This window comes from Plecotus auritus (genome assembly GCF_963455305.1).
Source record: "Plecotus auritus genome assembly, chromosome: 6".
NCBI lineage: Eukaryota > Metazoa > Chordata > Mammalia > Chiroptera > Vespertilionidae > Plecotus > Plecotus auritus.
Genome location: NC_137773.1, coordinates 88,941,885 through 89,012,570, shown reverse-complemented (window position 1 = coordinate 89,012,570; position 70,686 = coordinate 88,941,885). Strand labels below are relative to the sequence as shown.

Sequence of the window (70,686 nt, the reverse complement as noted above, 5' to 3'; positions counted from 1 at the left end):
GTGCTCTCCCTCCTCCAGGCCCCTGAGTGTCAGTGGTGGTGTTGTCCCTTGTCACCTGGAACCCCATGCAGCCGGAACCCAGGCCTAGCGGGGCTGGGGTCCACACCCGATTTCTGCCCCTGAGGTCGCAGCGCCCTGAGGGTTCAGGGGACACAGTGATGTACGCCTCCACCGAGTGCAAGGCTGAGGTGACACCCTCCCAGCATGGCAACCGCACTTTCAGCTACACGCTGGAGGACCACACCAAGCAGGCCTTCGGAATCATGAATGAGCTGCGGCTCAGCCAGCAGCTGTGCGATGTCACACTTCAGGTCAAGTACCAGGATGCACCGGCTGCACAGTTCATGGCCCACAAGGTGGTTCTGGCCTCATCCAGCCCTGTCTTCAAGGCCATGTTCACCAACGGGCTGCGGGAGCAGGGCATGGAGGTGGTGTCCATCGAGGGCATTCACCCCAAGGTCATGGAGCGTCTCATCGAGTTTGCCTATACCGCCTCTATCTCCATGGGTGAGAAGTGTGTGCTCCATGTCATGAATGGTGCTGTCATGTACCAGATCGACAGTGTCGTCCGTGCCTGCAGTGACTTTCTGGTGCAGCAGCTGGACCCCAGCAATGCCATCGGCATCGCCAACTTCGCTGAGCAGATTGGCTGTGCGGAGCTTCACCAGCGTGCCCGAGAGTACATCTACATGCACTTCGGGGAGGTGAGTGAGGGGATGGGACATGGAGCAAGGCCTGGGGGTGGTATCAGAAGGAACAGGGACCAGGGGTTGTCAATCACTCTCCCTTGAGATATGAAGGGTGAAGGCAAGCAGCTGGAGAAGAGCGGAGCTCTGAGCTTCTAGTCTACACATCTAGGGCAACTCTGGGAAATAGCTGAGGCAAGGGAGACCTTCATGGGTATCTGGGCTCCCTGGTTTCTTGGGTGCAGCGTGGATGCAGCAAACATGACAGCAGCTCAACCCTGGTGTGTGCAGAGCAGGGCCCAACATTTCAGGCAGTCAGCAAATATTTATTGAAGACCCATGACATGCTGCTGACTGCAGATGTGACCCTTAGACGTGTTTTCTTTGGTCCATGCAGTGTCATCTTTTGTTCTTGGTTTCGTTTTCATTTTTAAGTGGAGGAAGTTGTGAAAGCAGAAATAATAAGTGCTTGAGTCTTTGCTGTGGGCCAGCCTCTGTTCTAAGTGATTTCCATCCTTTAAATCACTAAATCTTCTTAACTATCCCAAGAGGAAGTATGAGGAAGTATGCTTTGGAGGGCTTTTCTAAAAGTATTCAAAATCCTCCTTCAGTGGCTGGGACCAGCTGGGGTAGACACTACTCTGGTCACCATTTCTCTTCTTCCCTGTACACCACATGTGGGGTTGACCAGTTGTCCCGAGGATCTGGCATTAGTCCTAGGACTCATAGCTTCCAGAAAGGCAGTCTGCAAACAGGCTTTCCCCTGCCCTGCATGGTGTTTGTTGAAGGGATTGCCTGGGCTTGGAGCACCTGAACAGTGGTAACCTGCTGATGTGGGGTCTATTTTTATAGACCAGTGCCTGACAGGAAAGATTTGCCACAGGGCCCTGTATGTCCTAAGAGCAGTCCCATTATGAGCTACTGATATAATCCCCTTTATAGAGGAGGATAACGAAGGCATGGAATGTTTCAGATATTTGCCCAAAGTCATCCAGTTAGAAAGTAGGGAGCCAAAATTACAACTCAGGTTGCTTTCTTCAGAGCCTGTACTTTTTTTTTCTAGAATATTCTATTGCTATTATTTTTTCCTTTAAAAAATATTTTTATTGATTTCAGAGAGAAAGGGAGAGGAGAGAGAGCTAGAAACATCAATGATGAGAGAATCATTGATCTGCTGCCTCCTGCATGCCCCCTACTGGGGATCGAGCCCCAAACCCGGGCATGTGCCTTTGACCGGAATTGAACCTGGGACCCTTCAGTCTGCAGGCCGACACTCTATCCACTATGCCAAACTGGCTAGGGCTATTTTTTCCTTTTTAGTAAATATGCCCTTTTGAAAAAATAATATCATTAAAATAAAAAAGGTAGCCCTGGCTAGGTATCTCAGTTGGTTAGAGCGTTGTCCCCATATGCCAAGGTTGTGGGTTTGATCCCCTGTCAGGGCACATACAAGAACCAACCAGTGAATGAATGCATAAATAAGCCGAGCAACAAATCAATGTCTCCCTCTCTTTCGTTCTCTCTCTCTCTCTTCCTCTCTCTCTAAAAATCAATCAATAAATTTTTTAAAAGGTAATGTTCTTACAGTTCAAACAAAAGAATGATACAAAAAGATACACAGTACATTGTGTCTTTGCCTGTTTACCTGAGTACTTATGTACTACATGCCTGGCACATGGTATTAACTCATTTAATCCTCACAACCAATGAGTTCATACTATTCAAATTCCCATTTTACAGATGAGAAACTGAGATTGTCAGAGGCAGGTTGAGTGACTTGTCCGAGTTCATATTTCAGTTGAGGCATTGGGGGGAGACATAGGAGTCAGCCTGTCACACTAACACCCTTGCAGGTGGCCAAGCAAGAGGAGTTCTTCAACCTGTCCCACTGCCAGCTGGTGACCCTCATCAGCCGAGATGATCTGAATGTGCGCTGCGAGTCTGAGGTCTTCCATGCCTGTATCAACTGGGTCAAGTACGACTGTGAGCACCGACGCTTCTACGTGCAGGCGCTGCTGCGGGCCGTGCGCTGCCACTCGCTGACGCCCCACTTCCTGCAGATGCAGCTGCAGAAGTGTGAGATCTTGCAATCAGACTCCCGCTGCAAGGACTACCTGGTCAAGATCTTCCAGGAGCTCACCCTGCACAAGCCCACACAGGTGATGCCCTGCCGGGCGCCCAAGGTGGGCCGGCTCATCTACACTGCTGGTGGCTATTTCCGCCAGTCACTCAGCTACCTGGAGGCCTACAACCCCACCGATGGCACATGGCTCCGGTTGGCAGACCTGCAGGTGCCTCGAAGTGGCTTGGCGGGCTGCGTGGTGGGTGGGCTGCTGTATGCCGTGGGCGGCCGGAACAACTCGCCTGATGGCAACACCGACTCCAGCGCCCTGGACTGCTACAACCCCATGACCAACCAGTGGTCACCTTGTGCCCCCATGAGTGTCCCACGCAACCGAATTGGGGTAGGGGTCATCGATGGGCACATCTATGCCGTTGGTGGCTCCCATGGATGCACCCACCACAACAGTGTGGAGAGGTGAGTAGCAGGGCCAGAAGGGGTGGGCTCAGAGGGTCCCCCAGCTAACAGGTCCCAAGCCATTGGCATTTGGGGATTCCTCCTATTGTTGAGTGCTTATCTCTACAGCCTGCTTTCAGGTAGTAGAAACCTCAAATGAAAGCTAAACTCGTGGGAGATTGACAGTGGTGACCTTGGATGATGTGTCTGGGCCATCACAAAACCATACAGCTCCTTTGTGCATATGTGGAAAAGTTCCATCAGTTTGAAATTGATGTAATATGCTGATTTTGTTAAAAAGTAACCCCTTACTGTCGTCAGCCCAAAAACTGTTGTAATAGATGTCTGCGGTCTGGTATGTGGGAAGTGCCCTCTTAGATGTGGTGCCCTTGTGCAGTGCACAGCCTGCACTGCTGTGCATAGTGACCCTATGTTTAGAGGCCAAACATGCTGGACTTTTGACTTTTGCATAGTTTAGTCCTCCACCTTCTCTTCTTCCAGAAGTGTGATCCAGGACATAGTTCTCACCTGGAGAACTTGTTAAACTTCCCAGCCTGCTACTGGAGCTGTGGAGGTCTGGCATTGGTGGGTGGGTTTGGAGCAAGGCTGGGGAATGGAAATTTTAAACAAATACCCCAGAGGTTTCTAATGCCTGTGGTGTGCAACTAGGATGATGGGATGATGCATCACCCTTAATAGGCTATTTTTTTGGAGGAAAAAAAAAAGGACACTATTAATTATTCCAGGAGCACAGGCATGAACTGGAGTTGCCCATGACCCTCTCTGAGATCACACTTTAAGAAAAAACATCCTGGGAGGTAGCCTAGTTGTTAGAATTGGGGTTCTGGTGTCCGAGAGGGCTGGGTCAGACCCCAGCTCCAGTGCTTTTTTGATGTCCCTGATGTACCACTTAACCCCTTTGTGCCTCCATCTTATCATCTTTGAAGAGAGGTGACAATAATGAGGACCCCTTGCCCACTAGGCTGGGGCATTGGTGAGATAGCACACATAAGACTCAGCACAGGGCTTGGAAGTGTCCTACTGCCAGCTGGTGACCCTCATCAGCCAGCAGGTGTGTGTGTGTGTGTGTGTGTGTGTGTGTGTAAAAGCTTGAGCACATGACAGCTATGAACCTCAGTTTCCTTATCTGGAAAATGGAGCTGCTGATAACTTGCACCTTGGAGAACAATCGTGAGGATTAAAGAACTAGACCTAGTAGAACATTGGGCTTTAGGAAGTGTTCCTTGGAGGACAGCTATGACTGCTGCTGTCATTGTTATTGTGCCCTTGCAGGTATGAGCCAGAGCGTGATGAGTGGCACTTGGTGGCCCCAATGCTGACTCGAAGAATCGGGGTGGGAGTGGCTGTTCTCAACCGGCTGCTCTATGCTGTTGGGGGCTTTGACGGGACGAACCGCCTCAACTCAGCCGAATGTTACTATCCAGAGAGAGATGAGTGGCGCATGATCACACCCATGAACACCATCCGAAGTGGGGCAGGTGGGTGGGAGCTGAGGGGAGGGGACCATGGAGGATCACCCTCCCAGCCCCGGGAGTGAAACTTGGCCAGGCCTGAGTGAAGCCCGTTGTTTCCATCTTGAATAACCCTGTGGCACACACAGGAGAGCTAGATTCTGACAGAATTCAAGCTCCTCTTTCCTGGCTTAGTTTTGTAAGGGCCCTTTGGGAGAGGGAGGAGGGAAGGGCCCCCCAAGAAGGTGGTGGCTGGGGCCCCCCAGGCCAGGCCCTGGAGTCACCCTCTCTTCATGGTGTGGTTTAGGAGTCTGTGTCCTACACAACTGTATTTATGCTGCTGGGGGCTACGATGGTCAGGACCAGCTGAACAGTGTGGAGTGCTACAACGTGGAGACAGAAACGTGGACTTTCGTAGCTCCCATGAAGCATCGGCGAAGTGCCCTGGGGATTACTGTGCACCAGGGGAGAATCTATGTTCTCGGTGAGGCCCTGGGGGTGGGGACCTGGGTAGAGAAGACGAATTAATTAGCCTGGTCTTTGGGGGGCTGGCTCAAGTCACATAGGAAGGCTTCTTGTGGTTTCTTCCTTTTTTCTTTCCCTTGCCCTCGGAAGCAATGACCATCTCCTCTGCTATTCCTCAGGGGGCTACGACGGCCACACATTCCTGGACAGCGTGGAGTGTTATGACCCAGACACGGACACCTGGAGCGAGGTTACCTGCATGACATCTGGCCGGAGCGGTGTGGGCGTCGCTGTCACCATGGAGCCCTGCCGGAAGCAGATCGACCAGCAGAACTGTACCTGTTGAACCACTTTGGTTTTCTTGGGCAAAAAATGGTCCCATCAAGAATATTGTCATTTTTGTACAAAAACAGGAACAAAAGAAAAGCGACAGGGCAAATGCTTGTCCACCAGGATGCGAGGCTGGGATGCCCTAGTGTTAGAATGACTACTTGAAAGGAAAAAGACCAGAGTGGGAACCCCTGAGCCTGTCAGAATAGTCCCAGGAATGTCCAAGAGAGTTCCTGGGGCAGGTGGTGGGGAGGGGGGTCCAGAAGGGTGGGTTCCTGGGAAAGAAAACCTCCCATCCACTATCCCAAGACGAGGCCTGGGTCCCACACCAGCAGACGCCACCTCCCTTTGGGGTGAAAGCAAGTCCTGAGGTCAGGCTGGTTTTTGTCTCAGTGATTGGTTCCTAGAGGTCTGGGAAGGAGCCACCTGAGGCCTTGGAGGCGAGGCCCTTCAGGAGGTGGGGACCCCAGGATGCGCCTGTACATAGAACCACTGGATATTTTTGTCCTGGACAGTCTTTTTGTTGATAAGTAACCCTGTAACTTTCCAATGAAAATAAAGAACAAACTAACTAGTGTCTTCTACCTGGACTCTCAGCTCAAGATCTTGAACCCGAGGACAGAAAAGACTTTCTCCTGAAATGCACTCGAGTCTTTAATTCTTAGATTTGAAACCAGTTTGTTATCTCAGTTTGTTATATGTAGGGCATCTTTCTCCCGTAGGCAAGACACACAGGGTTCACTTTATCACTTTGGGCTGCTTTGAAGACAATGACCTAATTCCTGACACATCTCCCAGGGCCCTGAGAGGTCAATTTCATATGTGCACACAGTTTCTATTCTAAGGCGAACCATCCCCAACATGCTTTCTAAATTTGGTGAAAATCTATCTGGTCATTTTAGTGCACTTAAGTAACACATACTGAACCTTTTCTTTTATTGAAGTGCCTGTAATAAAAAAGGGGTTTTGGGGAATTTTCTTAGACAAAGGGCTCAATAGCCTGGTCTCTTGAACAATATGTGTGAAGGCAGTATGTGTTCTGGATCTTCTGTCAATCAACTCTTTCATTTTGTGGTGGTGGAGAAAATAAAATGAAGTATGGTCTCCACTATAGGCATACCTGCGATACCGTGGGTTTGGTTCCAGACCACCACATAAAGGGAGTCACTGCTGTTTTGCTGGTGGAGCATCCTGCCTTCAATTAGTAAAAAAAATGCAATGCCAGGGAAGCACAATGAAGGAAGCACAATAAAACAAGGTATGCCTATATTGGGGAATTCACAGGTTCTTCCAAATAGCTTAGAGAGGAAACATTGATTTCCTCCCTTCCAGGGAAAACCTCATACCTCCCGTCCGTGGCTTCGCTCACTCAATTCACCTGAAGGCTACCTTAGTTGTGCTCAGTTCTCTAGTCCTGGTCCAAGGTTTTTATGGAACAAGGAAATACATGTATGCTGGCTGCACTGAATGAATAGGGGAGGACTAGGAATTGTAAACTTAATACCTGGATAGCCTTTTAGTATTTTTAAAGTGTTTTGACTCATTTGTCAAATAGTGCTTTGTGCCCTAACCAGTTTGGATCAGTGGATAGAGCTTTGGCCTGTGGACTGATGGGTCCCAGGTTTGATTCCGGTCAAGGGCATGTACCTTGGTTGCTGGCACATCCCCAGTGAGGAGGGCGGGGCTGTGCAGGAGGCAGCTGATGGATGTTTCTAACTGTCTATCCCTCTCCCTCTCTGTAAAAAAAATCAATAATATACACACACACACACTGAGTGGCCAGATTATTATGATCTCTGCATAATAATCTGGCCACTCAGTGTATATCCTGTATAATAAAAGGCTAATATGCAAATTGTCCCCTCGACCAGGAGTTCGACCAGCTGGCAGGCTGGCCAACTGCCCATGTCCCCTCCTCCTGGCCAGGCTGGCCGGACCCCACCCATGCGCTAAAATACACACACACACACACACACACACACACACACACACACACTGAGTGGCCAGATTATTATGCGTTCAGAGATCATAATAATCTGGCCACTCAGTGTATAGATAGGTAGATAGATAGATAGATAGATAGATAGATAGATAGATGATAGATAGATAGATATAGATAGATATAGATATAGCATCAGGCCTTAAAAAAAATAGTGTTTTAAACTAGGAAGCAGCCTGTATACTTTACAGATGAGAAACAGGTTCAGAGAAGTGACTTGCCCAAGGTCACATGACCACTAAGTGGTGGAGTTCAGATTCAACCTGTGGGTATATCACAAGCAGCCATTCTCAGCCACAACACACCCTACCACTGTGCTTGTGAGAATGGATACTAAAGAGCTCCCGTGGGCTCAATGTGCATAGCAGTGAAAGTTCCAAAAACAGTGATCTAATCTAGAGATTTACGTGTAATGCAGTTGCTAGAAGCCATGCCACTTACCCCAGAGTTGAGTTTCCTTTCAGAGAGATTAGATCCCGGGTCTTGAGGTCAGGTTTAGCTGATTTCGTAAAGCAGTTTAGGTATCAGCAGTTAGGTGAAGTTTCTTATCTGCAAAAACGGTACTTTGACACCTACTGTGTACTAATCTATGAGAACAACTGGACCAACAAAGGTATTTACATTCACTTCCCAAATCCACAAAACAACTTTAAAATAAAAATCCTTACTCTCCTTGCCGAAACCAGTTTGGCTCAGTGGATAGAGCGTCGGCCTGCGGACTGAAAGGTCCCGGGTTCGATTCCGGTCAAGGGCATGTACCTTGGTTGCGGGCACATCCCCAGTGGGAGGTGTGCAGGAGGCAGCTGATCGATGTTTCTCTCTCATCGATGTTTCTGGCTCTCTATTCCTCTCCCTTCCTCTCTGTGAAATATCAATAAAATGTATTTAAAAAAAAAAAAATCCTTACTCTCCTAGACAGCGAACAAGCCCCAAATGATCCCTGCCCTCATGGTAATAACAGCTTAACTGGGGAGTAGGTAACCAATTCATCTCAGCTTGCCTGCATTTTCCCAGTTTGGACACTGAAAGTCTGGCATCCTAGAAATCTGTCTCAGGTAAACTGGGACCATTGGCCTCTCTCAAGGAAAGCCAGATGCTGAAGCAATATTACAAACACACTAAATGACAAACAGATGAGGGTCACAGTTACATTCACATTTTAAAAGTTGATGGCTCTGGGAGCTAGGTGGAAAGGTTTGGCTGGGGATGAGAGTGGATGGGGGACACTCGCCAAATGGCTGTGGGAGTGGAGAGAAGTAGAACCTACAGGTGAAGAGACTGGATCTGAAAGGTGAAGAATCAGGAATCATCCTGGATGGTTTCAAGCTTAAACAGCTAGGAGTAGGGAACCTGGGAGGAGGCTACAGTTGTAGAAGGGAGGGACAATGGCTTGGGGTGTGTGAAGTTTGAGGTCTCATGATGCAATTGTTTTAGGAAAGTGCACAGATTTCTCTAGCCCTCAGTCTTTAATGCTCCCAACAAAAAGTTCTGGAATGGCTGTTCTGTGCCAGACATGAAGTGGGGTGTTCAGACACAATGGGGAGCAAAGCAGGACATTGTTTCACATAGAGCTGGAGTTAGTAACAATCACATAAAGTTTACATAATCATGTTCAAAGGTAGCTCTCTAAAGGACAGGAGCATGACCCCTAGGTCAGAGGTCCCAAGAAAACATTCTTTTTAAAAATAAAATATTTTTATTGATTTTTAGATAGAGTTGAAGGGAGGGGGAGAGAAACATCCATCAGCTGCCTCCTACATGCCCCCTACTGGGGCTGCGTCCTGACCAGGAATCGAACTGGCAACCTTTTGGTACCCAGGACGATCCCCAACCAATTGAGCCACACCAACAGGGCCCAAGAAAACATTCTTGAGGAAGTGGTTTTCTCACTGAAATCCAAAGGATTGATGAGTGTAAACTAGATGAGAGAAAGGGGCAAAATTCTGGACTGAGAAAGCATCAAGTGCAATGGTCTTGTGGCATTGAGAATCAAATCTAGATAAAACACTGAGAAGAGGAACATGGTGCCAGAGGAGGCTAAATAAAGGTTGTCAGAGGGCCAGACCATACAAGCCCTGTGTCCACTCTCATTTCTCTTTAATTGTTAAATACCTAATATCTTTTTTTAAAAAAAAATTTAGAACATTACAGACATAGCTGAAATCTTACTTTTTATCCATTTCAGCCTCCTCTAAATCTTTTTTTTAAAATATTTTTTTAATATATTTTATTTTTTTAAATATATTTTATTGATTTTTTTACAGAGAGGAAGGGAGAGGGATAGAGAGTTAGAAACATCGACCAGCTGCCTCCTGCACACCCCCTACTGGGGACGTGCCTGCAACCAAAGTACATGCCCTTGACCGGAATCGAACCTGGGACCTTTCAGTCTGCAGGCTGACGCTCTATCCATTGAGCCAAACCGGTTTCGGCTTTAATATATTTTATTGATTTTTTACAGAGAGGAAGAGAGAGGGATAGAGAGTTAGAAACTTCGATCAGCTGCCTCCTGCACGCCCCCTACTGGGGATGTGCCCGCAACTCAGGTACATGCCCTTGACCGGAATCAAACCCGGGACCCTTCAGTCCGCAGGCCGACGCTCTATCCACTGAGCCAAACCGGTTAGGGCCTCCTCTAAATCTTGAAAAAAAAATTTGCTGTAACATTCTGTTTCCTTTCATAAATAGCATAATGCTTCTTGTATTATTCTGCATCTTGATTCCCCGCCCCCTTCAGTAGGACTTCTCAGTCTATCTGTAATGTCATATTCCTTTTATCAGCTACCTGATATTTTGTTATCTCTTCCATGATTGACAGACTTTTAGGTTGTTCCAGTTTCTCAGAATTACAGAAAAGGCTGCAATGCCCACTCTTAATCATGTCTCCTTGGGCAAAAATGTGTATATTTCTCCAAGTGAATACTAAGAGGTGGAACTAGATCATAGGGTAGGCACAGCTTTACTAGATGCTGCTAGATTGCCCGCCAAACTGGCTGTAACAAATCATATTCCCAATACATTCTAGAAGTTCCTTACACATTTATACACAAATTTATGACTTTTCTTTGATGGGTCTTCCATTTTAAGAAAGACTTGTGGTTATTGACATTTCCATTTGTTAAGTTACTGTCTCCTGCCCATAAATTAATTGTTCTGCCTAAGTTAATCAGGATTGGTTTTTATTGGTTCTGTTAGAACCAAGAATCCTGACTAATAGAGAAATCAGGAAATTTTTAAAAATATTTTTTTTCTTCAAATATGTTTGTTTTGTTTTTGCATTATTTTAAAATCCATTGGAATTTATTGATATGTATGATAAGAAGTAGGAAGATAGCCCGGCCAGCGTGGCTCAGTGGTTGAGTGGCGACTTATGAATCAGGAGGTCACTGTTTGATTCCTGGTCAAGGCACATGCCTGGGTTGTGGGCTCCATCCCCAGTGTGGGGCATGCAGGAGGCAGCCAATCAATGATTCTCTTACATCATTGATGTTTCTATCTCTCTATCCCTCCCCCTTCTCCTCTGAAATCAATAAAAATATATTAAAAAAAGAAGTAGGAATATAATTTTATAAGGATAGCTGATTGCTGCCAAACCATATATTTTCAAACTCTTTCTTGACTAATTCATTTTCTTTTTTTTTTTTTTAATATATTTTATTGGTATTTTACAGAGAGGAAGGGAGAGGGATAGAGAGCTTAGAAACATCGATGAGAGAGAAACATCGATCAGCTGCCTCCTGCACACCTCCCACTGGGGATGTGCCCGCAACCAAGGTACATGCCCTTGACCGGAATCGAACCCGGGACCCTTCAGTCCGCAGGCCGACGCTCTATCCACTGAGCCAAACCGGTTTCGGCAACTAATTCATTTTCTACCTATAGTTTTCAGATGCTATTCCTTTTTAATACTAAATTTCAATATATGCATGGGACTCTTTATTCTGTTTCTTTGACTTTTTATTCTGTTTTGTTGACCTAAATACCCATTTTTTACACCAATTTAATTGTTTTAGTTATTAGTTTTATAACCTGTCTTAATATCAGATAGAACAAGTATCCCCCTTCCATTTTTCTTTCTTAAAAAAAATAACAGTGTGGGCTATTATTGCATATTTATTTCTCTCTATGAAGTATGAAGTTCCATGGAAAATCAAAGTTTGTGTTGGATTGCATTAAAGTGATTGAGTTGGGGAGATAATATTTTTAGAATATTAGATCTCTCCATTCATGAATTTAGTATACTTGTCTGTTTAGTGAAGTCTTCTTTGCTCTTCTCAGGAAACTTTTATAAGATCTCTACAAAGAGCTTGCAATGTGTTTGCTCATGGAAATTTTATAAAGTTTTGCTGCTATTATCAATGGGCTCTTTATTCCTGGATCCTTTTAAATTGGTATTTCTCATCTATATGAAAGTGATTGATATAGATATGTTGCTCTTCTACAGACCTCTTCGCTGAATTCCTTTATTAATTCTAGTTTGGATTATTTTCAGTAGATAACAAAATCACAAGCAGATAATGATAGTGTAATGTCATTTTCCAATAGTTACCCACTTATTGCTTTTTCTTGTCTTACTATTAGCTAAGACCCACTGTAATGTTGATTAATGGTGGAAATAGTGGGTATAGTTGTCTTATTCCTTTTAAAAATATTTTTATTGATTTTAGAGAGGAAAGGAGAGGGAGAGAGGGATAGAAACATCAATGATGAGAGAGAATCATTGATTCGCTGCTGCCTGCATGCACCTTACTGGGGATCAAGCTGGCAACACTGACCAAAAATTGAACCGTGACCTCCTGGTTCATAGGTCAACACTCAACCACTGAGCCACACCAGCCAGGCTATAGTTGTTTTATTTCTAACTATAAGGCAACTGGTTCTAATGTCCCAACATTAAATCTGATGTTTGCCAAAAGATTTTCTGTAATTTATGCCTTAAGTTTTGCTGAAAACTTTATCAAGTTCAGGAAGCTCCCTTCTATACCTAATTTTTAAAAATCTTAAATGGGTGTTGACTTTTTCAGAGGTCTATTATTCAGTAGGTGAGTGCCAAATAACTGAATTTCTAACAAGTTTCCAGTTGATGCTGATGCCACTTGTTCAGGGAACACACTTCGAGACATATGAGTGTAGATTAGAACAAGAACAATAGGTTAAAGACAAATTCTGAGAAACATTTAAGGAGTAGATGGGAGAAAGAAAAACCCCAATAGAAACATAACAGCAGCAGAAAATTATGAGGAGAATTAAAGAAAAGTAGTGTTGCAGAAGCCAAGTAGAGAAAATGTTGAGCACAAAATGTTTGAAGGAACAACATTATTCAGTGAAAAGAGGTTCAGAAAAATAGACATCTTCAAAATGCCCAGTGGATTTGGTGATTGGGAAGTAACCTTACTGAGAATAATTTTGGAAAAATAGTGAAGGTAAAGCAATAGATTCCTTCGATAAATATTTATTGAGTGCCTCCTTAAAAAAGGCAGTGTTGCCAAGGAGACAACACTGAGTCAGCGAAAGAAGCTGAGGAAGGGCACATGTCATTTGAGACATTTGTGTGAGGCAGAGAAAGATCAGATGGTAGCTGGAGAGGAACAAAGGGGTCATGGGGGGTTTGGAGTTCTGCTGTTAAGATTCAGAAGACACCATATTTATAAGCTGAGGGGAAGTTCCAGTACACAAAGAGATAATAAAGGTGAAGATGAAAGACAGGATGGACTCATGGTGACGCTGATCAAGTAAGTCCCCACACTCAACTGGATGTTGTCTAAGGTAACTTTCAACTCTGTGAAAGGCACTGTAGTTCTGGATGTACAGAGTCCCTTGCTTATATGATACATTGTACCTTTGCATCAATGAATATCTTCTCCCTTGAGAGTGTATTCTGGTTTTAAATTATAAATGTTAGTGGACATATATATTACAGAAGATAGAATTTAAGAAAATAAAAAAAATAATACAGTAGAGTCAACAGACTAGGGTTGAGATCCATATCTAGCACTTAGTGCAAATTTCTGTGCCTCACTTTCCTCATCTGTAAAATGGTGATAATAGTACCTAGTACCTGGCAAATACAGTAAAAACACAATAAATGTAGTGTTATTGACTAGGAATGAGGTAAGTACTGAGAACATGAGATTAATCTGATTTATCAAGATTGTTAAAGTTAGAATGATAAATGATAACATTTAATGTCCTCAGAGTCCTTTACCTGGGTTACTTTTGATTACTCATTGGCTGTCATTACCAGTTGGGAAATCAGTACTTCCTGTCTTATTTTTATGATGGTTTTGTAGCTCCCTGTGGCCTTCGGGCTGATACAAGAAGGTAGGTCTAAATAAAAGGAGTGTAGCACCCCCTTGTGGGCCTCTGTATGAAAAGAGGAACTATTTCCAGAGAAGTTAGAAAAGGAACAAGATTGAATGGGTCCCCAGGGTGTAGAATGCCCTTGACCTTGACTTGTTATTTTTTAAATTATCATTCTTCAAAACTTCTGGGAAAACTATATTTTTTATAAATCAAATACAACTGCTGAAAATGCATCCCAGAAGCTCCCTATTTAAAGAACTTCTTCCTCCTGAGAGAGCTTCAGCACCACATCCGCGCCTCAACGTTGTAACTTTGATTTTATTGTGCCACAGTTTAAGCATGGCATCCAGGAATACTTCCCAGACTACATATCCCAGAACCCCCTGGGATTTAATCAGCTGATATAAACAACTTTGGTGGTAAATTGGAAACACAGCAGCCTGATGCTGACTTCGGCTGCCTCTTTGCCTTCACTTGCTCTCAGCTTCAGGGTCCAGAAAGATTAAATGCATTAGCCAAGGAGTTGGTAAATCCTTTGTGAGTCTCAGTTCTTGCACGTGGGGTCCCTCTCAACTCTGAGCTGTGCTTTCCTCTTATTTACCATATTTCACCCTCCCTGGCCATGTCCCAGCTCCTCTAGGGATTCACCAAGTGAAGCGTTAGGGCAGGAACAACAGATACTTCAGTGCCTACTGTGTTCCAGGCACAGCGTAGAGACAATTGGGAGTGAAGACATGGCTTGTGCCCTCCTGCAGCCTACAGCCAACGAGGGAGAGAGACAGATATTTGCTTGATTGTTCATTAACATACAACCAGAAAGCCTGAGAAGTGCTATAGAAAAATGTAGTTTGCAGAAGTCATGATGCACTTGTCTGCTTTGTATTCATCATTACCCTTCTGTTTTTCGGCCTTGTTCACCATTTTATTTACGGGCACACGATAAGAGCTTCACATGTATTTGAATGTTAATGAAAAGAGGAACTATTTCCAGGTGAATTCTTGGTCACAATGGATTTACAAGAAACATTTTTCGTGACTGAATGGAATTGGCCAAATCTTCTAGATGTTTCTCCAAGGGTGTGGATTCCCCCAGTTCTGTGCAGGAGTAAGACACTCAGTCATTTGGATTTCAGTTCAACACAAGAAAGCCCTTTTGACCTCCTTCTAACTGTTACCATCTCTTGAAACTTCATGAAACAAAGTAATCCCTGTTCCAGGTGACAGTTCCGCACGTTTTCAATCGTTGAGTAAGTTACCTGATGTCAAAAACTGTGAGTACTTGATAAATAGTTTAGGGCAGCTTTAGATCCTTCCTGCAGCTTCCATTTTTAGGAGAAACAGCCCCAGTTCCTTAAATGATTTCTCCTGTAACATAGTGAGTTCCTTTATAAGCTGGTTTCACTCCCCGTCCCAGTCCCCAGCCGGCCAGAGGGTGGTCTGAGTCTTGCCTTCCCTTCTCCCCAACTGGGGAAGGGTAGCGCAGGAGGGGACTTCTCATATGTATGGGAACCACTGAAGCCTTTTTGCACAGGTGCACCTCAAATTGGAAGGGAGGAAGGGGACACCTCAGAACAAAGGGGGATAATGGGTCCGTTCAGGGAGTGAGGATGGCAATGACAGGAAACCATCAGGAAAGGGGGAGGGGGACAGAGTCAGGCCACTTTCCAGGAAGCAGGAACCATACTGGGGACCTTTGAGGAAGCAGGTATGACCTGGGGTCCCCGTAGGAAGAGATAAAGTCACGGGAGGGGACCCCTCAGGAAGAGGGGGTGACGCCAGTCTCCCTCAGGAAGGATTCTGGGGCCCCATCAGGAAGGGGACTGAGACCAGGGTCCTGTCCACACTGAAGGAAGTGGGGACGACTCTGACATCACTCTCAGGAGGAAGAATCGATGTTAGGGTTCACCCTAGGAGGGAGAGAGGATGCTGGGGTCCTTCCTGGAAAAGGTGGGCGTCTCAGGGATCACTCTCAGGAAAAAGGGGCAGCGTCCGGTGTTACCCTCAAGAAGTGGCGGAGGGGAGATGACGCCAGGGTACTCTCATGACGGCGGGGGGCGGGGGCGGGGGTGACGCTGGGGTTCCTCTAAGAAAGTGGAACTGACGTTGTGGTCACTCTCCGGAAGGGAGTGACACCTGACAGTGAAGCATCCATCTTATATAAAAACTGCTGTTTGAAATTTTTTTTTTTTGTAATATATTTTATTGATTTTTACAGAGAGGAAGGGAGAGGGATAGAGAGCTAGAAACATCGATGAGAGAGAAACATCGATCAGCTGCCTCCTGCACACCCCCCACTGGGGATGTGCCCGCAACCAAGGTACATGCCCTTGACCGGAATCGAACCCGGGACCCTTGAGTCCGCAGGCCGACGCTCTATCCACTGAGCCAAACCGGTTTTGGCTGTTTGAAATTTTAACCCTGCTATTTGGCTTCTGTAAATGCTTGCTTGCTTAAATAATAAGGAAAATGGCCAAAACCGGTTTGGCTCAGTGGATAGAGCGTCGGCCTGCGGACTGAAGGGTCCCGGGTTCGATTCCGGTCAAGGGCATGTACCTTGGTTGCGGGCACATCCCTAGTGGGGGGTGTGCAGGAGGCAGCTGATCGATGTTTCTCTCTCATCGATGTTTCTAACTATCTATCCCTCTCCCTTCCTCTCTGTAAAACATCAATAAAATATATTTAAAAAAAAAAAAAAAAGACTGGAACCCATTCCAGATCTTTCCTTCTAAATAATAAGGAAAATGAGACTACTCCCACTTCAGAGAGGCCATTAAACCTTCCCCGGACAAAATTATCAGTGCTGGCACCAGGCCAGGCCTTTGGTTGAGGTCTCAAGGCCCCAGCACATAGGGGCTCTTTAAGAACTTGCAAAAGGGGCCAGAAACACCCCATATTTGGGAGACAAAGAAGGTAAAAACATATAAATAGGGAAAATTCCTCCACGTTGGGGCCCAGAATTTGAGAGACATTCTCCTCTGGACCTGTGCGTAATAAATGTAACTCCATCTCTCTAAGTATTGCTTGGTTCTTCTCCGGTTTTCTGTAACAACAGCAGGTCCCCTCACCTGCCTCAGGTGTTCCTCTCACCTGCTTCAGTCCGCATCCCTCTGCTCGCTGAGCCCTCCGGGTCTCAAGGCGAAACGGCCCGCCCCTGGCGGGACAGCCAATCGTGTCGCGGGAAAATCTCCCGCCTGCCCTCGCCACGCCTCCTTCCCGGTCTGCGGGTGGGCGACTTTCTGTCCCGCTGCAGTTACTTAGCGCTATTCTAGGGGCTCTCGGGGACTGAGCTCCCATAGATTGGGTGCCCTATGACCCATTTTATAACAATATTATCTACTTTATAGGCTCTTGTGAGAATTAAGTGCAATACGTAAAACAAACAGTGCCCGGCACATAGTAATCGCCTAGAAAACCTGGGCTGTTATTATTTGCATTTTACAACGAGGGAAACTGAGGTACAGAGCTGGTAAGTAACCTGCTCAGACTAACCCAATCATTAACTGGCAGGGTCGGAACTAGAACCCCAGCAAGCTGAATCCAGAGCCTGCGTGCTTATCTACCATGCCTTTGTGGTTCCCAGATAACAACTACCAGCTTTTATTTCTTCTGATTATGAAATAACTTTCCCCTTGATTATAAAAGTACTTAAAACATGCTCACTGCTAAGATCACAGAACAGAAAACACAGATCTCTTTTAATCCTCCCATTGGCGAACTGTTAATATTTTGATGGACAAGCTGCACATATTTTTTAGTAGGATCATATATAATGCAGAATGTTTTGAAACCTACCCTTCTCACGTTAAACATCTTGTCATTTCAATGTAGACTCACCTTATTGTTTAATCCTCACCTGAGGCTGCTTTTCCATTGCTTTTTAGAGGGAGTGGAAGGAAGGGGGCGGGGAGGGGGGAGAGAGAGAGGAGAAACATTGATGTGAGAGACATATCGATTGGTTGCCTCTTCTGCACAAACTCCGACTGGGGATCGAACCTGCAACCCAGGTATGTGTCCTTGACTGGGAATCTAACCCTCGACACTTGCGGGACAGGCTGACACGACATGCTAACTACTGAGAAACACAGGCCAGCACTCGCCTTATTGTTCTTAATGGCTGCATATTATTCCATTGTGCCAGCTAAGCATAATTTAATGATTCCCTAGGTTGGACATCTGGGTCTTTAATAATTCTTTAATATTCTGACCAACACCAGAGTGGGCCTTTTGTACCTGTATCTTATGGTTTTCATCCAACTGTTTCTTTAGGATAAGTACTTTTAAAACTGTAATGGCTGGGTCAAAATGCATGCACAGTTGTTATGTTTTTGATAAATATTGACAGATCACTCCTGGAAAGTTCTGTGTGTCAACTTCCATGAGCACTAACGAGCTATAAAAGTGATTTGCCCACCCCAGAATGGTTTATATATTCATTATTTGCCAATAGATAAAAAAGGAAAACAGTGCTTTTCATTTGTACTTCCCTATAGTTTTATGCTGTGAAAGAGGGGAAAATATTACCCACATCTCAATATTTTGTGTGTGTGAAATAAAATAGCGGTAATAATATAAAAGTATCAGGCAGCTATCATTGTGGAAAAAGCACCAGGTAAAGTGAGATCCTGGCCTTGTTTCCTGGAATTTCCCCAACATTGTGAAATCCTTTCTTGGCCTCAGTTTCCTCTCCTGCAAAATAGAGCCTATGGTAGTACATACCTCGAGAATTGCTGGAGAGTGAATAAAATAATCCCCCTAGTGAGATCAGAGCCCTGGAAAGGCTGGGAGAGGTGGGGCTGTTTGCTTAAGACTCTGTAGCCTGCAAGGGGCTGATGTCAACTTCAGAGAATAAACTGACTCCACCCCTCTCCAGTTTACGCAGCCCTATTCAGATTACAAGGCCTCCCTGCCCTTGGTCATCTTTGCCTGAGGAAAGCTGAACTCCCCATCAGGAGGATTTTAAAGAGCCAGTGATGGTCACATGCCACCTCTGCCCTTTGACCAACATTCTCAGCCTGTCAACTTTGTCCCAACACTGAAGACATTTGGGACATCACGCCTGCCCTTTTACACTGGGGAAACTGAGGCCTGGAGTAAAAAGGCTAACTCGGGCCCACCTGGCCATCCCCTGCAATCTGGGGTGAGTATTGTTGCCTCCTGACCCCCATCCTGATACCCTTTCCCCGACTCTGCCTCCCTTTGAAACACCCTTGGGGAAAGAGCTGGTTCTCCTCTCTGCTTCTTGCACAAAGTTCAGATTCTCTGGAAACTTCTAACTAGTTTTCCAGTGTTGCTTCTCCTCTCTCTGGACCCAGGCTGCCTCCACTTCTCTGGGCCAGGATATCTACTGTGAATCTTTAAACCACAGTCAAGCATACACAAACCTAGATGCACTAAATCCTCTCCATCCCTCTCAGACTTAAGTCCCAGAACTGTGCAGTCTGATACAGTAGCCATCGGCTACACGTGGCTACTTAATGTAAAGGAAAATTAAAACTCGTTTCTCAGTTGCACTAGCGATATTTCAAGTACTTAATAGCCACATGGGGCTAGTGGCTACTATGTTGATAGCACAGACATAGAACATTCCCATCATAGAAAGTTTCAACTGGACAGCGCTGCTCAAGACTGACTCCATAAGTCTGAGATTTTTATCCCGTTTTACAGATGAGACAATTGAGGTCAGAGAGACCACACCCTAGTCAGGCGTCCTCAAACTACGGCCCGCGGGCCACATGTGGCCCGCCGAGGACATTTATCTGGCCCACCGGGTGCCGCTGCCTGTACTGCTTAGCAGCCAACTCGTCCCGGGCCCGCAGTGCGCATAGGAATTTGTTCATAGATTTTTTTTTTAAACTGTAGTCCGGCCCTCCAACGGTCTGAGGGACAGTGAACTGGCCCCCTGTTTAAAAAGTTTGAGGACCCCTGCCTAGGGCACATAGCTAGAGCTGGGATCCAAACTGGTCTCTGGTGCTAGTGATGGATGGCAGAGTAGGTGTGTCAACTTTTCCTTAGATTCAAGGAAGCTCTCCTCATTTTGTTTCAAAACACACAAGCTGTAATATATACATCTACTGATCCCACTGTGCTTAACCACTCAAGTACTATGTGTGTGCGTGTGTCTTTGCTTATTATATCCCAGAGGCAGCCGGTATTCTAGTCCAAAAGCCCACATCACAAACACTTCCCCTATCCATATCTCTATCTACCTGGGAAGTTTTGCTCTTTAGCATAATGAATGTCAGCACCGTTTGTGTTTTTGTTGTTTAAGATTTTTTAGAGAGAAAGGAAGGGAGAGGGAGAGAAAGAGAAATATGAATGTGAGAGTGAAACATCAATCAACCTGGGCATATGCCCTGACTGGGAATTGAACCAGCAACCTTTAGGTACATGAGACAATGCCCAACCAACTGAGCCACACTGGCCAGGGCAGCACCATTGAATAGGTGAAATTGGGGGCTCATTAATTAGCCTGATAAAAATTGGAACAGGGGGCTCCCACGGGTAGAATTAATAGTATTAAAATATGTGATTGGTTAAAATATGAGATGCACTCACTCCCTAACCTTGTATGAACAAATCAGAAAACAGTGTATAACCCAAGCCTGTTCTTTGTCCAGTCATTAATTTGGAGGGTTCAGCTTGCCTGATACCCATAAGACTAACAGGCCCAAAGCAACACAGAATCCTGCCTTTAAATTTTTCAGGTTTGTTCCTTGGTTTTGTTTTCATGCAACATGAAGGTTGCAACACCAACATGGGAATTCATAGGATTTACAGGTGTAGATTCTCTTGTGCCTAGTAATCAAGATTAACGTCTACATGGCAGAATTTGCCCAAAACCTTTTATCATGACCTGGCAGCCGGAAGTGTCAATCATGGTGAAGGTGTCAACAGGCCTCCTGGAGGTTTCCAGGCATGATTTTGAGATTCCAGAAGAACCCGAGTTGTGTCAGATATGTTCTGTGTGGGAGAAGCGAGGTTACCTGGGTCTGCTGGCCTCCAAAGACTGTATGGTCTCAACCTCCGTTTACAACCTAGAGTTCCCTGTGCCAGGACCTAGCCCACGCCTGGAAGCTGCTTTCCGCCAAGTTCCCTGCAATCCCCTCAAGTTCTATGTACTTGGGGAGGGGTAGGGTCAGAACCCCCTTCCCTCACCTCCCGCCCCAGGCAGACAGTGCTGGAGAGGCGCACCTCAAGGACCAGGTGGGAAAGAAAGCCACATTAGCCAGGAAGATCAGTGAAAGCCTCGGTTTAATTGGAGACAAGATCGAAAGATTATCGATCAATGGACTGACTGATTGACCCTCAAAGTGGATAAACTGGAGTACCTCCCGGGGTCTTGTGCACCCCCCATGGAGAGAGGAGCCCTGATTGGGGGTGGGATGGTCCATCTCAATTGTTGCCCGTTGAACCCAGCCCTGGGCAGGGGGAGGGACAGGCTCTGCCCAGCCCTCACCCCCTGGATGAACTGACTTCCCATCAGACAGCGCCGAGCCCACCCTTTTGGGGTCTATGGTACAGTTGGTATAATACAACAGGAATAGGGATCTCCCTCTTGGGAGATCCCCACCCTTCCTTCCCTGACTGGGTCAGCCGGGGAAGGGCAAATTTATTTTCCCTTTTTGCCTCTGTAGAATAAATTTACAAACCAACCTTACAGTATGTACAAAGGAAAAGAAAGCAAGGAAAACAAGAAAACAAACAAAAAAGGCCCACTCCGGTTGCTGGCTAGGACAGAAACTACTTGCGCTACGAACAATGAACCCTGTACAGTATCATGAGGGTGGGAGAGGGTGGTACTCCCCAGTGGGATAGACAGACAGATGGAAGGCTGCAGGGAGGGGGAGGCTACAGTACCGTGTGCTCAGAATTGAAGGGGTGGGGGCAATGAGAGAGGCCCTGCCCCGCCCAACTGCAGAACCAGGCCACGGGGAATAGGGGAGAGGGAGGAGGGGGTCCTTCCTTCCAAACAGTCCCCATGGCTTGGAGAGAAAAGGCCTTGCATCTGTCTGTCATATTGCTCGGGGAATAGTTAGGGGAGAAGGGGAGGCTTGGCAAGGTGGAACAAAGGAGAAATGACTTTGGTGCCAGGGTAGGAAGGGAGGCCCAGAAAGGGAATGTTGGTGTACACCATTATTGCTTCCTCCTAGGGCAAAGGGTCAGGGAGGGGGGCAGGAGGATGCTGGGGGGATGCCTAGGATGGGGCTCTGGGTCTGGCCCGCCCCACCCAAGGTGCAGGTGGGAGCCACTGCAACCCTCTCCTATGGCCATGAGAATCATTAAGGCAGAAACAAGAGGAGAAGCAGCTGGAAGCAGGGGGTGCAGCTTGGAGCTGTCCCCCAAATGGAGAAAAGTCAAACGGAACCCAAAGTGGAAGGGGAAGGGGGTGGCAAGTGGAGGGAGGATCAAGCCCTCCTCAGAGCTCAGACCCCAGGCTGGTGGTGCAAATGTCCCCCTCACACCTTCCCCTCCCGGCATCCTAAGTTGTACAGCATCCCCACGCCTGTCCCCGAGTCAATATTGCCAGGTTTGTGCAAAATGAGGTGGAAGACTTGGCGGGGAGGCAGTGAGCCTGAGAGGGGCTGGGGCTGGGGCCTCTCACAGTGACCCGCCCCACTGGGCCCCTGCCCAGAATGGCTATTCCCTGGCTGGATTCTAGAAACCCTCCAAATTTAGGAAGAGCCTGGAAGGAGACCTTACGCCTGCTTGGGCTCAGGTGGAGCCCACAGAGGCTGGAAGACTGGGCCTGGGGCCTGGGAGGGGTGAGGGGTCGGAGATGGACCAGGGGAGCCGGGAACAGGAGCATCTACAGTTGCTGTGTTTCATCCTTTTTTTTTTTTTTCCTGTTTTTTTTTTTTTCTTTTATCTAAAAATGTAACAATGAAAATTCCAAAAATAAAACCACTTCCAGAACCTCAGCCCCTCCTTCCCCAGGCCCCACCTCCAAAATGTGGCCCCGTGGATTGGGTTGGGGGTGGGGAGAAAGGGGAAAAAAAGAAAAGAGAAAAAAACCCCACTTTTCTGTTTTCTTTTTTCTCAGGAGGCCGAAGAGTCTTTGAGGCAGTGAAGGAGGCAGTCGGGGGACGATGGTGGTGAAAGGAGGCAGGAAGGGTAAAAGGGTGTAGAGGCTGAGGCTCAGGTAGGGCCTCCAGCAGACCCCCACCCACCAGGGGCTGGGAGTGTGTGTGGGTCCTCGCCCAATGTCCCTGTGCAGGCACAGCACGCCCTCTTGGCAGCCTGATGATGCTCTTTCTGGGCCCCCACCTCGGCTGCCTTGGAGGGGAGGCCCAGGAGGCCCGGGGCAGCCTCTGGAGTGGGTGGGGTCCTCAAGGCAGGCAGAGCGGGGCTCTCTGGAGACAGGGCGTGGGAGCTGCCACAGCCCATGGCATCCACCGATGCATCTGGGGATGTGGACTCATCCTGGCCCACAGCCACACTGTCTGCTTGCTGTGTCAAGGACATTTCCTCCACCTCCACCTCCGTGGATGCATCTTGGCCATCGACATCCAACAGTTCCTCCGCTGGGGATGCATCCTGAGCCATGAATAATCCCTGCACCTCAACTGCACCCAGGGCAGAGGACGCCGCCTCCTCCTCCTCTTCATCCAGCGTCAGCTCAAACTGGAACTTATCAGGTGGGGTTGGGTGGTCTGGCCCCTCCGGCTCCTCTTCAGGCGGTGGCGACGGGCTCTGCCGAATGGCGCTGTAGTACCAGTCCCGGTTATCTTCCAATGTGTCTAGGATCTCCTGGGCATCTGGGTGGACCAAGTCAGCCCATGTCTCCCACAGTGGGTGCACAATATAGTCGATGAAACCCACCTGGGGAAGGGAGAAGAAGGATAATGAACCTGTGGCCGCAGTGGTAAAGATGGCACTGCCATGCTGAGGGATCTAATAAAATTTAAAAGGGAGACTAGGAAATGTAGTTTTCAGCTGGCCTGTGGGATCAGGATGAAACAAACCAGCTCTCTGACATCCCCCGAGGGGTCCCAGATTGCGAGAGGGCACAGGCCAGGCCAAGGGACCCCACCAGTGCACGAATTCGTGCACTGGGTCTCTAGTAACTATATAATAAAACTATGAAACTGGCTTTCATCAAGGGTGGGGTTGATCTGCAGGCCCAGGAGACATTTGAAAATGTCTGGAGACATTTCTGATTGTTATGCCCAGAAAGGGGAGGGTGTTCCTGGCATCTAGTGGGTGAAGGCCAAGGATGCCGCTCAACACCATAAGATGCACAGGACGGCCCCCACCACAGAGAATGATCTGGCCCCAACTGCCAACACAGCCAAGGCTAGGTAATCCCAGTCTAGAAGGGCATACACACCAAACTGGAAAAGGTGGGTCTCACTGGGAGGAGACTAGAAGTGGGGAGGGTGAGAAACTCTTACATTCACACTTAAGTGCTGAGTTTTTTATGAGAGGGCATTCCTGTCTCTCTTGTTAAGTTAATCAGCACATATACTAGTAGACAAGTCAATGCATCTCATTTCAAAACCCTCTAAAAATCAGGGACCGACTCACTGGCCAAGTTAGGATATCAGAAACAGGCTGAATCAGCATAAGGCCTGTAACTAAGGGCCAGCTAAGCATTAGTGATACTATGGCAGTTGCTGCAAATGAGTTAGAACTGTCTGAAGATGTGTGTGCCAGAGGCTCAGTTTGGTTGTTCTGCGGAGGATAAAATGCTGCGTATTTCCCATCAAGATAGAAAAGAATGCCCTCGCCCTAACAGGTTTGGCTTAGTGGATAGAGCGTTGGCCTGCAGACTTAAGGTCCCAGGTTGATTCCGGTCAAGGGCATGTACCTTGGTTGCAGGCACATCCCCAGTAGGGGGTGTGCAGGAGGCAGCTGATCGAAGTTTCTAACTCTCTATCCCTCTCCCTTCCTCTCTGTAAAAAATCAATAAACTATATTTTTTTTTAAAAAAAAAAGGAGCCAAAACCGGTTTGGCTCAGTGGATAGAGTGTCGGCCTGCGGACTGAAGGGTCCCGGGTTCAATTCTGGTCAAGGGCATGTACCTTGGTTGCGGGCACATCCCCAGTGGGAGGTGTGCAGGAGGCAGCTTATCGATGTTTCTCTCTCATCGATGTTTCTAGTTCTCTATCCCTCTCCCTTCCGCACTGTAAAATATCAATAAAATATTAAAAAAAAAGAAAAAGAAAAAAAATGCCCTGCCAGCATGGCTCCGTGGTTGAGCGTTGACCCATGAATCAGGAGGTCATGGTTCATTTCCCGGTCAGGGCACATGCTCAGGTTGCTGGCTGGTTCCCTAGTGTGGGGTTTGCAGGAGGCAGTCGATCAGTGATTCTCATCATCGATGTTTCTATCTCTCTCTCCTCTCTGAAATCAGTACAAATAAATATTTAAAAAATACAAACAAACATCAAAAGAAAAAACAAACTAAGACTTGAAGCAGGTCAGGACCTTCTGGGCTTGAAGCTCCAGGCGCGGATGGGGTGGGAGGCTGGTGCCCTGCACTGTACCTGAGACTTCTCCACCGAGGCTGTGTGCTTATCGCACATGGGGCTGATCTCCATGCCACGCTCCCGTTCGCGGTCGCCCTGCTGGAAGAACTCAGCCATGATGCGGTCTGTCCACTGGCGGTACAGGTCCAGCGGCTTGGTGGGGTTGCTGAGGTCCGCACAGTGCACCATGTTCCTCAGGACCTGCACAGGGCACGGGACCTTCAGAGGCCATGCTCCTCCTGTCCCAGTCTGAGGCTTCAGGCTTCCTTACCTCCCCACCTTGCAGGGAGAGTGGGTAAGGGGAAGATGAAGAGAGACAGAGGAATAAAGGGGGAGATGAGTAGGGGAGAGGAAGGAGGAGATAAGAAGGGGTTGATGGAGGAAAGGGCAGAGGGAAGGAGGAAAATGGAGAGAGGGAGGTGTGGGGGAGATGGAGAGAGGTAGGGGAAATGGGGTAGAGGGGAGGGGAAGGTGAGGGAGAGAAGATGGTGGGGAAGAGGGACAGGGAGGGGTTGATGAAGGGAAGAAAGAATTGGGGGAGATGGTAGGAAGTGGGGGGAGATGGGAAGGGAGGTGGGGATTGGAAGGGGAAGATGGGAGGGGAGAGAGAAAAACAGACAGGAAGATGGGCAAGAAGAGAGCTGTGGGCTAAGAGAGGGGCAGCAACCCAGATCTGCAGGGTGGAGGGGAGAGGAAGGGGCCAGTCTTCTTATATGATGTGTGAAGGGGGCACCTGGATGCGGTCGGAGTAGTTGTCCAGCAGGAGGACCCCTGAGCTGGTCACTTTCTTGGTTTCTACCATGGTCTTCAGGTCAGCTAGGAGGGTCATATGCTTGGACATGTCGGTGGCCAGCACCTGTGGACAAGGGGGCTGTCACAGGGGCCACGGACTCTCCCCACCAGACCGCTGGCGGGCCGGAGCTTCTCAAGTGTTCACTGTACAACCTGTCCCCACAGGTCCCGCCAAAAGACTCTTCCCCCTCAGGGGCCTTTCGGTCTCAAACTCAGACCTTCCCAAGGTGCCACCCCTCAAAGCCCACCTTTCCCCGTTCTGCCCCCGCCCCGCCCACCATGTCGATGACCATCTTGCGCAGGCTCTGCCGCTGGCGTTTGCTGAGGTTCTGGAAGATGTCACAGTTGTCCTGCTGCAGCAGCTTGAAACCCACGGCCAGGTGGTGGTTCTCCAGCACCGACTCGTCATTGTACATGAGTGCCAGCTCCGAATCTGCCCAGGTGGGGCGAGAGGTCAGGGGAAGAGAGCGCCCACAGGTGGGCCCCGCCCCCCTCCATCCCAACAGGCCCCGCCCCCGGGGAGGGCCACTCACTGGTGTTGATGAGGAACTGGTTGGAGACCCCAGGGTGGTCCACGTCGTGTATGGCAGCCGCGAAGAGGGCTGCGAGGATCTCCAGGTCTGTGAATACAGCCTGGAGGCAGAGAGAGGGAGTCAGAGAGCCACGGGGTTAGAAATATGGGGGGTGAGAGAGAAAAAGAGAAGAATCAGAGAGAGGAACGGGGTCAGAGAGAGACGGAGGTCAGAGACCCAGAGTCAGAGCGATAAACAGACCAGAGATGGGCAATCAGAGAGGTGGGGATAGGGAGAAGGGGTGAGGCGGTGCTCACGTCCAGCGCAGGTGTGGCCAGCAGCACGTGGGTGGACTGCAGCACATCGGCGGCGTGCAGGCTGTTGTGGTAGGCCACATCCTGGTGGTAGTGGTCCTCCAGAGTCAGCATATATGTCACCATCGTGTCCACCGGGATGTGGAACTTCTTCAGGAGGTCCCGTTCCTGAGGACGGGTATGGGGGGGCAGTGACCCCCACTAGCCCTTAGCTCCCCGCCCTGGCCCCCTCCCTCACACTGCCCCTCACCCAGCCCCACTCAGGGCCCCACCACCACCCCCTACCTGGAATATGGTGTACATGACGCAGCTGAGGGAACGGCCCCGGGCATAATCTGACACGTGGAAGATGTTCAGGCCCCACTTGTTCAGGTCCTCCAGTTCCTGGAGGAGATGGAGGCCAGACATCAGGAGCCGTGAGGGCTTAGGTCTGAAGGCAGCGCCATTATTGCTGACCCGGAGGGTGGCATGCTCAGTATAGAATTTACAGCCCAGGTTCTACTGGGCCGAGAAATAGCAAAGCAACCACAGCGACTCATCTGCCAGGCACTGCACTAAGCACGTGGTCTCATCTGACAGGGGCAGAGAAGGGATGTGACTTACCCAAGACCCTGGAGCCTCGAGCTAAACTGCTCATGGGTGCCAGGAGGAAAGAAACATGGGCTAATTTTCCATGTCTCCCCAGGATCCAGAACAGGGCCAGCTAAACACTGGGGGACCCAAGGCAGCACTGGCCAGGGTCAGCTCACAGAGGGCTGCAATAAATGTCGGCTGAGTGACCCACTGAGAGAGCAGCACGTCTATTGTACAAATCAATGTGAGGGCCCCTTGGCTCAAGGTCTCTGGGAAGAGTCAGATGCCAAACCCAGGTCTGGCCTGCCGTGCACACTGTTGGGGTTCTGCCCAAATCCCCTTCACTGACCACTGGCCCACCTCCTAGCTGCTGGGACCGTTGCTTCTAAGGCTCACAGCTGCCCCATTCTCCTGAAAACTGCTTTTGTCCCCACAGGAGCTACATGGCGGGGATGATGCCATCCACCCTGGGGCAGCCAGTGATGACACAGGGCTACAGAGGCCAGCGCTCCCCTCAAGGTGGGCTCCACTCTGGTGCTGTTCACAGCTCCCGGGCGATCCAGCTGAGGCCAGGCTCCAATGGAGACCACCTCCTTGCTTAGCTCCTTTCGCTCCTGCTCCCAAGAGTCTCAGGAAGTTCACGTTATGCCCCTCGCTTTTATGACAGACCTACATTAGTACCTGTTTCTGCTAACTGAAGCAAATCCAAAGAGGACTTTCGCCTTTACAGAAAAAGGTGAAAAGCCACAACAGAAAACGGCGTTTAGCGTTTGTTTTGCAGCAGCGGTTCCACAGGCGGCAGCACGCTGAGCGGCCCTGCCAAACTCCTTCCCAGGGACCGACCGGGCTCCTGGGCATCCAGGCACCAGAGCCGTGAGCTGTGTCTGTGAGCACCTGTGCTTTATCTCAGTTTATTTTGTGCAACCCTTAGCGAGATGTGTCCTAAGTATCAGAAAAGCCTAAGAGAGCTTGTAAGGGTGTTACACTTCATGTGAAACTGGGTATAATTAAGTGTTTTGATCATAAACCCAAGAAAGACACATCGATTAACGGCAACTGCTTCATTTTACACTGTGTGGGTTTACGAAAGGTTTCATAGGCATGCTCTGGGGACTTGTCCACCCCAATCCTCATCTCAGGCTAACCCAACACCCAGTCCTTCCCCAGGAACCCCTGCCCCTCTCCAGCCCAGCCCCTGCTGGGCCCCCACCCACTTGGGCCAGGAGCTCCTCTTGGTCTGTCTTCACCCCAAAGCGGGGTATGCTGGTGTCAGTCAGGCTGCTGCTATGCATCATTTTCTTCACCCCCGTGATCTGAGACATAGGCTGGAACTGTGGCTCCGGGTGTGGAGGCTGCTGGGAGGGTCTCGGCCGAGGTGCCCTTTCTCCATCCCTCATTGTGGGTGATGGGATCTCCACTTCATTCTGCTTGTCTGTAGAAGATGGAGGAGAGTAAGCATGGGTCCCCCTCAGAGATTCCCTCATCTGGCCCTCAGCCCCCATCCCGTTAGCTTTGGGAAGTTTTGCCCAGGACGGAAGATTCCTTCTGGATATCCTGCTATTGGTTACCCATAGCTGGAAACCAGAGGGGAGGTCGGAATGTTTCTGGGAAGTTGGTGGGCTGGAATGGGGACTTTGGGGCCTGCCAGGAGCTGGGAAGTGGCCCCAGTCCAATCGCAAGGTTTGGCAGGTGGTGGCATGGGAAGTCAGGAAGTGGGGTGGGGATGTGAGAGAGAGAAGCTGCCTGCCCTGATTGGAGGTGGCTGGGAAGACACCTCCATGGTGACAGAGAGTACTGGTGGGGGTGGCCAGTGCTGGGAGGAGGGAGGGAAGGGTGGTCTCTGGCTCCGTGCACCCCCACCCCTACTGGGTAACACCAGTCTGCCTGGCAAGTAGGCCCTGGAGCCTTTTTCCTGCTTCCAAGGGCCTCCAGAGCCCAGTCAGGGCCACCCATTGTGACCTGGGCCTCCCCAGGCCATGACAGGGCCCTACTGGGGTCATTTGCCTGCCATACTCCCATTGGCTGGATCTCAGAACTTGGCACAGCCACATACCCCTGGTGGGAGCATTTGAAAATCAAAACCTTCTCTTAAACTTGGGGTGGGGTATACATACCCTGACTTTGGGAATCTTTGGTGATAAATAGTGAGGGTGAAATCCTGAGTTTGTGAGGAATATTCTCAGCTTGAGCTCTTGAGTTCAGAGGGTAAGGTGAACTTGAGGGTTCCAATAAATGTGGGGTATTCTGTATTAGGGTGCCACTGAGAGAAAATGATCCTCAGTTTGGGGAATCTCTTCTAGGTTCTTAAGCTTTAGAAGTCTGTTGAGTTTGGATATCTAACGTTTGGGGATACTATTGAATTTGGGAGACTTTTCAGCTTGAAGGATTTTTATTTAAAGTTTGGAGGTCTTAAAAGGAGCCCAGTTTGGCTCAATGGATAGAGCCTCGGCCTGTGAACTGAAGGGTCCCAGGTTCGACTCCAGTCAAGGGCACATGCCCCGGTTGTGGGCTCAATCCGCAGGAGGGGGCGTAGGCAGCTGATCAATGGTTCTCTCTCATCATTGATGTTTCTCTCGCTCTCTCTCCCTCTCCCTTCTTCTCTGCAATCAATAAAAATATATTTTAAAAAAAATAAAGTTTGGAGGTCTTTTATGGAGTCTTCAGGGCAGAAGTTCCCTTATGTTTGAGAACCCTCCTGAGTTTAGACATCTCTCTTGAATTTGGGGGGGCTCTTCTTAATTTGGGTGACTCCAAGCTTGCAGATTCTATTGACTTTTGTGGGTCTTTTCAGCCTGGAGGCATTTTCTTTTTTTTTTAAGTATTGGTTTAAGAGAGAGAGAGAAAGAGAGAGCGAGAGGAACATAGACTTGCCAAGCCCCCATTCATGTGTTCATTAGTTGGCTCCAGCAGGTGCCCAAGGAGGGATCGAGCCCACAACCCGGGTGGCTCATCAGGACAACACTGCAACCAACTGAGCCACACGGCCAGGGCTCAGCCTGGAGGCGTTATCAAGTTTAGGAATTCTATTTGAGTTTGGGGGTTTCTTGGGGTCATGCGTTTCGGAGTTCCTTTGGGGTTCCACTGAGTTTGGGAGAGCTTTTCAGTTGGGAGAGATGTTTAAATGTGGTGTTGTGGTGTTCTACAGAAGTTAGGGTCCCACTGGATTTGGGGGCATCATGAGTATGGGAATTCTTGAACATGGTGACTTTGACCTTTGGAGAGTTGAGTCAGAGTCCCTTGGGCAAAGGTGGGCAATAGGACCCAAGGTCTGGGGGGCCCCTCCAGCCCAGGTGTGCACCCCTGCGCGGGCTGCCCTTCACTCACCCAGGAATGTGGTGGAGATGTATTCAGAGACCTGGTTTCCTGACCTGCTCATCTCTGACAGGTGTGTGAGTTCCCGGTTTAGCATCCTCTTGAACTAAGGTGAAGGAGGCAAGAAGGGAGGAATGATGGAGTCGAGGAAAAAGGGGGAAGTCAGCCTTGCCCAAGAAACTTCTGAAGACTCCATGAGTCCCTCCTACTTCTCTGTTCAGCCAACAGAGCCCCCAGCAAGCTGCCAGAGGGAGGGGTCAGCCCTTCCTCTCCTCCAGCTCCGGATGGGAGACCCCAGGCTTTGGGAGTCAGGACTGGGCATATCTCTCCTTGCCTGAGGCAGTGGGGCTCCCCTGCCCATACTGTCTCCCCCTCCCCGCAAGGAGGAGCCAGAGGGGCACCTGTGGAAGGGAGGGGCTCCTAACAGGAAGCCAATGAGGTACCAGGAGAATCCCATTGCCATGGAGATGGGAGTCTCCTTAGCAACTCCCCGTCCAACCAGCTTCTGAGCTTGGGGGAAAGGCGGGGTAGGCTGCAGGCCCTTTAACCCTTGCCTTCCCAGAGCTACTCCTGGCCCCTGTGTCCCCAGACATGGACCCCACTCCCTCGGAGTCCTGGCCTCCAGCACTCAGCCCAGTTGGGAAGGAGGGAACACAGTTCCCAAGTTCTGGGCGAAGAAAAGGTTTGTCTGGAGCAGGGGAGAATAGTGAGCTTAGGAAGCCCTAGTCTGGTCACCCGGCAGAGGGGTTTCCCCATCATCGCCCCCTCTTCCCTAGCCTCAGGAGGCGGACAGATGCACGCATGAATGTAATATACCTAGCACTGGGCTTGGGGGCCTCTCCTGGTGCCCCCATGCTACTTCACACAGCATCTGCTGTGACATTGTGCAAGGAGGAGAAAGGGCATTAGCTCCCCACCCCCAAGCTGCCAAAGCACCCCAAAAGCAGAAGCCGACACTGTCCAGAGATGCAAGAGGGACACTGGGCAGGAAGGGTTAGCCTGAGTGCCCACACTGGACAGGCACTTACTCCACCCAGTGCTGCCCAGAGACCCCGGGCACACATAAAGACACACACACACACACACACACACACAGACGTACACGCACACACACACGTACACGCACACGCACACGCACCTGCACAAGCAAGATGGACCCACAAAGTCACAAACTGCACACAGATTTCTGTGTTACACAGTTCACACAGCCTCAGACACATAAATCAAGGGGCATGTACGATAAGGTGTACTGACACTCGAGGTCACATGCCCCAGAAAAATCATGTAGTTCTGGACTCACAAACATGTCCAACACACAATACAATCGGAGCCATGTGATCTCAGACAGGGCTACAGCATGACCCAGGCAAACAAGCATATAGTTAGGTGGCCCCATACCACTGCAGACACACACGTGTGAACTGACAGTCACACCTAGAGAGATCCACACCCCCAGCCACCCACCATCTACACCCAGCCCTGGGCCACACACAGAGACATAATCATAAGCATTCATTTACAGGCCACACACGTGCACAGCTGAACACACAAGTTCAGACCAGAGGTTGAAGGGTCAGAGGTCAGAGGGTCTCCTGCCCATCCACCCCCCGGAGGTCCCCTACCTGGTCCCACCAGCCCACCAGCCATGGCTTGGAGCAGGTCTCGCAGAAGAAATCCACCAAGGGCATCTTGGAGTCTAGCCCTGCTCAGGGCTGCCGCACACAGAGGCAGAGCTTGGGGAATCCTGGGGTTAACAGCCACAGTCTGGGGCAGGGGTGGGGTGCTGGGCAGGTGGGCAGTGGAGGGGGAGCCGCGGAGGGGCCTGGGCCGGCCCAGCAGGGCTGGGGGCTCCCTTCCCCTCCGCGCTCCCGGTGGCAGCCCTGGTTACATGGTCTGCCAGCCGCTGGCCTCTTTGGGCCCCCCCACAGCAGTGGGCGGAGGTGGCCAGGGACCCCTGCCCATGGAGGGGCAGGGCGAGGGTCCCAGGAGGCGGCTTCAGAGGCTCTGGGCTCCGCTTGTGCGCCTGTGTGTGCGTGCTCACTGCAGCACTGGCAGGCTGCATGTGATGTCAGCTGGTGCCGGGGGTGGGGGGGTGTTAAAGGGGCATCAGAGCCCACAGACCTCGGCCAGGCCCCAGTGGGGCTGCCGGGATAGGCAGGGCAGTACACACCCCCTCGAGGACATGCCTCCTCCATGGACACACCCAGAGACAAAGACACACACCCAGATGCTCCCCACACTCACAGACATACGAACACTCTGAGACACACGTCCACACTAACACAGCCAGGCACTTGACACACTGAACACATACAGATACCCAGATGCTTTCAGTACTACACTGACCACATGCACACACACACACACAGTCACAGCTCTGATGGGTAACACCTTTGTAGGTATATAGCTGAGTACATAGAAATACAAATGCCTTCAGACACGCCCCTTCCAAGAACACAGACCCACACCCAGACATGGAGACACACGCCGAGGGACACACACTCAGATACGGGACACACTTATCAACACATATTCAACACACCCACAGACACTGTCAAACAAACACAAATACCCATGTGCCCTTAGACACAAACATACCCTGACAAATCCATAAGAGAGTACACACACACAGACACACACACACACTCGCAGATTCACATTCAGAGATGCAGTCACATGCTCAGATGCTAACACACCCTCAGGGACACAATTACCCTCAGACTTATATGTTCCCAGACAAATCTCCACCCACAGGCATATGCACTGCCCCAACACAGACACCCCCACCTGTACACTCATTTCCCGAGATGCTTCCTCCCACAGGGGCTGCCACTATGCCGCACAACTCCAGGGAGCATCATTCACTCTGCCTACTTTCTGAATGGTGATCCTGGAGTTGTGCAGAGCACAGTCTGCACAGCTGTCCATGGAAGCCTTGCACCCTCCCCTGCAGCCCTGCAAGCACACGAGTACATGTGCAAGCACACACAGAGAGTAGAGAGTCACAAACACATGGAGAGACACACCACAAATGTGGACCAGCTCACACCTGTAGACATACACAGCCCTCCTGCACAGACCCACACACAACCCTGCATAATCGCCTGTGCACACCCACACACCATCCACAGGTACACATCTGTACTCCACTCCTGACAGTCTCTTGGAACACACCCTCACCCCACACTGCAAATGTGTAGCCAACAAATGGACAGCCACACAGACTCATAGCCACAGGTACATACCTGTAGACCATACAAGCACACGACCCCGCCCCAAGAAACATGATTGTCTATGGACAGATGTACACACACACACACACACAGACACACACACACACCAGGCTTCCTAGGTCCTGGGAGAAGTAAAAATCTATAGAAGCTGCCCCCACCCTATAGCCCTATCCACAGATTGGCCCTGCTCACTGGGACCGTCCTGTTGCTAGCCCCACCCCAGACCCCACCCCACAGGCTCTGCCTAGGAATAGCCCCACCCCACAGCCCCACCCAGGGACTGGGCCCGCCCTGCTGGCGGAGGTCCACAAACCTTGTGGGATGCCATCTCGCTGACTGAGCGGTAGGTCTGCATGGTCTCTAGCTGCTCCAGACACCAATCCAGCTCCTCCAACGTCTCCCGGGCCAACTGCTGACATGTCTCCTCTGGAGAAGGGGCAGCAGGGGTGATGACTGACAGGATCCACAGGCAGGCCCTCAGAGGCCCCAGCCCATGGCGATGGGGGTCTGCCAGGTGAGTGGGGTATGGGGGAAGGGGATGAATCAACTATCCTGGGTGAGGGACCCCCACTGGGGCAGTAAGAGGGGCCCTTTTCCACTACCCCTGGGGCTTACCTGACAGTGTGGCTTTGCAGACTGGGGTTGGGCCACTCAGTGGGGATCGCCTGCAAAGAAATGGGGCTCCAGTGCCAGCCTGGGCCCCTCCAGATCCCGGCTACCCCTCTCCATGCCAACATTCCTTTTGCCGAGCACTCAGTGTGTCCCAGGCACGCTGCCATGTACTCTGCAGCCTCTCACAGAACCCACAAGAACCCACTTTACAGACAGGGAAACTGATGTTCAGGGAGGTGAACCAGCTTCCTGGAGACTACATGGCTGATCAGCAGTAGGGTCAGGTCTTGTGTCTCCAAAGTTCCTGCTTCCTTCCACTCCCCGCCCCCCGCCCTGCCCCCGCCCTCCGACTCCTAGAGGGACCAGCAGCTCTCAGCCATATCCCTGACCCAAATAAGAAGTACTCCTATTGAGTGAGCACTTACTGTGTGCTGGGCAATGTTTTAGCCCTTTCCATATATCACCTTCTGTACTCCTCACAGCAGCCATCTAATGGGGGAGCTATTATGGCTGTTGGGGCCCAGCTCAACTTACTTGTTGCTGGGAATGGGTACATTGGTCAGGAGTGAGAAGTTGCTGCGAACACTCCGGAGACTGGCCAGCACCTGGGATCAGGGACGGCAGTAAGGAGAGGGTACTGGGCCCCTGTCCCCAAGTGTGGGGGAGGTTTGGAGTCCTTTCCCTCCTTAGGGGCGAGGTCTCACCTGGGCAAATGGAGTCACAATGAGGTCCTCAGCATACCTATAATCAAGGACAGGGCTAGGTCAGGGGTCCGTGCAGTGGGACGCCAAAGGACCTGGGAGGAGAGGGGGTGGGGCGCCAGAGAAGCAACTCTGGGTGTTGCTTCTGAGTGTCTCCTGGGTGGACACTCTGTGGGGGCCAGGCCCAGGGAGGCTAGTGGGCAAGGAGGGGGCTCTTTAGGGTGGGGGGAGAGGGCACTTACACCTCACAAGAGTGAACATGCTGCAGGGGCCAGCCCTGAAGGAAATGGTGGTCAGGGAGAAGGGCTCAGGTGGGTGGGGGTAGGTGAGAGCAGTGGGTGGGGAGGGGAGTAGGGCAGAAAGGGGCCTGAGGGGGGTGTGTGAGATGGGTACCTTGATGGGTAGGGCAGGGCTGGAGGAGTCAATGAGAGGGGAGGGGGCTGAGCAGGTCTGGGGGGTGCTCACACCTCTGTAGGTGGCAATGGTGAGGGAAATGGCTTAGGAAAGGCTGGCGGAGGGGAGGAGAGGATGCTCAGAAGTGGACACTGGGAGGCAGCAGGGGCAGGGAGGGGTTCAACTGGGGGGGTCTCCCCTCCTTGCCAGAGACACAGGCTGAGGTGGGGCCTGACCCCAGCAGCCAATGGATAAGTTGGGTAGGTGGGGACTATATGAACAAGGGTAGGGGCTTGAACTGAGGGAGGGTCTAGGTATGGCGGGGGGGGGCAGAGATAGGGTGGGCACTCACTGGATGGACATGCTAGAAAGGGACTGAGCTCCTGATGGGGGGGTTGTTTACCCTCCTCTGGGGGCTTGGGCAGTGCTGCCCCTCCTGCTGGGAAGGGCAGCTTGTGAAAGGGCCAGGCCTGGAATAGCCGGCAGGTGGGGTCAGGGAGTGCTTACGCCTCGCTGGTGACTGACGAGTTCCGGGACATGGTCTTGGGCGACATGTCATAGTCGCTGTCGGAGCGGTAGAGGAAAGATTCGCGGCGCTGGCTGGTGGCCGCCCCGGCGTGCAGCACGAGGCCCGGGCTCGCCTGCGAGTCCAGGGGGCTGCGGCCAGGTGACGGGGTAGGCCCATTCTCTGCCTCGAAGCTGCAGGGGCAGGCAGGAACCGGGGTCAGGGGGGCTGAGATGGCATTGGGGAGGTTAAGAGGACCAGGGGGGCCAAGGGAATTCCTGGCAGAAATGAGGGACAGATAGAGGACACTAAAGAGAAAGACACCCCAGAAGAGATGGGAGACAAAGAACTGCAGGGACCAACAGTACCGAGAGCCTCTGTGAGCCAGGCTCTGTTAGGTGCTGGGGACACATGAGTGACCGAGACAGACCATGACCTGTGCTTCACGGAGATGACACGGGAGGGCTGGGCTTTCAATAGGTTAGCCTAGTAATGATGCACACGCCAAGTTGTGGGGTTCTCATTGACTCTGCTTTTCCCACTGTACCTCAAATCAGCCTCACTGCTCAGATCTATTCAGAATTGGCCCACTTCTCGGCCCGTCTTTGGCCAGACCCCTCATCACTTGCCTGGACCAGTGCATTCACCTCTGCCCGGGTCTCTGGCTCCTGTCTTTGCCCCTTGGTCTGTTTCCCCCTCAGCAGCCAGAGGGAGCCTAGAGTCAGACCATATCCCTCCTCTGCTCAGAACCTTCTATGGCCCCTAACTCACTCAGAGGAAAAGCCAGAGTCCTCACTGCAGCCCACAAGGCCCTGCCCTGTGACCTCCCACTCTACCCTTCACTCACTGTGCTCCAGCCACAGTGGCCTCCTTGCTGTTCCCTAAACATTCCGTACACATTCCCACCTCGGGGCCTTTGCACCGCTGTTCACCCTGCCCAGATCCCCAGTGGCTCCCCTTTCACCTCCTTCAGGCCTCAGCTCAAAAGTCGACTCCTCAGGAAGGCCTCCCCTCACCAACTGCTGTCATAACATTTCATATTTCCCTTTCTTAAAAGCATACTACTGTCCGGCTGGCATGGCTCAGTGGTTGAGCGTCAACCTGTGAACCAAGAGGTCACAGTTGCCCGGATTGCGGGCTCAATACCCAGTGTGGGGCGTGCGGGAGGCAGCCAAAGCCAATCAATGATTCTCTCTCACCATTGATATTTCTCTCTCTCTCTCTCTCTCTCTCTCTCTCTCTCTCTCTCCCCCTAACCCTTCCTCTCTGAAATCAATAAAAATATAATTTAAAAAATACTACTTATTGGACATAATCTATATTTTGCTTTTTTACTGTTTGCTTTGTCTTCTAGAAGTAAGTACTGCAGACCAGGGATTTTTGTCTGCTTTGTTTACTGCTGTACCCCTTGGGCCAAGAACATGGCCTGGCACATAATGGGCGCCCAGTAAATGTTGACTAAATGGATAATAAAATGTATAAATTAATGAATGAATACGTGAACACATGGACTAGATTGTGGCCTACAGAGAATTAACACTATGTGGATGACTGCAAGTTACTGGTGAGCTGATTTTAGCTGTTGTAGTTGAAGCAGGCCAGTCTGACGAGGTGATATCTGAGCTGGGCCAGAAAGACAAGAAGGAAGGAAGACCATGGGTCAGGAGGAAGCACTCCAGGGTGAGGGAACAGCAAATGCAAAGACCTGGGGCAGGATTCAGTTTTTGTTTGAAGGCCAGCGAGGAAGCTGGTGTGGCTGGAATGGAGATGCAGACCAGGACAGAGACACAGCTACAGGGAAGGCAGACAAGGGGACCCCAGCCTGGGGGTACTGGCAAGCGTGAGACCCTCAGGATGAGGCAGGGAGACGCTGGCCATGCCACTCCCCAGCTGTATGACTTGAAGAAAATGACTGAATTTCAGTTTCCTTGTCCACACAAGGAACACAACCACCACGCCCCTCGGGTCATCCAGGTTCCCAGCATTAACACAGGTAAAATGCTCAGAACCATGCCTGGCACAGAGTTAAAAAAACAACAACATTGGCAGTTCCAAGTCTATCAGCCCCACATATGCCACTTGGGGAGTGGCATCAGCGAGGCAGGCGATATGGAGAACTGAGTATGAGAATGGGAGCTGTGTGCCTGCAACATGCGCTGTGGCTTTGGGAAGGCCACTGACCTCTGTCACTTACTCCATTGTTAAAGTGAGGGGCTTTGGCTAGCGGGCAGATTTCATGCTCTGCTCGGGGGGCTCAAAGGAGTAGGGGGAGACAATGGGGCCCTCCATTTTCTAGTCCTACCTATTGCAAGCCAGCATAAGGTTATTATTTGCACAGTCCCTCTGCTAAGTCTGAAAGCTCTTAGAACAGGACAACAGCATCCGTATAGTGAGCCTTTTTTCTAGGCTACTTCTGCGGTGCAGGGAGTGGTGAGGGAATTCACCGATTCCCTCTTACAGATGAAAAACCAGGTTCAGAGCGGAGAATGATTAGCTCTGAGTCACGCAGCAAGACCATGATGGGGTCAGAATTTGAAACCAGAAGTCTTATGACTCCTTAGATCAAAATGATAGTTGCTGCCCTCTGCCTACCTGACCCCATCAGAGCATATTATTCTCATTAAATAGGATGTTCAGCCGTAGCTGGTTTGGCTCAGTGGACAGAGTGTCGGCCTGTGGACTGAAGGGTCCCCAGTTCTATTCAGGTCAAGGGCACATGCCCGGGTTGCAGACTCAATCCCCAGTAGGGGGCGTGCAGGAAGTAGCTGTTCAATGATTCTCTCTCATCATTGATGTTTCTATCTCTCTCTCCCTCTCCTTTCCTCTCTAAAATCAATAAAAATATTTTTTAAAATAATAATAATAAATAAAATGTTCAAAAGGGCCAGACAATCAACACAAGAAGCAGAGTGGGGCTGGAGCCCTGAGTAATCAGATATTCCGATTTTAGTAAAGAAACCTGAAATATTAAAGTACAAAGTTCAAACTTTTTAAAAAACACTTCAGCACATCACCCGAGCCACTTTCAAGGGCTGTTTTTCCAGGCAGCCAGCTTTGGCCTGTGCTACAGACTTTCCTAAAAACGCTCAAAGGTCCAGAGGCCTCAGGCAGGTGGCAGCTGGCAGCTGGCCTCAGCTTGCCCTGTGCCGCCTGCTGAGCACCCGGGCCGGCACTGGTGGTAGCTGGCATCAGTTTGGAGCATGACCCCTCCCAGGCACCTCCCAGACCAACACAGGCAGCTACCAACCTCAGATATCTTTGTAGCTCGAACCAGGCAGCAGCTGACCTGGGGTTGCACTGGAGGCCCTCCAAAGAGGCCCCAGAACCAACACACTCAGTGGCTGCCTTCGACCACAACAGAGCACCACTTGATTATCTCCACAAAAGGCACACCCAAAGGGTAGTCTCAGTAAGCACCAGAGCCCTTTTGGGGTGAATCCTGCTCTGTGGTTGTGGCCAGTCAGCCTGAGGGTCAACCCTACTCAGACAACCCTACTCAGACATGCCTACTCAACCCTAACAGGAGGGCACACTCACCCACACAATGGACACTCCTAGAGTACCCAGCTCAGGTGACCAGGGAGACTGCTCCACTGGGCCCTACAGGACACCTAGTACATAAGGCCACCTTGCCAAGACTGGGAGACATAGAAAATCTACCTACTACATAGAAACAAGCACAGAGAGGCAGCCAAAATGAGGAGACAAAGAAACATGCCTCAAAGGAAAGAACAGGAGAAAATTCCAGAAAAAGAACTAAATGAAATGGAGGCCACCAAGCTACCAGATGCAGAGTTCAAAACACTGATTATAAGGATGCTCAATGAACTTAGAGGAAGAATAGATGAACTAAGTGAGAACTTCAACAAAGAGATAGTATAAATAGCATAAATAAGGCCATAGACACCGTAAAAAAGAACCAGTCAAAAATGAAAAGTAGACTAGAAGAAATCAAATAGCAGATCACATGAAGAAAAGGATCGAATCAGCGATTTGGAAGACAAAGTAGAGAAAAATACCCAATTGAAACAGCAAAAAGAAAAAAGAATTTTTAAAAATGAGGACAGTTTAAGAGACTTCTGGGACAACATCAACCATTTCAACATTCACATCACAGGGGTAGCAGAAGGAGAAAAGAGAGAGCAAGGAACTGAAAATCTGTTTGAAGAAATAATAGCTTAAAACTTCCCTAACCTGGCGAAGGAAAAGGACATACAAGTCTAGGAAGCTCAGAGAGTCTCAAATAAGATAAACTCAAAGAGGCCCACAACAAGATACATAACGATTAAAGTGCCAAAGGTTAAAGACAAATAAAGAATCTTAAAAGCAGCAAGAGAAAGACAGTTAGTTACCTACAGGGGAGCTCTCATAAGACTGTCAGCTGAGCCCTGGCTGGGTAGCTCAGTTGGTTAGAGCATTCTCCCAATACGCCAAGGTTGCAGGTTCAATCCCTGGTCAGGGCACATATAAGAATCAACAAATGAATGCATAAATAAGTGGAACAATGGATCGCTGTTTCTTTGCCTCTCTCTCACTAAAATAAATAAATTTTTAAAGTAAAAAAAGAAAAGACTGTCAGCTGATTTCTCAACAGAAACATTTCAGGCAAGAAGGGATTACCACACAATATTCAAAGTGATGAAAAGCAAGGACCTACAACCAAGACTACTCTATCCATAAAAGGCTGTACTTTAGAATTGAAGTAGGAGATAAAGAGCTTCCCGTACAAGAAAAAGGTAAAGGAGTTATCGCTACCAAATCAGTATTACAAGAAATGTTAAAGGTACTTCTTTAAGAAGAAAAAGGGGGGAAAGAGTCCTAACCGGTTTGGCTCAGTGGATAGAGCATTGGCCTGTGGACTCCAAGGTCCCAGGTTCGATTTCGGTCAAGGGCATGTACCTTGGTTGCAGGCACATCCCCAGTAGGGGGTGTGCAGGAGGCAGCTGATTGATGTTTCTCTCTCATCAATGTTTCTAACTCTCTCTTCCTTCCTCTCTGTAAAAAAATCAATAAAATATATTTTTTTAAAAAGGGGGGAAGAATATAAATATGAATAATAAAATAGCAATAACCACATACCTATCAATAATCACTTAAATATAAATGGATTAAATGCTTCAGTCTAAAGACATAGAATAGCTGAATGGATAAGAAAACAAGACCCAAACAACACCCACTGTCTACAAGAGACCCACTTCAGATCAAAAGACACACACAGACTGAAAATAAAGGGATGGAAAAAGATACTACATGAAAATGGAAACAAAAAAGATGCTGGGGTAGCAATATGTACACCAGACAAAATAGACTTTAAAACAAAGGCTACCCCTGACTGGTTTGGCTCAGTGGATAAAGCGTCGGCCTGTGGACTCAAGGGTCCCAGGTTCGATTCCAGTCAAGGGCATGTACCTTGGTTTCCGGCATATCCCCAGTAGGGGGTGTGCAGGAGGCAGCTGATCAATGTTTCTAACTCTATCCCTCTCCCTTCCTCTCTGTAAAAAATCAATAAAATATATGAAAAAAGAAACACACAAAGCTATAACAAGAGACAAAGAAGGACATTTCTCTTTTTTAATATTTTTATTGATTTCAGAGAGGAAGGGAGAGAGAGAGAGAGAGAGAGAGAGAGAGAGAGAGAAACATCAATGATGAGAATCATTGACAGGCTGCCTCCTGCACGCCCTCCACTGGAGATCAAGCCCACAACCCAGGCATGTGCCCTGACCAGGAATCAAACTGTAACCTCCTGGTTCATAGGTCAGCGTTCAACCACTGAGTCATGCTAGCCGGGCAAAGAAGGACATTTCATAATGATAAAGGGATCAATCCAACAATAGGATGTAACCCTTGTAAACATTTACACACCAAATGTAGAAGCACCTAAATGGTATATAAAGTAAATATTGATGAATACAAAAGGAGAGATCGAATACAGTAATTGTAGGAGACTTTAACACCCCATTGACATCAATGGATAGATCATCCAGACAGAAAATCAACAAGGAAACTGTGTCCTTAAATGACCCTTTAGACCAGATGGATTTAATTGCTATTTCTACAACATTTTATCACAAAGCAGCACAATATACACTTTTCAAGCATACATGGAACATTTTCCAGGATAGACCACACGTTAGGTCACAGTCTCAATAAATTTAGGAAGATTGAAATCATATCAAGCATCTTCTCTGACCACAATGTGTGAAACTAGAAATCAGTTACAAGAAAAAAACACACACAAAAAAAAAAAACCCCACAAGCTCATGGAGGCTAAATAATGTGCTATTAAACAATGAAGGGGTTAACAATGAGATCAAGGAAGAAATCAAAGAAACCTTGAGACAAATGAAAATAAAAACACAATGGCCCAATGGCCTGGCTGGTGAGGCTCAGGGCACTTATCCCTGTTGCAGGCTTGATCCCTGGGTGGGTGGGGGTGGGATTTGCAGGAGGCAGCCAATCAATAATTCTCTCTCATCATTGACGTTTCTGTCTCTCTCTCCCTCTCCCTTCCTCTCTGAGATCAATGAAAATATACACTGAGTGGCCAGATTATTATGATCTCTGAACGCATAATAATTTGGCCACTCAGAGTGTGTGTGTGTGTGTGTGTGTGTGTGCGTGCATATAAATATATAAATAAATAAATATAAATATATAAATATATATAAATATATATAAATATATATATGTTATATATATTAGAGGCCCGGTGCATGAATTCGTGCATGGGTGGGGTCCGGCCAGCCTGATCAGGGGGAGGGGACATGGGCGGTTGGCCGGCCTGCCTGCTGGTCGAGGGGACAATTTGCATATTAGCCTTTTATTATATAAGATATACACTGATTCAGAGATCATAATAATCTGGCCACTCAGTGTATATATTTAAAAACACACACAATGGTCCAAAAATCTGTGGGATACAGTGACTAAGAGTATTATAGGTCTGCTTCAAGAAACAAGAAAAATCTCAAATAAACAATCTAACCTTTCAACAAAAAGGAACTCGAAAATGAAGGACAAAGTCCAAAGTGAGTAGAAAGAAGGAAATAATAAAGATCAGAGTGGAACTAAACAAAATAAAGTATAAAAAAAAAAAACCCACAAAAGATCAATCAAACCAACAGCTGGTCCTTTGAAAAGATAAACAAAATGATAAACCTTTAACCAGACTCATCAAAAAAAAAAAAAGAGAGAGAGGACCCAAATAAATAAAATGAGAAATGAAAGAGGAGAAATGACCATTGATGCCACAGAAATACAAAGGTTTACAAGAAGGAATTACTATGAATAATTATATGCCAACAAATTGGACAATCTGGAAGAAATGGATAAATGTTTAGAAACATATAATCTGCCTGGCATGTGTGGCTCAGTGGTTGAGCATCAACCTATGAACCAGGAGGTTACTGGCTGGGTTCCTGGTCGGGGCACATGCCCAGTTTGTGGGCTTGGTGCCCAGTGGGGGTCATGCAGCAGGCAGCTGATCAATATTCTCTCTCATCATTGGTGTTTCTATCTCTCTCTCCCTCTGAAATCAATAAAAATATATATATATTAAAAAGAAACTTACAATCTTCCAAGACTGAGTCAAGAGAAAACAAAAAATCTGAACAGACTGATAACTACTAACAAAATCAGATCAGCAATAAAAAAAATTTAAAAATCACAACAAATAAAAGTCCTAAGAGTAATGGCTTCACAGGTAAATTTTACCCAACATTCAAACATCCTTCTCAAACTATCCCAAAAAATTCAGGAGGCGGGGAGGCTCCCAAGCTCATTACACGAGTACAAGGTCAGCATTGCCTGGATTCCAAAGTGAGGAATTACAAAAAAGAAAAAGTATAGGCCACTGTCCCTGATGAACATAGATGCAAATAGTCTCAACAAAATATTTGCAAACCAAATTCAGCAATACATTAAAAAGATCATACACCATGATCAAGTGGGATTTATTCTTCGATGCAAGGATAGTTCAATATATGCAAATTAACATGATACAACCACATAAACAAAATCAAGGATATAAAATCATATGATCATTTCAATAGATGCAGAAAAAGCATTTTATAAAATCCAGCATCCACTTATGATAAAAACTCTCAGCAAAGTGGGAATAGAAGAACATACCTCAACATAATAAAGACCATACATGACAAACTCACAGCTAACATCATACTCAATGGGAAAAGCTAAAAGTGTTTTCCTTAAGATCAAGAACAAGACACGGATGTCCATTATCACCACTTTCATTCAACATAATGTTGGAAGTTCTAGTCACAGCAATCAGACAAGAAAAAGAAATAAAAGGAAATTGGAAAGGAAGAAGTATATCTGTCATTATTTGCAAATGACATGATACTGGATAGAGAGAACCCTAAAGATTACACTGAAAAAACTATTAGAGGTAACAAATGAATTCAATAAAGTAGCAGGTTACAAAAATTAATATTCAAAATCTGTTGCATTTTTTGTGCATCAATAACAAACTATCAGAAAGATATACTAAGGAAAAAATCCTATTTTCAATTACATAAAAAATACCTAGGAATAAATTAAACCAAGGAGGTAAAAGACCTGTACTCAAAAAATTATAAGACATTGAAGAAAGAAATTGAAGAAGATACAAATAAATGGAAGTATATACTGTACTCTAGGAGAGGAAGAATTAACATCGTTAAACTGTCCATACTACCCAAAGCAATCTATAGATTCAAAGCAATTTCTATCAAAATACCAATAACATTTTTCACAGAACTAGAACAAATAATCTTAAAATTTATATGGAAATACAAAAGACCCCTAATAGCCATAGCAATCTTAATAAAGAAGAACCAAGTTGGAGGTATCATTCTACCTAATATCAAATTATACTACAAGGCTATAGTAATTAAAACAGCATGGTACTGGCATAAAAACAGACACACAGATCAATGGAACAGAACAGATAGCCAAGAAATAAATTGCCTAGATGGTGACTTTATCTGTGACAAAGGAGGCAAGAATATACAATGGGGTAAATACAGTCTCTTCAATAAATGATGTTGGAAAAACTGTACAGATACATACAAAAAATAAAAGAAGCTAGACTACTTTCTTGCACCATATATAAGAATAAACTCAAAATGGATGAAAGACTTAATTGTAAGACTCAAAACCATAAAACTCATAGAAGAAAACATAGGCAGCAAACTCTTTGACATTGCTCTTAGTAATTTTTTAAATTTATCTCCTTTGTCAATAGAAACAAAATAAACAATAAACAAATGGAACTAATCAAACTGAAAAGTTTTTGCACAGCAAAGGAAACCATCAACACAACGAAAACACAATGTACCAGGTCGGAGAAAATATTCACCAATGATACACCTGATAAGGGGGTTAATATCCAAAATCTATAAAGAACTTAAACAACTTAACACCAAAAGTCCCCCCAAACAATCCGATTTAAAAATGGGCAGAGGGCCTGAATAGACACTTCTCCAAAGAGAATGTACAGATGGCCAGTAGACCTATGAAAAGATGCTCAATGTCTCTAACCATCACGGAAATGCAAATTAAAACCACAATGAGATATCACCGCACACCTATCAGAATGGCTATCATAAATCAAACAATTGCTGATGAGGGTGTGGAGAAAATGGAACCCTTGGAATCTTAGCAGCAAAACATGCATTTTTGTAAGCTAATGAGATGACTGCCTGCTGAGGAGTCCCAGATGGCCTCAGGATGGGGGTTGCTTGCTAGGAGAGACAACCATGTGAGTAGAGGGTTGTAACTTTCAGCCCCACTCCTGGAGCCCATGGAAGGGAGAGAGGTTGAGTTAATCATCAATGGATTGCTTGATGACTTAATTGGTAACGACTACACTAGAAACCGGCATCAAAATCCCTAAATGACAGGGTTTGGAGAGCTTGTGGGTTGGTGAACACATCGAGGTAATGGGAGGGTGACACACCTGGAGGGAGTATGGAAGCTCCATGTTCCTCTACCCATACCTTTCCCTGTACATCTCTTCTCTCTGGCTGTTCCTGAGTTGTATTGTTTATAATAAACCAGTAACCTGCCCGGTCCGTGTAGCTCAATGGTTGAGTGTCAACCCATGAACTAAGAGGTCACTGTTCAATTCCCAGTCAGGGCACATGACTAAGCTTTAAGCTTGATTCCCGGCAGGGGGTGTGCAGGAGGCAGCCAGTCAATGTTTCTCTCTCCCTCTCCCTCTCTCTCTAAAAATCAATAAAAACATTTTTTTAAAACCCAGTGACCTAGTAAGTAAGCTGTTTTCCTGGGTTCTATGAGCCATACTAGCACATTTTCTAACCTGAGGAGGAGGTCGTGGAAACCTCGGATTCATAGCCAGTCAGTCAGAAGCTCAGGTGACAACCTGGACTGGAGACTGATGTCTTCAGTGGGGGCATTCTTGTGGGACTGAGCCCTTCATCTGTGGGACTGCACTAACTCCAGGCAGTTCAGTGTCAGAATTGAACTAAACTGTAGTTCGCCCAGTTGCTGTCTGCAGAGAACCGGAGAATATTGGTTGGTGTGTGTGGTGGCGGTGGTGGAGGTGGTGGTGATGGTGGGGGAACCTACACACATGTGGTGTCAAAAGTGTTCTGTGAGAGTGAAAAAGAAACAGCAGTGTCCTCATTAAGTTCTGACACCCCAAATAACTTGGATGAGTTCCAAATAAATTTTGCTAAGAGAAAGAAACCAGTGGTGGGATTACATGTGCCAAAACTCATGGAACTAATAAAATAATTTAGCAAAGTTGCAGGATACAAAATCAACATACAAAAATCGGGTGCTTTTCTGCCCTGGCCAGTGTAGCTTAGTTGGTTGAGCATTATTCCGTGCACTGAAAGGTCACCAGTTTGATTCCTGGTTAGGGTACATGCCCAGGTTTTGGGTTTGATCCCTGGTCAGGGTGCATGTGGAAGGTAACTGATCCATGTTTCTCTCTCATATCAATTTTTCTCTCTCTCTCTCCCCCCTTTCCCTTCCTCTCTCTCTAAAAATTAATAAAAACATATGTTTTAAAAAGTCAATTGCTTTTTTATACACTAACAATGAACAACCCAAAAAGGATATTGAAAAAACAATTCCATTTACAGCAGTATCAAAATGAGTTAAGATACTTAGGAATAAACTTAACAAAGGAGACAAAAGCCTTCTACACCGAAAAGTAGAAAATGTTGCTGAAAGAAATTAAAGAAGATAAAAATAAATGGAAAGATATCCCATATTCATGGATTGGAATAATTAAGGTTAAGATGTCAATATTACGCAAAGTGATCTATAGAGTCAATGGAATCCCTATTAAAATTCCCACAACATTCTTTGCAGAAATAAAAAAGTCCTTCTAGAATTCTTATGGATTCTCAAGGGACCCTGAATAACCAAAACAAAAGAATGAAGTTGGATCCTTACCTCACACCATATACAAAAATTAACTCAAAATGTATCAAAGGCCTAAACATAAGATCTAAAATTATAAAACTCTTAGAAGCTTCATGACATTGGATTTGGCAGTGATTTCTTGGATATGACACCAAAAGCAAAGGCAACAAAATAAAAATAAATTGAACTTTATCAAAATTAAAAACTTTTGTGCCTCAAAGAACACTATTCAGAGAGTGAAAAGGCAATCCACAGAATGGGAGAAAATTTTTGCAAATCACATATCTAATCAGAGGTTAATACCTAGAATATAAAAGAACTAAAACTCAACAACAACAAAAAACAAGCCATTAAAAAGTGGATAAAGGACTTAACTAAACAATTCTCCAAAGAAAATATACAGTTGGACAAATAAGCACATGAAAAGACACTCAACACCATTAGTCATTAGGGAAATGCAAATCAACCACAGTGAGATACAACTGCACACCCATTAGGATGGCTATTATTAAGAAAAGGAAAATAGTAAGTGTTGGTGATGACATGGAGAGATTGGGAATGTAAAATGGTACAGCCACTGTGGAAAATGGTTTGGCAGCTCCTCAAAAATGTAAGTATAGAATTACCATGTAATCCAGCAATTCTAAGTATGTACACCCCAAAGAATTGAAAGCAAAGACTCAAACAGTTTCTTATATAACAATGTTCATAACAGCATTGTTCACAATAGCTAAAAAAATGGGAACAACTCATGTACATTAATGGGTGAATGGATAAAGTTATATATATATATATATATATATATATATATATATATATATATATGGTGAACCTTGAAAACATTATGCTAAATGAAATAAGCCAAATACAAAAAGACAAATAGACCAATAGAATTGCTTAGAGAGCCCAGAAATAAACCTTCACATATATGGTCAAATGATTTTTGACAAGTGTGCCAAGACAAGTCAACAAATGATGCAATTTGTTGTGTAATTGTGCAATTCTACTCATATGAGGTCCCTGAAGGAGTCAGATTTATAGAGACAGCAATTTAGAATAGTGAGTGTTAGGGCCTGGAGGAGGGAAAAGGGGAGTTAGTGTTTAATGGGGACAGAGTTTCAGTTTGGGATGAAAAAGTTCTGGGGATGGATGGTGGTGATGGTTGCATAACAATGTGAGTGTACTTAGTGATACTGAATTGTACACTCAAAAATTGTTAAAATGGACCCAGACGGGTGGCTCAGTGGTTGAGCATTGACCCATGAACCGAAGTCACTGGATCAATCTCCCACCTGGATTGCAGGCCCAATCCCCAGAAGGGGTTGTGCAGGAGGTAGCTGATTGATGATGTTCCTCTTTCATCAATGTTTTGATCTCTCTATCACTCTCCCTTCCTATCTCTAAAAATCAATAAAAACATATATTTTTAAATGGTTAAAATGTGAAATTTTGTTATTTATATTTTATCGCAATTTAAAAAATTTCAATCCCAAAACACCAATCTGAAAGAATGTATGCACCCCTATGTTCATAGCAGCATTATTTACAATAGCCAACACCTGGAAACTGCCCAGGTGCCCATCAGCAGGTGAGTGGATACAAAAGCTGTGGAACATTTACACTATGGAATACTATGCGGCTGTAAAGAAGAAGGATCTCTTACCCTTTGTGACAGCATGGATGGGCCTGAAGAGTATTTTGCTAAGCAAATAAGCCAGTCAGAGAAAGACAAATACCATATGATCTCACTAATATGTGGAATCTAATGAACAAAAATAACTGACAAACAAAATGGAACCAGAAGCATGGGTACATGGAACAGACTGGCTGGTGCCCGAGGGAAGGAGTGTGGGTGACTGGATAAAGAAGGTGAAGGGATTAGCTAAAGAACGTATATACATATCCCATGGACATGGACAATAGTTTGGTGAAGGCTAAGGGAGGGGGTGGAGGTGGGCAAAGAAGAGAAAAAGGGGGACACCTGTGATAATGTCAACATTAAAAAATTTTAATATAAATCTATATATATAAAAGCCTAAGCAACTGTAACCACCAAACAACCTGAATGACCGGTTGACCAGTGCTATGATGCTCAATGACCAACAGGGGGCAGACACTCAGTGCAGGAGCTTCCCCCTGGTGGTCAGTGTGCTCCCACAGCCAACCTCCCACGGTCTCTTCCCTCCTCCCCCTCTGCCTGCCAGCCCCTCCCCCCCATAGGCCAGGCCAAGGGACCCCACCTGTGCACTAATTTGTGCGCCGGGCCTCTAGTACATAAATAAAAAACAATTTGCAAAACAACGTCATGCAGATGTATATAAAAAGGGTTAATTTAATATATGTTCATCTTTTAAAAAAACACACATTCTTAAAATAGAATTACCTAATCACGAGCTTGAGCCTCTGATGATAATGCCCACTTATTGAGCACCTGCTGTGTACTGGGTCCCAGGTTAAATCCTTTTAGATGTATAGTAAAAATAACAAGACACTGAGTACTTGCTGTGGCATCGAGTGCTTTATAGACATGAACCTAGTATGTCTCCTACCAACTCTGTGATTTGGATTCTGTTTACATCCTGGTTCAATGAAAAGACAGGCACAGCGGGGTGGCGAGGGATTGGCAGCCTCATTACCTGAGAATCATGTCCTGTCTCCCAAGGCCCAGCCTGGATTTTTTGACTCTGCTGAGTGCCACTGTGAAAGGGGGCGGAGCATATCTATGTAGAGAGGACCCCTCCTCTGCCCCAGGAACTGAAGTGCTGTTTAGGGAAGGTGAGACCCAAGCCCCAGAGGGCAACCAACTAGCATCTCCGGTAGATACTGCAGCCCCAGGGGACTCAATTCACTGCAAGCCAGAGCTCAGAGGCAGGGATGGGAAGATGCTCCCTGAGGCCCCACTGTTTGTGCTTCCAGGAGTGATGTCCCCGAGGCTGCAGAAGGGCATAGAGGAGAACATTAGGCCTGTTGAATTGCAGCCTGAGAATGAGGGGGTCTCAGCTACTCCCCAGCATTGGACCCCCAGGCTGTGGGGAGTCACCCCTCCCTGGCCTGCTACTGATCAGGGTGACCCAAAATCAGGCTAGAGGCTGCACTAGAGATGTCCCAATGGGACCCAAAGCCACACTCTAGTGTCAAGGACAGCCAACAGGCCCTGACATCACAGCCACATGCCCAGACGCTCCATGAGAAGGGAAATGAGCTGCCCAAGACTCTGCCTGGGATAGGCTGACCGCTTGGTGGCATCCTCAGGTGACGGTGCTACCTGCTTCCACCCTCTGGGGCCTCAAGTCCTGTCCCCCTGGGCTTTTGAACATCAAATTGGGCCTCTGGAGGACTGTGCAGTCCAGGGGCAGATCCAAGCTTCAGAAAGTTCTGCTGCAGGAGCCAATGGGAAACTAACAAGCTGGGGTGAGGGTAGGGATGTGGCAATGAGAGAGGACATATCCCAGTTGGTAAAAATCATAACAACAATGAAAGTAGCCAGCTGCTCTGGAATGCCATATGCTCCAGCATTGTGCTTTGCCTGGACACGTACTCATCCCCATTTTCTGGAGGGAGAGAGAAACTGAGACACAGAGAGGATGAATAACGTGGCTAGTGATAGAGCAAGGATGCGAACCCGGGGAGCCAAGCTCAAAGCTACAAAGCTCGCTAAATCACTGGGTGTCTGTCTCCCCTCAGGCAGCCTGGCAGCTCCCCAGGCTCTGCCCCACTCCAACTGACTCCCTCGTAGGAGGTGCCAGGCAGCCTTTATGGAAAGGCCTGGCATTTGCTTTGTGAAGGTCACATGGAGGTTAAGGGCGGGTGCTGGTGTGTATCTGCCAGGCAGGCGCGTGGTGCTAGTGACACAGTTGTTAGTGGGGTTAAGTGTAGGAGGAGGGTCTGTGCGTGTGTGAGTCAGAGGGGGTGTTCAGGGGCATCCGTGTGCATGTAGGTTGTCCGTGTGGATTTACACATCTGTGTGTGTGAGTGGGGCCTGGGTGTTCACAGCGCTTGTGTGGGTCTGTGTGTCTCTGAGTCCTGTGGGTTTGGGAGGGTGTACCTGTGTGCAGTGCACCTGTGCCGAGATTGTCCCTGCCTCCTGAGGGGTATGAGGTGTGCTCCTGTGTGTGGCCATGTGCAGGTGGGAATCAGGCCTGGGTATGTGTTGCAGTGAGAGTGTGTTCCTGCAAGCAGTGTGGTCTATACAAGGCTTAAAAGGCCAGGGTTTCTGTGGTCTGCGTGTCACCATGGCCATGGGTCAACCCCGACTGCCCTGTGTGTCGGCGTGCTGTTTATGTCATGTATGGCTGTGTATGTGGAGTGTATGTGTCTTTGTTGGGGAGCATGAGTGTATCCAGGTATCTGAAGGGGTAGCTGAAGGGGAGCAGGAACATTGCTGGAGTACCCCAAGAATTCTGAGGATTTAAAAGCTGCTCCTCTGCCCCTGTCCAGTAGATTCTCACTACCCTCGGAGTTCCAGCAGGAAGCTCCTCCCACACCCACCCCAGCCTGGCTTTCAGCCTGGCAGCCCCAGCAAGGAGGGAGGAAGGGTAAGGCCTGAGGGACCTGGCTGGAGGCCCATGGCCTGGGAGTGGAGCCCAGGTGACGCTGGACACTCATACTTGCTGGCAGGGTGAGTGCCAAAAGTCCAGGTTTAGGGGCACAAAGAGGGTGAAGGGATCCCATCTTGAGTGGGCAGAAAGGGGGCAGGACCCAGTACCTATTTTCAGAGCCACCGCCTGCAGGACGCCCTCAGAAGCACCCAGACGTTTAGAAACAGGGGAAGGGGTGGGAGCTCCAGGCAGACTCTGAAAACCACTTTGGAAACTCCCGAAGGCCGACTGGGCACCCCCACCAACGCATCCAGAGCCCTCTGGTGGGAAAGGAGGGGACTGGCCTCGGGCCACCCACCTGAGGGATCTGCCTGGAGAGCGCCAACAGGTGTCCTCGTCACTGAAGGAGAAGTGGACCAGGGATTCAGGGCTCACGAAGGGCAGCGCTAGGGCAGGGCGCCGGGGCCTGCCCGGCGGCGGGCTGCTCTGGAGCGCAGGGGTGCCTAGCGCCCTCCGGGCGCGCATGGGGACGGCGGCACGCACCGTGGTGTAGCGTATGCTGCTCTCCAGGCCCGAGGTGTCCGGGGCCGCCCGCGGCGGCGCTGGCACCGCCTTCACACCCGCCCTCCGGGTGACTTCCCAGGCCATGGGCGTTCGGGTGTCCTCAAGTCCGCAGCGCCCGGGGTTGGGCTCGGCGCCTGCCTCCTCCTGTGAGCCCTGCACAACTCTGCGCACACTTCCCGCCTGTCTCCTTTCCCCCGGGCTTGGGCGGGAGGGGGGGCGGGTTGCCCGGAGCTCTGGTTTACCAGGCTCTGGGCCCACCGCCCCCCACCCCGCCCCTGCCTCTGGCCCCGCCTTCACCCCCTCCCCATCCTGACGTCGAGCTGTGCCCTCTGGAAGTCTCAGAGCGCCAAGCGCTCCTGGAGGGACAAGACGCCCTCCCGCGCCGGCGAAGTGCGGGGTCTGGTGACAAAAACCAGGGGGAGGGACGACGGATGCCGCGGAGGTGGAGCTGGGGGTCAGAACAGAGACAGAAGAGACAGAGAGAAGGGGAGACAAAGACATTGAGAGAAACCAGAGAGAGGAACTGATTCCCTGCCCCTACTCCCTCCTCCGCCCCATAAGGGGCTCCCAAAGGCCCCGGCCCTCCTCCTCTTCTCTCCCTGCCCCCATCTCTTCCTCTGGGTCCACTCCTGTCCCCGCAGTGCCCTCTCCCAGTCTGTGTCTCCGGACTCTGGCTCTAAACAAGTGCCTAAGGCGAGTAAGGATAAAAGAACTCCAGCTCCAGCCAATGCCCACCTTCGGGCTGCCAGGATAAAGGGACACTGGGAAGCCAGATCGGACGTGGCAGCCAGTTTGCCAGCCCCTAGAGCCCACCCGGGTATAGCCAGGAAGGGAACTTCAATTTGCGCTCCGCGCCAGGTGCACGCATTGACCAGCGAGCCTGATGGCAAAGCAACCGCGAGTGCATCGCTGGCCCGTTTCACAGGCCGTTAGACTGAGGCAACAGAACGGAACAAGCGTCCTCCGATCACCCTGCGCGGCAGGCTGGTTCCCCCAAAGCCTGACCGCACTCAGGTCTGCACAGGAAGTGGGAAGAACACAACGTTTATTGAGCGCCTACTGCATGCCCTATCAGACGTCTCCACGGCAACCCTGGCGGGCAGGGATGATTTTTATCGCTGCCTTGTGACGGAAGAGGAAAAATGAGGCTGGGCAGAGGCAGCTACGAACTCCAGACACCGACGTGGAGACTCGAACCCACCTGGGCGCACTTACCCAGCCCACGCCTGGCGGCCGAAATCCTGGAAGCTTCGAAGAAGCCGAAGGCGCCTGCGGAAAGTTGGGGACGGGCTGGCGAAGAAGACGGGCGAGGAGGGCGGCGAACGTGGCCAGCGGGGCGCGCGCCGGGCCAGGGACTCCGGCAGGAACGCCTCGTCCTCGGCCGCCGCCGCCGCCGCCGGGAAGGCTGCCAGCTGCAGCTCGGGGATGCAGCCCAGGCGGCGCGGCCGGGCCATGGCCGCAGGGGACGCGGGGCGGCCGGGCCTTGGTGGGCTCTGGGGAGCAGCGCCGCCCGCCCCGCCCCGGGTGGCCCAAGCAGGCCGGCGGCCCAGCCCTGGGGCCCACCCCGCCTGGCCGCCTTGGCCCTTCCGGCTTCCCGCTGGGGCCGCCCCTGAGGCGGGGCGGGACTGGGACGCCCGCAGGGCTGCAGCGGGGACACCCCACAGACCTCAGGGCCCCCGCCCCCGCAGTCTCTCAGTTGTCCTCACAATCTCTGAAGCATCTCTACAAACACCTGGCACGCCCCCAAAATCTCTGGGGTGCTCTCACAACCTCCTGTGGTATTGAGAGACCCCACAGACCTCAGGGGCGTCCTCAGCCACCTCCACAATTCCTCAGCCACCTCCACAATTCCAGAGAGTGCCCCCAATATTCCTGAGATGCCCCACACAACCCAAGGATACCCCCAAATCCCTGGGTTCTGAGAGGGCCCCCACAGACCCCAGAGGACACTTCCAAAGCTACCCAGAGGTCCCCTAGTAGTGTCCTCATTGTTAATGAGACATCCTCACAAACCTCAGGGGCACCCCAAGAATCCCAGGATGCACCTACAAATGACAGTGGTGCAGGACCACTGCTGCAGTTCCCCAGATGTCCCCCACACCCCTTACTCCCACCATCTTTGAATCATGCAGAGACCCCCAGGGTACCACTGAATCCCCTAGTCACTAGCCATCCCCACAGACATGGGTATGAGAGCCTAGGAAGCCTAGGGTCCCTCCAGACCCCAGGAATGCTTCCACAGTCCCTCAGAGGTCCCCCAACCCCTGAGTGGCTCCACAGCATCCCTGAGATGCTTCTACAAATGCAGAGACCTCCCCCATAATCTCAGGAGTGCCTTTAGACTCAGGGGGTGCTCCTATAACATGGAGATGCCACAAAAATCCTGGGGTGCCCCCAAAACCCAGGGGTACAACTAGATTCCTCCACAACTCCTAAGACAGTTCTACAACCCTAGGCTACTCCCAGAATCAAGATGCACCATAACCCTTGGTAACCCACCAGAATACCTCCCTTAATTTATGACATCCCTAGGAGATCTGAGTGTGCTCACAGCCCCAAGACACTCCTTAGAATTTCTGAGGCACCCCTTAGAATTGGGGCTCCCACAGCTCATTAGGTGGCCCCAAGAACCCAGCCTCCCCTCAGTGCTGACTCCCGCGCAGGCACAGTAGTTCACAGGCATAGGGACTTTCTACCACCACCACCCCAGGTGGCTCTGCATGCCCAACCACTCGACTCTGGGGGGCTCATTACCCCCTTACACAGATGAGTAAACTGAGAGTCAGAGAGGTGAACACCCTTGAACAGTCAGGCAACTGGTTATAATTCTGGTGCTTACTCCAACGTGTTTGTGGCTTTTAGGGGTTGGGAAAGCTTGTTTTAAATAAGTAAAGTGGGCAAATCTCTATCTTAGGCTACCACCTCTGTAAATACCTTTGACTCCACTGTCATGGGGCCTAGAGTCGGATGGCCCAGGCTTAAGTCTGGCCTCTGGCACTTAGTAATTTGACCTTGGGACAGTCACTTCATTTCACTAAGCCTCAGTTTTCCCATATGTAAAATGGGTATAATACTACACATCTCATGGATGGACAAGAAAAAGATTCTAGACGTAGTAAGCACTCACTAAATGTTAGTTACAATTATTATTATTTAACAAAACATTTATGGCCCTAGCTAGTTTTGCTCAGTGGATAGAGCGTCGGCCTGCGGACTGAAAGGTCCCAGGTTCCATTCCAGTCAAGGGCATGTACCTTGGTTTCGGGCATATCCCCAGTAGGGGGTGTGCAGGAGGCAGCTGATCCATGTTTCTCTCTCATCGATGTTTCTAACGCTCTATCCCTCTCCCTTCCTCTCTGTAAAAATCAATAAAATATATTTAAAACATTTATGAAGAGTTTATAATGTGACAGCCACTGTACTAGCCAGTGATGATGATAATGATGCCGATCATAGCAACAAACCTTCAGAATGCTTCCTGAGATTCAGCACCTCTAGCCATGATCTCATTTAATCCTCACAAAACACCTGCAAAGTGATACTAGTGCTGTCCCTATTTTACAGAGGGAAAACTGAATCTTGGGGAGATACAACCTGCTCAAAGTCACACAGTCAGTGAGTGGCTGATCCAGGCCCTAGACAAGTGTTTGTCAACCTGTATTTTATTATTGCCTCCCGAAGGAGTAGCCTTTTTAGATATGCCCCCATCACCTCCTCCATGAAATGCTAATACCACAGATACACTGTATATTTGTTTATGTACTGTTTGAATATGGGGGCTTTGTACATATTTTTTAAGAGTGGAAAGGAGGGGGAGGGGAAGAGAGGGAAGAGAAAGAGAGAGAGGAACATCAATGTGAGAGAGACACATTGATTGGTTGTCTCTCACACATGCCCAACTGGAGGTCGGGGATGGAACCTCCAACCCAGGTACTGCCCTTGACCAGGAATCGAACCCTCCAGTATGCAGGCTGACATTCTAACTACTGAGCCACGCTGGCCAGAGCTACATATAAATTTTTTTTTACATATTCACCCCAAGAACCAAATTTTACACCCATGCAGGTGATATCATCTCATTGGGAATGCACGGTTTCCCAACCTGGGCACTACTGACATTTGGTGCCTGTTAATCTTTTGTCCTGGGGGGCGGGGAGGGACAGTCCTGTGTGCTTGTAGTAGAAGCAGAATCCCTGGTCTCTACCTACTAGATGACAAAAGCACCCCCTCAGTCATGACAAATAAAATGTCTCCAGCCATTGCCACAGGTCTTCTGGGGGGAAAGATTGCTTCTAGCTGAGAACTCCTGCTCTAAACCCATGAAGACCCATCACTGGCCACCAGTACCTCTTGGTCCAAGTACAAACAAAACTAGGAAAGACATTCACGTTTACCTGCCCTTAGACTTCCCTGAATTGGTTTTGCTGATCCCGCACATCAGATTTTGGGAATAGATTCCTTACAGGCCCATTTTAGAGATGGGAAATCCAAGTCCCAGAGAGGGAAAGTGATTTGGCCAGGGTCACCCAGCTCGGAAGGAACAGCCCTGGGTTATAAATTCAGTTGTCTGGCTCTAAGAACTGGAATTTTAGCCACTAGGTCCTTCACAGTTCAGTTCCCTTCCAGCCCAGTGAACTTTGTCCCTTCCTAGGAAGTCAGATGTAAACTGAGGCCTGAAGCCAACCTTGACCGGGTTTACAAGGCTCTGACACAAGCTGCCCCATCACCTCTCTGCCTCATTTCCCTTCACTCACCCCTTGCTCACTCTGCCCTGGCCTCACTTGCCTATTTTTCTTCCAACATATCAGACACACTCCTACCTCAGGAACTTTGTACTGGCTGTTCCCTCTGCTTATCACCCTCATCCTTCAGACACCCACGTACCATCCCCCTCTCACTTCATTTAGGTCTCTGCTCAAATGTCATCTTCTCAGAAAGGCCTTCCCTGTCCCCAGGGTCCCTCTTTTCTTCATGTCCCATGTGTCACCATCTGGAATTATCATTATCCCTTTATTTGCTATGTCTTCCTCACCCACTAGTCTGAGAACTGGAGCCACAGACTGAACCTATCTCTTACATCTTATGTCACATCCTGAGGATCCTCAATCAATAGCCCTGTTACAGATGAGGAAACTGAGGTTCCGATGGTTAAGTCCTTTCCCAAGGTCACACAACAAGTCAAGGGCAAAGGCTGGATTTGGACGTTTACTCAAGAGTGAAAACAGTGGGTCCAGATGCCCCCCAAACTCTGTCCTCACCCTGCCAGTCTGTGGCTCCTGCAGACCCAAAGCCCTGGTTTCTGCAACTCAGAGGGGCTTACAGGGCCTGGGCTTGTGATGTGGAGGGCGCCCCCTTTCTCTTTGCTGAAGTCATTTTGAGGAAGTGCAGTTCTCAAAATACCAGCTCTTGATGGCCCAGACCTGATGTCAGCCATCTCAGCCTTAACACAGCAGATCTTATTCAGCCGGTTTGCTGATGAGAAAACGGAGGCCCGGAGAGGCCTGATCTCTGGCCCCAGGTCACACAGAGCAAAAGGGCAGGGGCACAATCTGAATCTCACCCACTGGTCTGGAGCCGAGGAAACCTGGTTTTTAACCCCAATCCCGCTCCTCCTGGCTGTGTGACCTAGGGCAAGCCACTTCGTCTCTGTTTCCTCGGCAGGAATGGAAAGCCAAAGATGCTGGGAGTTAAAACCCAAGTTGGTGTTAGGAGGCCCTGACATGGATGAGGACAAGCCGGCGGAGGCCAGACCGGAGCTACGCGTTCTCAACTTTTCCGCCAAGTTCCTCTCTATCCGCCAGGCGGCGGTGTCCAACGTGCAGGGTAGAGGATGGGGATGGCGGCCTGGTCCCAACCCACCCGGGGAAGGAGCAGACCTCATGGGTAGCCTGCGGTCGGCCGGCTGGGCGCCCGCATTCCGAGGCGCTCAATAATCATGAAATAATAATACGGGGCGCCGCGGCAGTGGCGGCGGCCGCGACTTTGTTCCTTCAGGGACAAGTCCGAGAGGCAGGTCCGGACTCTGAGCGCACACTTAGCAATGCCTGTGCCTTTTCCGTTGTCCAGCAGGGGGCGCGCGGAGACATGTGTTCCCAGTACACATCCAGGGACCTGGGAGCGCCAGAAACAAGGGGAGGCGAGGACCCAAATGGGCACAGAGACCACCGGCCAGAGAGAGACCCCGGTCGGGCTGCCTCCACCCCCTCCTGGGGCCAGGCAGCGACCCCCTCGGTCTGGAATGTTTGAGATTCCAAAATGGGGCAGTCGATACGTTGGCTCCACTCTCAATTAAGGCAAGCTCCCCCCTCCCCCCGCCCGCAACCACCAGAGTCCTTCTCTTCCTCCAGCTCCATCTGCCTTTTGACAGATCGTGGCGGTGCCATGACTCAGCCCCGCAGGGCGCCAGGAGCACAGTCTCATCCATCCCCAGGTCCGGAGGGGGCTGTGGGGTGTGGATGCCATCTCGGATGGGGGCAGGGCCCTCTCTCTGGGGGTTCCTATGACTCAAGTCTGGAAGGCTCTTTGAACCTCCTTTTTGGTGGCTGCATGAACTCCAACGTGGGAATGGTGAAACCCCGTCTGGAGAACTGGACTGGCGGAAGGCCCTTTCTAAAAAAGCGAGGTTCCCACTGGAGGCCTCTCAGTTCCCCCTTCCTCCCTCTGCCTGGCACCAATGCCCTCCCTCCTGCCACAGCCCCTGGAGGCTACACAGGCCACAGTGAAACAGAAACCTGAGTCTCTGAGGGATGTGGTTGAGGTTCCTGTTTTTTCTTCCCATCCTGGAGGAGCACGTTCTATGCAGGCCCCACCTCCGCTCCAGAATCCAGGTCCCTGAGTAACTAGCTACTGAGCACTCACTATGTTAAATCCTTTACACGAATCCCCAATCTCACAGCACTCTTAAAGCGACCCCCATAGAGCAGTGATGACAACAGTTCCACTTTACAAATGGGGAAATTGAGGCTCAGAGAGGGCAAGGCCTTGTGCCAGGACACACAGGCCATCAGACAGACCCTGTACTGGCATCTCAGCTTTACCATTTCCTGGTTGTGTGAGCTTGGACAAAAAGCAGGGCCTTTGCCACTCTGAGCCTCAGTTTCCCCATCTGTCCAACAGGAATACCTCAAAAGGCACTGGGGATGAGGACTTGTGAAAAATTCCCTCACATGGAGCCCGCCCGAGAGCGAGCCCTTAGGAGATAGATGTCACTATGATGATTATTAGCACTTAGCCACAGTCCCCCATCCCCCGAAAGTCAGTACCCCAGTGACCAGGCTAGCAGGAGTCCTGCGGGGGGGGGGGTGCCTTAAAGGGGGTTAGGGTCCAGTTCCTCCTCCTGCACCCCACCCCCTCCCTGATCTCTCAGGACAGTGACCGCTGGCGTGCTGCCCTTGGTCTTGGCATTTCCTGTTGATTCCAGTTTTGTTTTCCTTCAGCTCCTCTCCAGTTCCCTTTGGGAAACAGCAGGCTTTGTGTGAGGAGCCTATGACATCGCTTCCTGGGAAAAGGTTCTATGGCTGGATGTGTCCCAAATTGAGGTGGGTGGAGGAGGCGGGTGGAGGAGGCCTTGGGGGCTATGGTGCCTGCTAGAGGTCCCCAGAGCTAGAATAATAGGGTAATAGCCTAAAAGGACCTCCCTTGGGAATTCCTGGAGTGAGAGGCTATGTCTTAGTGATGTTCCAAACAAAGGGGTACTCATGGGGGGCAAACAAACCAGTCACAGCTGTCAGTCACACATGTCACCAGAGCACACACAGTCAAACCTCAAGCACCATCAGAACACCAGCTGGTTAGAGGACAGCACATCAGGCATTCAGGAGCACACCCGAAAGGCAGAGCACTGACTCCGACACAGGGCACACGGGCAGCAGAGAGCACATCGCAACGTCTCAATCTCAGTTTCTCAGGGAGAACAGACAGTCCTGCTGACACAATCATATTGTCCTGGGAGTGTGCACATTGCAGTGCCACCATCACTGCATCCCAGGAACACACACGGTCACAATCACTGTCCCAGCAGCATACACATTCACTGTCATGATCACTGTAATGGGAGCAGGCACACTCACAGCCTCCGAACAACACAGTCAGTAACACAATTACCACACCCTGGGAGCACATACAGCCACACAGTCACAGTATTCCAGTAGCACAATCACTGTCACAGTCACTGTCCCAGAAGCACACAGTCACAAAGTCACTGTCCTGGGAAGACACACAGTCCCATGTTACAATCATAGGCCCTCAGAAGCCCTACCCAGCCAAGGCAGCCACAGCTGGTCATTCCCCAACAGCTGGAGCAATGTCAGGTCAGGGAGAGGATACAGTCAGAGACAGCCCAATACACCCCCTCACTAGCACTGTCACCAGGGGAGGCAAGGGTTCCTTCACCCTGTGCTGAGACTATGCACATCTTCCTCCTCTGCACAGCTACTGAACCTAACTCTCTCCTGCCCTGAGAAGGGGGCTCCATCTAGCACACAGCACCCAACACAGTGCTCCCCAAAGAGGCCCTCTCTGGATTTCTTACTTCATCTGCTGCAGTGAGTCCACAATACCCCCATTCCATATAGTCCTCCACCCCTAGAAGAACCCCGAGAGCCCCTCAGCCTGGAAGAAACATTGGTCCTAGCAGGTGCCCCCCCTAAAGAGTGCCCTTAGGACATCCCCAAACCCAGTTAATCTAGCTTTCAGTACAGTGCTTCCAGGAAAGTCCCTTGAAGTGGTGCTCAGCCTAGCCACTGTCCTGCACTGCCACCGGTTAGGGATACAGACCCCTAAAGCTGCAGCCCTCAACCCAGACCCTGTTATTACCACACGCAGCATGGCCCCCCTAAGTCAACCCGAGGATGGGCTTCAGTAATCCTCGGATATAGTGCACTACCAGGGCCCGGGTCCCAGCTACTCCCGCCGTAGAACTCTCCTATCCCTACCCCCGCCAGTCACACTGACCGCCGGCCGCATCACAGCGCCCCCTGCGGTCAGCGGGGCGAGTTGCATCATTCCTGCGCGCCTATCCGCTCCGCGCGCGTCCACCGCCGGTAGTCTTACCGCCTGCAGCTGCCTCCGCCCGCGCCACTGCTGCCGGTGCCGTGGAAAGACGAGGGCCAGGACATGCGGGACGTGCGCAAGCCGGGCCGGTCGCCGGTGTCCACGGCGTCGGCGCGCTCTATGGGTCGGTGTGGTGGCCGCTCCGGCTCTGCGCGCTCCGCGCTGTCCGAGTAGCCACGTTGCTGGATACGGATAGGGGTTCGCGGCTGCCGCCACAGGTGCTGGGGAGGCGGCTTCAGGGTGGCCTGACCCTCCCGGGGCCCGGGCAGAGACAAAGACAGGCTCCTCTCCGAGGAGGCGGCCGGGGGCTCCATGTCACCGGCCCCCCACCTGCACCCCAGGGGGCCCCGGCCTCTTCTCCACGCTGCACCCTACTCAGCTGCGTGAGAGCCGAAGCGCCCGGGGCCTCGAGGGTGCGCCCGGCCTCGGTGGGGCCATGGCGCCCCGGGGATAGACCCGGGGGCGCTAAGGGCCGATCGCCCCCGGGCCGGGCGCCAAAGCTTCCAGCCTGTGCTTGGCGCTCCGTTCCGTGCCCGACAGCGCTTTCCGCGCTTGGCGCCGGGTTCGGCGCCAGCTCCGGTTCCCCGCCCCGTCCCGCCCCTCCCCGCTCCCCGCTCCCCGCCCGCCGTGGTTGTCAGCACCGCCCCCCTCCTCCTCGGTCCCGACCAGTGGGGGGCAGTCACCCGAGGAGGGGGGCCCTTCCCGCCCACGCAGAGCCCCGCTCCAGGCTGGGAGGGGGCGCGAGAGTGCGGTTCTCTCCGGAGTGCCCAGCCTAGCAGCGGCGCGCACCGGCAGGAAGGAGTTAAACGGTTAATCCGATCGAAAAGACGTCCGAGTGGTTGCGGGTGCGTCAGTCAGTCCGTCCATCTTGGCGGGGCGGAGCCCGGAGCTGGCGTGTCCTCGCCGCTACCCCTGGCCGGGGGCCCAAACGAGTGGGAAGTGGCCCCGGTGCCACAGACGCGGTCCCTGCGGCGGGCAGCGGCGGTGTGCGGGGGATCTCCTGTCGGTGGGTCGGAGGATGGTGATGGTGTGTGCCCGGAGCAGGATGTGCAGGCAATGTGGCCCCTTCCGAGGGTTGTTTATGTTTTTGCTGTCTTGGAAGTGTGTGTGCGCACGTGGTTGGCTGCCGCGGTCTGCCTGTTTCTTTGGATTTCTCTGTGTGTGTATCTGTGTGTCTGTGGGTGAAGGATGTGCGCACACATGTGCTGCCTGTTAGGAAAGTGTGCGCCTCTGCGAGGTCCGTTCCTGTGGCCTGGGGTTCTGCATGTGTTCCCACGCCTCAGGTGTATATTGTGCTTGTGGAGTTGTGCACGGGATTCAGCCTCCGTTGTTTGACTGTCGTGTCTGAGAGTCCATGTGTGTTGGTGTGTGTGTGTGTGTGTGTGTGTGTGTGTGTGTGTGTGGTTGGCTTGGGGCCGCTTTGGGGTGTTTCTAATGTGTCTCTTTGGTTCCCGTGTGGCTCCAGGAGGACACCCTGTGGCCAATACCCCGGCTCCCCGCCCACCGCTCTATGTTTCGCTGCCTTTTTAAAAGCGCATCTGCAGGAGGTAAACTGAGGCATATCTCCAGAAGCCGCGGAACGCACCCCCATGCTCTTTTCAGGCGAGTAAACAGCCGAGCTCCTCCCTGCAGCCCCCCGCCGGCAGAGCCCCCCTTCCGGCACCTAAATCGGGAGTCTCCGTGACTCACGCTCCCGCCTCTCCCAGCGCCGCGCAGAGCGAGCAAGCTTGAGCAGAGAGCTAGCGGGATCCAAGCGTCCCCCCTTACCCCGCCCTGGCAGGCCCTTGCTGAGCCCTGGTGGCAGCCCTGCAGGGGGGCCCCGCCCGCCTGGCGGAGGCACTCACACGTTAACCGACTTAGGTGCGAGTCCACGAAAGCAGACCCTTGCCCCGGTGATCCCCCCTCACAGGCTCCTCCAGGCTGGCTATGCCGCACCGCCCCCACCCCCGCACTGTTCTTATATTAAAAAAAAAAAAAAAGCCCGTCTCCAACCTCCACAGCCGTTTTTCTCCCCACCAGAGGGGGCTCCAGGCGTGGGCGAAGGTGGAGCAAGAACCGGTTCCCCATCAGCAGCAGTGGGGTATCACAAAGGTCAGAATTGTGTCTCCCACTTTCCTCAGGAACCCTCCCGCAAGTATACACTCAAACGGCCTCTAGGGGATTTGCAAGAGCTGCCGGTCCTTTCAAGATCAATTGAGGCTCCTGGGCTGGGCCAAAGTCTTGGGGAGTGGGGCCAGAGCTCTGGAGGCAATGTAGAATGGGGGGGGGGCAGGGCGGACGCGTCAGGACACAGGGGGTGCAGAAGGAGAGCACAAGCCCATAGGCCAGGCTGTAGTTGGAGTTGTAGCCTGAGGCTGAGGTGGATCAGCCTCCTAAGGTGTAGAGGTGAGAGGGATTGGGGTGGGTGGGGGGCGGTACAATAGACCACCCGAGGTAGGAATGACAGTCACTTCTTCCTCCCACTTGTCAATGAACCGTTGTACCATTCTCCAAGCAGAGTCTCTAAAACCTTCCAATTGAGTAGATGAAAGGGGTGGGGGAGATCAAGGCTGCAGAACACTGTGGCCTGGGGAGGGCAGTGGGGACAGGGGCCCGGAAAGCAGCCAGGACCAGCTCAGCTGTCTGGCTTTTGAACTCATCCTTGGGCCAAAATGGGGGTTGGAGTGCCCTGGGAGGACCCCCGATGAGAAACAGCAAGAAAGTGCAATGTAAAGGTTCGAAGATACCTCTCACATCTCCCCAAGGGAAAGAAAAATGCCAATCCAGACCTCCTCCAGGATCCCACCTTTCCCTTGACGTCCTGGAAGAAACAAAATCTTCCTAGAAGGGTAAACAGAGGTGCACAGCAGACTGCTCAGAGGCTTGCTCCGTGGCCTGGCCCAGCTCTCTGAATGTGGGGGCACCCTTGGGAACTGAGGGGCTGAAAGCCCTTTTTCGAGACACTTGCTGACTCAGGCAGCTGCAAAATGGAAGAAGGGTTTTCTGGAGGCTATAATGAGGCACCCTGGGGGAGGGGTGTCACAGCCTGACCCACCAGACTCCAGGAGACGGTTCAGCTGATTTTGTAAAAGGCAGGGAGCCTGGAGCACAGAAAGGGCTGGTGGCTGGACCTAGCCCAGCTCGCCCTGTTCCTCCACCCTACCTTCCAGCCTGCTCCCCCTCCTGCCTACCTGTCGGCTCTGGTGATGGAAATCCGCGGAGGGATCAGAAGTGGCAGCGTGGTGGGCCGTGGGAGCACAGGAACCCCAGTGTCCCAGAGCTCAGGGTCCGCCCAACCCAGGCCAGGACCAGTGGAGAGGCGACGGCTGAGGGCGTCGTAGGAGGTCGGCCCCCAGCATGTTCGTATGGCTGGGTTCAGGGGTCTCCCCCAGCCTCTAAGAAGGGACAAAAGAGGGATGGGTGCATAGCCTGGCCAGGCAGCTAGTTGTGAGCCCCTCCCTAAAATATTGCCCCTCCTTAGCCATATGGGAGAGGTTCATGGGAGTATAGGCACCCTGTGTCCTCCACTCAATCGGAGCCACTTGCTGATCCCTCCCACAGAAGATGCTTTCCTACTCCTTACTTCTGAGGGGTTCCCCTTCTCAGTCACAATTTTTGTGGAGGTCCCTCTTAATGTTTCAGCTCTGTGGCTCTGGGCCCTCATGACTATACACTGTCCCTCACATGAGCTCCCTCGAACACATCACATTTTAGGATCTCTTCCCACCCTCCACGTCTAAGCAGCCCCCTCTTGGTCTTAATGTCTGTGGCCCTTCTCACATCTGAGACCCACAAGACCTCACCCACAACTCCACCCACAATCCTTTCTCGACTTGACTTCAGAAGCCCCTTGGAAGTCCCTGCCCAAGGGCAGAAGGACCCAATCCTGGCGGCAGGAGAATAATGGAATCAAGGGAGAAACTGAGGCACGAGGAGTCTCCACTAACTCTCTTCGCGACCACTTAGTAAACAGCTGTGGTCACTAGAGGGCGCCCGTCCCCCTACGCGTGCGGGACAAACCCCGCCCCCAGACTGGCCCCGCCCCTCACACCTCGTCCACGGATAGGACACTGCGACTCCTCTTCATCCCGCCAACCTAGTGCTCCATATGGGCTGCGGGGACCATGTCGGCCCTAGCCAGCGCCTCCTGCAGGACCAAGACAAAGGCATCCACCATTAGCAACCTGGGGCTCCCCCTGCCGGCTGGGCCGGGAATCCGCCCCGCCCTACGTCAATTGCCTCTCCGGGGCGTGACGTCAGGAGGCTGCTGACGCACTGCCCGTCTGTGACGTTCTGCCCGTTGCCAGAGCGACAGCTGACGCACTTCTAGGTTCCAGACTGCGTCAATGCGGGTGTCGCCTAAGCACACACACCCCGCCCCTTCCTCCCGCGGGGTCTAACCCCAGCCAGGGGATCGATTTCTGGATCCCGCAGCAAAGAGAACCGGAGTTCCCAGAGTCGGCCGCCTGTAGCTCGTGATCTGAGCGGGGGGCGGGAGGGGGCGGGGGGGGGCGCGGGGGGGGGGAAGGAGGAAGGCAGGCGGAAGCGTCTCCTCCGAGCTGTTGGGCCTTTAAGCCTAAACCCGAAATAGCTCCGAAGTGCGGGGGCCGGGCGCAGAGAGACGCCGGCTTGGGCACAGATGGGGGACGCGCAGGCAGAGGCGCATGGAGACAGACAGGGACGCGTGGAAATAGAAACAGACAGGGACACAGACGCAGCTCCGGATGCTGAGTGAGCTCTGCTGCAAGCGATCCTTGTCTAAAAGCTTGGGGGAGGGAAAGGCTGGCTCGCTTCACCTTCTTAACCGAAGGCTGCAAATTACTGCTGGGTGTGTGGCCGTGCTCAGTGACTTCAACATTCGGAGCCTCACTTTCTCTGTGAAGTGGAATGATCATTTCTACGGGGTCCATGTGAGAATGAAATGAGATCAGACCATATTGAATTCTCAGAAAACAGTGTCTGCACCCAGTAAGTGCTTAATAAATGCTGGTAACATCTGAACTTTGTGGGAGCATGTTAGAACCCAAATCAGATCATGTCCCTCTGCTCAGAGCTCCCCATGGCTTTCACCTCACTAGGGGGAAAAGTCAAAGTCCTCACTCAATAGGAGGCCCACACAGTCCTGTAGGACGTGCCCAGTCACCTTCCTGCCCTCACATTCCTCCCACTCTCCCTCTGGCTCACTCTCATCCGTCCACACTGGCCTCTTGGCTATTTCTGGACACGCCAGACACTATCCAGCTTCAGGGCCTTTGCACCTGCTGTTTCCTCTGCCTGGAACTCTACTCTTGAATAATCACAGGCCCCTCACATCCTTCAGGTCTTTGTTCATATCTCACCTTTCAGGCATTTCTCTGCTGCCCCTCTGTTTAAAGTTACTATGCCCTCAGGATTCCTTACCCCTTATCTTGCTCTATTTTTCCACAGCACCGTCACCTCACAATATACTATGTGATTTATTTATTACATCTATTGTCTGTCTCTTCCCAAAATAGGATATCAGCTGCAACAGGGCAAGAATATTTTCTTTTGCTTGGCTGGTGGGGCTCGGTGGTTAGGCGCCGACCTGTGAACCAGGAGGTCGTGGTTGATCCCGGGTCAGGGCACATGCCTGGGTTACAGGCTCCATTCCCAGTGTGGGGGTGTGCAGGAGGCAGCCAACCAATGATTCTCTCTCATCACTGATGTTTCTATCTCTCTCGCCCTCTCCCTTCCCTCTCTGAAATCAATAAAGATAAGTTTTTTTAAAGAATATTTTATTTTATTCATTACTGTATCCCCAGTGCCTAGAACTGAGTCTGGAACATGGTAGCCTCTTGGTAAGTATTTGTTCAATGTTTGGTTGTTATTTGAGGTCTCAGTAGCATATTTATAAAGTTCCTACTAGATCTATCAGGACTAGCTACTTACCCCCTATTTTGGCTCTCATTTCTTTTTTCTTACTTTATTGCATTAGCTAGCATTTCAGTTCAATGTCAACTAGTAGAAGTGAATGTATACATCATCTCACCGGCCCAATATTTAGCACGAGGCAAGCCTGCAACAGACAGTTGTTGAACAAATAAACGAATGTATAAAGATAACTTAAAGGTCACCCCCACTTCTCAGCCAGACTGAATCAGTCCACATTCTGGGTTACCATTGCTGCCTATTCTGACCCTAATAAAGCACTCATCATTTTGGGGTCATTATCTATATTCCCTCTTAAAACTTTGTGAGAGCAAGAAATGCTACCCATTTCATCATCTAGGTCCCCACACATAGTCTCAGTGAAAGCTGAATGAATAAGAGACACAGGAAGAGAAAGGGCACCCTCTCTCTATATATGCAGACAGACAGATGTGCAGAGGCAGGCAGAGAAAGGGCTATGCAGCAAGGGCCATGCTCAGGTTCCAGAATTACACTGACAGAGCTGCATTCAAATTCCAGCACTGCTGCTTATTAGATGTATACCCTTGGGCAAGTTGCCCAAACTGAGTCTCACTTACCTACTTGAGGGGGTTGAAGTGAAGCAATGCATATGAGGCTCTGAACACAGTGCCTGGTAAACAGTAGCCACTGTTTCATATAGTAATAACAACTAGCACTGTGGTTGAATCCCATGAAGCTATAGACAGACATGGGAGACAGCAACACATTCCCAGAGACCTCACTTCCTCCCCTCCTCCCCTCACCACACCAGTCTCCTTGCTGTTTCTTGAACACTACAAGCATATTCAGACTCGAGGGCTGTTGCGCTTGCTGTTGCCTCCATCCAGAAAACCAGCCTCAGATATCCTGTGTTCCTCCCACCGCCTTGGTCTCCCTGACTCTTGTTTTAAATATGTATTTTGGTTCCAGAGAGAAAAGGAGAGAGAAAAACAAACACCCATCAATGATGAAAAGCATTGATTGGCTGCCTCCGGTACACCCTCTACTGGGGGGATTGAGCTCACAACCCAAGCATGTGTCCTGAGGGAATCAAACTGTGACCTCCTGGTTCATAGGTTGATGCTCAACCACTGAGCCACACCGGCTGGGCTTCTTTTGTTTGTTTTAGACTTATAACATTCTAACAAGACATAGAATTTACCTCCTATGTATTTTTTAATTTACCTTCTATTTTTATTAGCTTTTGCCTGTCCTTTGATTAGTACATGAGGTCAGATGTTGGTCAGATGCTGCTAGGACAATACTAGCATAGTGTAGGTACTCAACAAATAGCTCTTGAGCCCTAGATGGTGTTTCTAAGTGATTGGAGCATAGGCCCACACACCGAAGCATCACAGGTTCCATACCCTGTCAAGGGCAAGTACCTCCCTTGCAGGTTTGCTCCCCGGCCACAGCCAGGGTACATGCAGGAGACAGCCAATCAGTGTCTCTCTCCAACAGACATTGATTTTTTTTCTCTCTCCCCTCCCCCTCCCACGCTCTCTAAAAATCAATGAAAAAATACCCTCGCATGAGGATTAACAAAAACAAAAACAAAAAAAACAACAACTCTTGAATGAATGAATCCGGTTGACTCCATCTTCTTTGGGTCTCTGCTCAAAGTCATCTTCCTTCCAGATCCTTCCCTGACATAGATGCCTCCCTCAAAACCATTGCTCTTTGCCTCTCACTCAGCCTTTTCTTCTTGGCTCTCATCATCCTTGACATATCTTTATGTTCCTGCTTTCCCCAACCCCTGAGTTTCATGAGGGCAGGGAATTTTTCTATCTTGTTATAGCTTTATTGAATACCAATTCATGGACATGTAAACTGTGCAGTCCCACAAGGCCTTACAGTTAGAACGTTTCAGGCTCTGCTATCACCTTGAAATTCTTCATAATTTTGAACAGGGACCCTGCATTTTCTTTTTTCCCTGGGCTCTGCAAATTTTGTAGCCAGTCCTGGAAATATCCCCAGTGCAAGGAACAGCCCATGGGAAGTGCTCAAGGACTTGTGGAATGAAGGAAAGGAGGAGTGGACAGCTAGAAGGGCCCCACAGGCCAGGGAAGAGTGATGAAGACCCTCAGGCCGCTATTGTCTGGATCCCTGTGAACATTTGAAGAAATTGGTCTTGGCAGAAAGCTGGACATGGGAGGCAGGGCATCAGCCTCTAAGCCTGCTTTCCCCTCCCCTGGGCAGCAGGCAGTCTGGAGATGGGGCGGGAGGGGGAGTCCAGATGGCAGAGCAGGCCACTCTGGGCAGCTGGCACTAGGCTCAGGCTGAGAGGCCTTTCCCCACACCTGACTTGTCAGCGCCAATCAGCAGCAGTCCAGCCTGGGAGCCCCTGGCTGGGCCTGGAAGAAGAGAGCTGGCTTCACCCAGCCTGACATCCCACCCACACCCCCACCTCCCTCCCTCAGAAGGATATGGGGATGGGTGGCCAACGAGAGGGAAGGCAGTGAGGATAAAGGCCTTGTCCAAACCTTAGCCCTGAGCATCCAGGCCTGACAAGCTCTATGCTTGGTGTTGAAGTGGGGTTGGGAAAAACTTAGAGGCTGCGAGTATGTGTGTGCATGAGGCTTTGTACACAGCAGTGCATGAGCAGCTAGATGGGTGGGGTTTTTTACGAGTTTGAGTTTGTGTAGTTGAGACCAGACCATACCTGCAGGAGTGTATGTGACAAGGTGATACCACATCAGTCTATGTGGGTATGAGGTTGGATGTATATCTGTGTGATTGTGATGAGTGCATGTGTGTGTGGGTGGGGGTGGGAGGCAGGGAGTACGTGTATGTGGATACAACAGGAAGCAGCTTTTCACAGTGGTTTGAAATATAAAATTAGGGTTCAAATCTTTGCTCAGCCACTCACTAGCTATATGGCCTCAGGCACATTATTTAGGTTCTCGGTATAGGGTGTTAGTGTGACTATGTTTGCCTGGATGTGTATGTATTGTAGAGTAATTCTACTCTAGGAGGTCTTCATGGGTATCCAACCTAAAGGGGACTCTTTCATTTTTCTTTCCTGTCACAAGCTGTCCTAATCACTATTTGTTGTT

At 49.9% G+C, this 70,686-nt stretch overlaps 2 protein-coding genes across 9 annotated transcripts in view; one reads left to right on the top strand and one right to left on the bottom strand.

The window, feature by feature from the left end:
• The window catches only part of KEAP1 (kelch like ECH associated protein 1), an 8,065-nt gene extending 2,022 nt beyond the window's left edge, over positions 1–6,043 (top strand). Inside the window, exons 2-6 of one of the 4 annotated variants that reach the window (XM_080673777.1) lie at positions 19–704; positions 2,540–3,225; positions 4,498–4,703; positions 4,984–5,160; positions 5,321–6,043. In XM_080673777.1, coding sequence (XP_080529903.1) covers positions 66–704; positions 2,540–3,225; positions 4,498–4,703; positions 4,984–5,160; positions 5,321–5,487 — 1,875 coding nt within the window. In that variant the 5' untranslated portion in view covers positions 19–65 and the 3' untranslated portion in view covers positions 5,488–6,043. Of the gene's footprint in view, positions 705–2,539; positions 3,226–4,497; positions 4,704–4,983; positions 5,161–5,320 lie in introns of all 4 variants that reach the window. The other 3 variants (XM_080673778.1, XM_080673780.1, XM_080673779.1) reach the window with 3 other exon arrangements.
• A 14,962-nt stretch (positions 6,044–21,005) lies between these two features.
• PDE4A (phosphodiesterase 4A) lies at positions 21,006–62,303 on the bottom strand. Of its 5 annotated transcripts, XM_080674576.1 has the most exons (16): positions 61,742–62,173; positions 53,906–53,959; positions 36,191–36,382; positions 35,294–35,330; positions 35,124–35,194; positions 34,593–34,642; positions 34,291–34,403; positions 30,757–30,850; positions 28,647–28,864; positions 27,145–27,243; positions 26,863–27,027; positions 26,567–26,666; positions 26,312–26,466; positions 25,975–26,097; positions 25,260–25,442; positions 21,012–23,592 (listed from the first exon to the last, which is right to left on the bottom strand). In XM_080674576.1, exons 1-16 carry the CDS (start codon positions 62,053–62,055, stop codon positions 22,909–22,911), a joined length of 2,652 nt encoding a protein of 883 aa, XP_080530702.1. In that variant the 5' UTR covers positions 62,056–62,173; the 3' UTR covers positions 21,012–22,908. The 5 variants fall into 5 exon arrangements, with proteins under 5 accessions (XP_080530698.1, XP_080530700.1, XP_080530699.1 ...); XM_080674572.1 differs by lacking the exon at positions 53,906–53,959 and having other exon boundaries at positions 21,006–23,592; positions 61,742–62,303; XM_080674574.1 differs by lacking the exon at positions 61,742–62,173 and having other exon boundaries at positions 21,006–23,592; positions 53,906–54,254.
• Positions 62,304–70,686: the final 8,383 nt, after the last annotated feature.

What these genes read in the sequence shown, in the direction of transcription:
- PDE4A (XM_080674576.1), bottom strand. Translation starts at nt 62,055, where the DNA reads ATGGAGCCCCCGGCCGCCTCCTCGGAGAGGAGCCTGTCTTTGTCTCTG. An exon ending in GGCCGCCAGGCGTGGGCTGG is followed by an intron (nt 36,383 to 53,905) that starts GTAAGTGCGCCC and finishes CTGCCCCTGCAG; the next exon opens with CTTCGAGGCAGAGAATGGGC. An exon ending in TCGTCAGTCACCAGCGAGGC is followed by an intron (nt 35,331 to 36,190) that starts GTAAGCACTCCC and finishes CCTTGATTATAG; the next exon opens with GTATGCTGAGGACCTCATTG.